A 72,089-nucleotide genomic window follows, 5' to 3' on the forward strand; every position below is an offset into this window, starting at 1 on the left:
GCGACCGATGATTTTAGGTTTGAACCTAAATGAACGATCAGCTAATGACACAATCATCGGCTGATCGTTCTCTCTATTCCACTGAGCGATACTCGGCCGATTCGGCCAATTATTACTCCGTGGAATAGGCCCCTGACTGACTAGGAAGGAGCATATAGCTGATACATTGTATACAGTATATATATATGAGGCTGTGCTCCTATATTCATAGAGTCTTACTGATTATGTGGATTCTAAAGAGTTGTCCCCATTGACTGTCTGGGCTTTGCCATGTGATCAGCATGTGACAGTCTTGTGGGGTGTCCCCGGTATAGGGGTTAGTACCGTTAGTAGTCGTCTATAGTTGGCTTGCCATCTGCTATATAACACAATATAGAAATGGAGGCTTAAAGTGACACTGTCCCCCCCCTTTTTCCATTCTGACTTCTCTACACAGGTTTAAAGAGAACATTTTGCCGTTTTATACCTTATTTTATATCATACATCAGTAAAAAGTGATCTTTTATCATCTGTGGATTGTGCTACCTAGGCGGGGCTTCACGAGCGAAGCCCTACTTAGCCCCACCCACATAATCACCATAGGCCCACACACTGTGATATCTTTGCTGCAGAGGCCCCTCCCCCTTGGTATGGGCCGACCTAGAGGGTGTGGGGCCTAGACCTTCAGGCTGGCCTATTCCAATGGCCATCAAGGGTGCGGGGCCTATGCGACGATGACAGTGCGGGGGCGGGGCCTACGGTGGTGATGTGGGTGGGGCTAAGTGGCGCTTTGGCCGTGAAGCCCCACCCAGGTAGCACAATCCGCAGATGATAAAAGATCACTTTTACTGAAACAAGCACCATGATGTATGATATAAAATAAGGTTTAAAACTGCTAAATGTACCCTTTACACCTGTGTAGAGAAGTCTTAATGCAAAAAGGGGGGGACAGTGTCACTTTAATGTAAAGAAGACAGAGTATATAGTATAATTCCAGTCACCCATCTACTGTACAGACTTGGGACATCCACAAATATTAAGAAGGAACGGAGAACATCCATGGACGGCTTCTGGTGTAGACTACGGGGCCTCATACATGCATCATATGGCAGCACATGGAGCACCTACACAGGGATGATCCTGGCTCATGGCACAGAACGCAGGCAAGTCGTAGCACCCCATCAGTCCATCATCAAGTATTTTCTCATTTCTCTGCTGATCCCTATGAATCATCAGTGAGACCCGGATTGAATCTGTATATCTTTATTGACACATGTTACAAGCAAAGAATAACCACACCACCTGACTACAGGAACAGACTACACATAGGGCTTGTAGTCTGTTACTATGGAGATGCAAAGGTCCCCAGAAGAGCTGTAAGTACAATACAATAGAAGATTTTGATTTAAGACTATACGCAATGTTACTTATCTCATATTAGATGCATTGGCGCCTTTTGAATCCACAGGCTAACTTAGAGCACACACCAGATACAGGGCCGCTTCTGCCATGAGGCGGAATGAGTATTCCGCCTCAGGCAGCAGATTCTGTGTCCTGCAGGGGGCGTCAAGATCTTCACCGCTGTCAGCTGCGGTCACCAGGAAGCAGGAGTGTTGCCCTGGTAAGTTCTGGCGCGACGGTGCGGTGCGGGGAAGGGGGGGTGCCTGGGGGCGGCGGCAGCCCAGGTTTGCCTCAGGCGGCAGAAATCAATCAATTTGAAATCAGAAATCAATTTGGAATAAATCAAAGTCACTCTGAATTTTGCCGCAAGAGTACATTCAAAAACAAGGACCATGTTACAAACGAGAACCCCTGCTCCCATACGCTCAGGAGCCCAGAGGTCAGCCGCAATGCTGTCAGTACATACACTGCCCCGGCACAGCAGACAAACGGGGAGATTTATCAAACTGGTGAAACTGGCTCAGTTGCCCCTAGCAACCAATCAGGTTCCACTTTTAATTCCTCACAGGTTTCTTGGAAAATGAAAGGTGGAATCTGATTGGTTGCTAGGGGCAACTGGGCCAGTTTCACTTTACACCAGTTTGATAAATCTCCCCCATAGTGTACAGACAAATCTGAACCATACAACGTTCGTGAGACCGGCTCTTTGTTTAGATTTAAGAAGTGGATGAGACGACAACCTGATGTCTATGTGGGCAGCAGGAGGATAAGCAACCTATCCCACCCTGGTAACACTCACATACATGCGGCCAATGTGTTACGCAGATTTATGTGACGTGTACGGCCAGCTTTACACGGTTGTCTTTGTTAGACATTCTTAGAAACCTTCATTAGGTATCAGTAACGCCCTGGTGTTCACCAAAACTGAACCTGATGCCACCCCACTAGTGGTAGAAGATGGTCATTCGGTACCATGACACTCTTTTCCATAAAACATAGTAAACCCATGGATTCACAAGGGGAAATATTGCTATAAAATCATTAAGAAGCAGAAGAATACAGAAAAAAACAGAAGAGTCTTCTACGTGGTTGTGGAGAACGTCCAGCAGATCAGACGACTTCCTCTTGATCTTCCTCAGTGGGAACTTGTCCATTGATGCTCCCATTTGTAGGCGGTCTATCCAATAAAGGCATGGCACTGGGGTTGGATCTGGCGTCGGTTTCGGAGGTCCTGTTGGTGTCAGGTTCGGAGGTCCTGTTGGTTGCCACCTTACTGCCAAAGTAACAAGAAATATTTATGAGGTTTAATGGCTCCCAGTTACACAGCGGCCCCAGCCAGTCTCTTCCTGACCACCATGTATCCTGTGATATATTCCCATATTCATTCCCCCGATTCCTCCCCCCAGCGAGGCTCCTCCATCTCCCTCACACATATGTACATCCTCATAGGAGCCAGATTTATTAACTATTAATGAAATGTGATGGAAATAACCAAACCCCCATGAAAGACACTGAACCTCCATGCAGGTGCGGCCTCTGGATTGGGATTCAATGCCATGGGGCTGGCTCTTTATGGCAATGAAATGTCCAATAATGGGACCAAAGACCTTATTACTCCAAACGATTATCGTTCCGGCCAATAATCATTTGGTGCAATAACCTCTGTTAAAATACCACAATCACTCGACATGGTGGTCTTTCAAAGGCCAATCATGACAAAATTGCTCTGCTGTGTTTTGCATTAGGAGTGGAGCTGACTTCAATTGGCAACCTGGACGATCTAAGAATCGGCAACCCCTCCCGCTAATGATGGGGAAGTGAGTGCTGACCTGACAGGTTGGCTCTCGCTTCCCCCTTAGCATCGTGCCGTGTAATACAGCGTTGCATGTGCTTTGCTTTGTCTTGTGTAAGTGTATACTGTGTGCATGCACCAGTGCCATGTATGACCCCCTCCTACCACTAGCACTAGTGACATAGAGCCCCTGTAAATGGTGACCCCTATGGCCGAACCATCATTATTATTCGAAGTTTGATGTAGAAGAAAGGGAAGAATGGACAGTTTTGGGTTAGCAGGTCAGAAGTAAGGTGTTATGTATATGGTCGGCAGACGTGTGGTTAGTTATGGTAATCAGGTGTGGGATAAAGCTGAGCTGTGATTGGTTAATACACGATGATGATTACCTCTTACATCCTGGGCAGAGACAGTACAGTAATAGTGCAACAAGACCAAGAACAATGGCTGCAGGAATTCCTATTGCAATCCACACAGTATAGGGGTCGTCCTGCGCCCGTGGGGGAGGGCTGTTAGGGGGTTCAGTCATCACGGATGTTGAGCTGTTAGAGAGTTTGGGGTATTCAGCTATTTTTGCCATCACTTCTCCCTCACTCAGCCGTCCTGGAAAATAAAATTGGTGGTAAGTCGTGTGATAAGAGAAACATAGAAGCGTGGCCACATATTACAGCAACGTTACAGGACACCCAAGAAGCCCCGACCCCACCAGCCCCATCACCAGAGGTCAGGTCACTGCTTCCTGCAAGGTCACTCCACCCTGCTGCCGAAATACTCTGTGCTGCTTGGACCACTCACTTTGCACTGTGTAAAAGGTCAGCCTGCAACCATTCACATGTGCAGCACACTCCTCTTCTGGAATACTCCGTAATGTTGAGGGGACGTACCCCAGGGCCGCTTTAACCATAGGGCCAATGGTGCACATGCAGGGGGCTATCTACTACGGAGGGGGGGGGCTATATACCACTGGAGGAGGGGAGCACAGGGGGGCTATATACCACTTGGGTGGAGCACAAGGGGGCTATATACCACTGGGGTGGAGCACAGGGGGGCTATATACCACTTGGGTGGAGCACAGGGGGGCTATATACCACTGGGGGGAGGAGGGGAGCACAGGGGGGGCTATATATCACTGGGGGGGAGCACAGGGTGGCTATATACCACTGTGGGGAGCACAGGGGGCTATATACTACTGGGGTGGAGCACTGGGGGCTAAATACTACAGAGGGAGAGCACACAGGGAGACTAGATACTTCTGGGGGGAAGTGCATAGGGGGCTATATACTACGGGGGGGAAGCACAGGGGGAGCTATATACTACTGAGGGCAGCACACAAGGGGTATATACTACTGAGGGCAGCATACAAGGGGTATATACCACTGAGGGCAGCACACAGGGGTCTATACTACATTGGGGCTGCACAGAGTGTCCTATATTATATAGGGACCTTACTACTATACTGGGGCACAGGGCATATCTAATTATTAAGGGACACATTAAAACTATAGGGGCACAGAAGGGTGTAACTACTATATAGGGGCACAGAAGGGTGTAACTACTATATAGGGGCATAGAAGGGTGTAACTACTATATAGGGGCACAGAAGGGTGTAACTACTATATAGGGGCATAGAAGGGTGTAACTTCTATATAGGGGCACAGAAGGGTGTAACTACTATATAGGGGCACAGAAGGGTGTAACTACTATATAGGGGCACAGAAGAATGTAACTACTATATAGGGGTACAGAGGGAGGTAACTACTATATAGGGGCACAGAAGGGTGTAACTACTATATAGGGGTACAGAGGGGTGTAACTACTATATATTGGTACAGAGGGGTGTAACTTCTATATAGGGGTACAGAGGGAGGCAATCATTGGTGATATCTTTCAGTTCTGTTCAGTGCAGTTTTCATGTAATATGTAATCACTGTATGGTGGAAATAGTGTTATACCTTATGTATAATACAGTGTGGGGGCACATTCAGGGCATTATACTGTGTGTGGAGCACCGATTCTGATAACGTGCGGAGGGGGGTGGGTGCTGAAAGGGAAAAGGGGGGGCCCACTCTTGAGGTTTGTGCACCGGGCCCGCCAATGTATTAAAACGGCCCTGCCGTACCTCTCTATATAACATCCCACATGACTAGCCTACTTCTCTCCTGATATACTCTGTGCTGCTGGAATCATGTCGCACTCCCTTAGTAAAGTTGGCCTTACATATCACATAGCTGTCAGCTTAGGGGAGAGTCAGGAGACCCCCATAAACATTAGATGATTTCTCTATGTATATGTCCAGCTTTCCTCTCAGTCTGTGACCACCCACGAGATAAGAACAATATGTTCCTTAAAAACTCTGTGCTGCTTGTGTTATACACGTTCCGCTGTATAACTTTTAGTTTTTGAACTCCAACAAGATGGGAATACTGACATACTCTGTGCTGCTGACGACCCAGATATTTCTACTAAATAACTTCTAGTCAGTGATCGCCCACTGGATCAGCTCACTCTACACCTGACATACTCTGTGCTGCTGACAACCCAGATATTTCTACTATGTACCTCTCAGTCTGTGATGGCCCATTTGTCACTTCTTTTAGTCACATGCTGTAATACTCTGTGCTGCTTCCATACATGACATAGAAAGTTTTGGCAGATTTTAGCCATTCACACTGGTCTGACTCTTCTTACCTCCATAGATTCCTTGCACATTTTCTCCGTTTAAACCATTCCCATACTCCATGTTGATGCCCTGTGTGCTGTTCACCTCAATCATCATCACTATATCTGTGTCATTTTCTGCAATCAACCAAGACTGTGAGTCTGAGCAGTTGTGGTAGGATGGGACCTTCTTTAGGTTGACTGTGCAGACCGGACCTGATCGGAGATTGTCCATATTCTTGAAGACCAGACATTGGTTCATGAGGGATTTGTTTTTCAAAGAGAACTTGAACTGAAACCATTGTGACGAGACGGGGGAAGCTGTGGACAAACATGGACGGACAGGAAATGAGTTTGCTACATTGTATCCATATAAGTAATGTGTAACAGCTGGGAGCAGAGATGACACGGTGCTGAAAAGCAACCGAAACAGTTGTGTTATGCCATGTGCAAACCTCCCATAATGTCACTTTTATATATATAACATCTACCAGGAGAGGCCTCCATTTTGACTACTTTGGTCCCCTCATTTCTGTGCATTGCTCCATTGTAAAATGGAGTATTGCGGCTCTGACCCTCAAGACTGCCCCACCATAAATCTCCATTATCCACTTGTCTACCAGGTCATGTCACTTCCAGGCAACATGCAATAAAATCTAAGAAACTATGGACAGGACACCTGTAAAACCTAATGTTTCCCCCCTTCTGACTAATGATCACTCCTCATTTCTATGTGTTCCCTTAAAAATATTGGATTATTAACATTGTATTCATGTTTGCACTTACCTTGTGCCTCATTTACCAGAACCATCATGCCTATAGCAAAGCATAAGACTTTCCATAAGCCTGCTCCCCCATTGTATGGTCTTGAGGTTCCTCCTCTATGATTTTTCACATTGTGTTCTGATTCAGAAACCTTAGTAGCACCATTGTCTGATCTATGCCCTCCTAGTGTAAGATTCTTCTCTTCACAGCTGACTATAGCACTGTCTTCTGATCTCATGATTAAGGCGCTACGGTCTTCTGGTCTTGTGACTTCTGTAACATTGCTGTCATGTAGAAGACTTGTGGAGGAATTGTCATTAGGACTAGCGCCATTAAGAACTTTTTCATTTCTTTCTCCGGTATGAGTTTTTCTGTATGGAACTTTTTCTGTATGGAATGAACAGTTGTTGTCTTCTCCATAGTCTGTGGAAATTTTGATCTCAGAGTCTTTGGCATTATTTTTGTCCATGTTGGCTCCATCTTGCAGCTTGCAGTGCGTAGTGGTGGTATAAGCATCTACACTGGTACCACCATCATTTTTTAAGTCTGAGGCATCCCGACCAGTCTTACTAGCTCGGGAAAAGCTATTGTTAACCTCATGATGGGCAACAGTTTCATCACTGGGTCTGTAGCCAACATCTCCATTGTGTCCTGATACAAAGACCCCAGTAGTACTGATGTTTGAGCTCTTCTCTTTTAGTGTAAGGTTGGACTTCAACATCATGGTGGTATGGCCTTTTGGCCTTGTGACTTCTGTAACATCACCGTCTTGTAGAAGACCTGCAGAGGAATTGTCGATAGGACTAGTGCTATTAAATACATCGCCTTTTCCTTCTCCAACATTAGTTTCTAGGATGTTTGGTCCATGGCATGAATAGTCATTGTTGTCTCCTCCATGGAAAGTTTTGATCTTTGAGTCTCTGGCATTATTTTTGTCCATGTTGGCTCTATCTTGCATCTTGCAGCGGGTAACATTGGGTTTATAGCCCACATTACAATCGTGTCCTGATTCAGAGACCTGAGTAGTACTGCTGTTTACGCTTTGCTCTTCCAGTGTAGGGTTGTTCTCTCCAGAGTTGGCTGTAACACTGTCTCCTGAACTCAAGATTATAGTGGTATGGTCACCTGGCCTTGTGACTTCTGTAACATTGCCGTCTTGTAGAAGACCTCTGGAGGCATTATAATTATGGCTAGTCCAGTCAAAGGCTTTGCTTTTTCCTCCTTTGATATCAGCTTTGTTAATGTTTGGTACATGGCATGAATTGTCATTGTTGTCTCCTCCATGGGCTGTGGAAATTTTGATCTTTCTTTCTTCTGTGTTATTTTTGTCCATGTTGGCTCCACCTTGCAGCTTGCAGCATGTAGTGGTAGTACAAGCATCTATACTGGTACCACCATCCATCCTGGAATCGGAGACATCCCCATCAGTCTGACTAGCTGGAGAAAAGCTGTTGCTAACCTCATGATGGGCAAGTAATTCATTACTGGGTTTGCAGTCACCATCGTGTCCTGATGCAGAGACCTTGGTGGCATTGTTATTTGATCTATGCTTTTCGGGTGCAAAATTCTCCTTAAAAACGTTGGTAGTACTGTCGTCTAATGATGAGGCTGTGGGAACATAATTCTCAAGTGCACAAGGCATGGTGGAGTGGTAATTCTTTCTTGTGATCTCTTGTGATCTGTCTTCTTTAAGATCAGTGGGCGCATTGTCCTTGGTACTAAACCCGTCTGAGATCTTCCTTTTTTCTTCATATTCTTCAGAGCCATTCCTATTGTAACTAATCCACGAGATGTCATGATGTTCAGTAGCGTGGTTGTCATCTAGTATGTCTAGGTATGTCTTCTTTATAGCATTATTTTCCCACTTGCAGCTCTCGAAAGATGTTAAATTCTTATCCCAGTAGATTTCAGTCCTTGGGTTAGGTTCCTGTCCTTGGGTCCTTAAGATTGGTGTCTCTTGAGTGCTTACAGGTGTTTCCGCAAAGTACCTAACGGCAGCAAGGAGAGAAGAAAATAAAAAAAAATAATTAAAGAACAAACAAGTTTATCCCCTCACTGTGTTAGTGGTATCTAAGATCTGGCAGCTTGGAACAGCCACAAGAGTAGGACCCACAGGAGATATCCGAATAGGAAAACCAACCTTAGCGACTCAGGATCCATATACATAACATATAAATGGAAACGGCAAAGTACATTTATGTGCTTCTGGGTCCTCAATTGGGTTTAGACTGAAATCCACTTTAGCAAATGATATGATCAAGTTGAGAAGAAACATAAACTGGCGAAGTGGGGAGATACTTATTGGAAAGAGCAAGAGCCAAATAGAAACTATTATTCTATACCAATATGCCCATAGATATCAGTTACTATTTCAAAGACACCATAGCCTAGAACATCGATATACCATTCTGTCTCTGGATCGTACCATTAGGTTGCCCAGTGCTACTTATATCCGAGTACTAAACATGTTTAACCATGCTGGGCAGCAAAATAGTTCTCTCCTTCTATAAGAAGGAGACGGTTAGTAATACAATCCTCCAGGTCTCCACCCGTCATCTAAGTAAGGGTAAGTATCCACAGGTGTATACCCAACATTATTAGTGAATATGTGAATGTCATCGCATTGACCAGACATATTCATGAACTCCATATGGGAGACGTCCAATTAAACAGAGCGATTACCTGCTCAATCGGGCCGATTCAGGCAGATATTGCCCTGTGTAATAAAGACAACGATCAGCCAAGGAGACGATCGTGAGATGATCATGGTCTTTCAGCACGTTATAAAATCATTGGTCACCGACCCTGCAAAGCTCAGGGTAATAGGCGGCAGATGTAAGTATGTAGAAAATAATAAACACTATACTTACCTCTCCACTCTCCCTAGTGTCCTCCTGCCTGTTCACCGCAGCCGCCGCTGGAACGTATGAAGCCATCTAAGCATTGTCAGGCCGCTTAGCCAATCACTGGCTGTGGAACTGTCCCATCTTAGCCAGTGATTGGCTGAGAGGCGTGTCACTTCAGACAGGAGCAGGGAAAAGTCAAGAGGACACTGGGGAGCATGGAGAGGTAATGTATAACTTTATTATTTTCTATATCCAGAAAAGTATATCGCTTTGTGTAATAGGAGGTGCGCGGTTGGTGGCTGATAAAAGCGTTTTGAAAATAATAAACATATATACTTACCTCTCCATGCTCCCCGATGTCCTTCTTCCTGTTCCCTGCTCACCACAGCCGCGCCTGAAGCATACGTGTCTGAAGTGACAGGCTGCTTAGCCAATCCGCTGTCCTCTCTCGGCCAGTGATTGGCTGAGCGGCTTGTCACTGATGAGACAGGTCTAGAAGCTTCAACAGCAGCTGCAGTGAGTGGAGGAAAGCTAATAGAACACTGGGGAGTGCGGAGAGGTAAGTATAAAAGTTTATTAATTACTATTAAGAGCAAGAGTGGCACGGACATCGATAACCCTTGCAGCACAATAGTCGAGCCGCGTAATAGGCACGGTAAGCGAGCACCGATTTAACAGATTGGCCACGCTTATCTGGCCATCTAATACAGCCCTTGCTAAATGATTGTTGAGCCGTGTGATAGGATCAGTAAACGAGTGCCGGTCTAGCAGATTGGAGCTCATTTACATTATTGATCAGCCTGTCTAATAGGACCCCTAGTTTCGGATATGACATTTTTGTATAGAACCATAGAAGGTCTGTATCTGTACCTTCTCCTATGTATATTGTTCTGTACACTTCATTTATATAGCTGACATCTGCGTACAGTACGTGTCATTGTGCTCTGAAGGGGGAAACCCTGAAACGCGTAGGCCTATATATATCTCCCAGCCTCTAGCCTTTATAATATGTTAAATAAAGCTGTTTGTATCCGGATTGTGCAGCGCTGGATGGAGGTTTCTCTGTTAGGAAATTAAATTCATTAGAAAATATAAAAGGCATGAAACCATAGAAAGTGAACATGGAACAGGAAACACCTGTGAGTGAATGACTTCTGGTGGTTAGATATGACTAAGAGACCAAAGCGCACAAATCACAACTGATCACTATCACTGGCTCCTGTACACGGGCCGATTATTGGGACCATGACCGTCCCCAGGAATACTCATCACTGATTACTGGCTCCTGTACATGGGGCGATTATTAGGCCCAAGGCCGTCCCCAGGTACACTCACCACTGATCACTGACTCCTGTACACGGGCCGATTATTGGGACCATGACCGTCCCCAGGAATACTCATCACTGATTACTGGCTCCTGTACATGGGGCGATTATTGGGACCATGGCCGTCCCCAGGAATACTAATCACTAATCACTGGCTCCTGTACACAGGGCGATTATTGGGCCCATGGCCGTCCCCAGGAATACTAATCACTAATCACTGGCTCCTGTACACAGGCCGATTATCAGGCCCATGGCCGTTCCCAGGTATACTCATCACTAATCACCGGCTTCTGTACACAAAGCGATTATTGGGCCCATGGCCATCCCCAGGTACACTCATCACTGATCACTGACTCCTGGACACATGCCGATTATTGGGCCCATGGCCGTCCCCAGGAATACTCATCACTGATCACTGGCTCCTGTACATGGGGCGATTATGGGGCCCATGGCTGTCCCCAGGAATACTCATCACTGATCACTGGCTCCTGTACATGGGCCGATTATGGGGCCCATGGCCGTCCCCAGGAATACTCATCACTGATCACTGGCCCCTGTACATGGGGCGATTATTGGGCCCATGGCTGTCCCCAGGAATAATCATCACTGATCACCAGCTCCTGTACACAGGGCGATTATTGGGCCCATGGCCGTCCCCAGGAATACTCATCACTGATCACTGGCTCCTGTACACAGGGCGATTATCAGGCCCATGGCCGTCCCCAGGTACACTGATCACTGATCACTGACTCCTGGACACAGGGCGATTATTGGGCCCAAGGCCGTCCCCAGGTACACTCATCACTGATCACCGGCTCCTGTACACAGGGCGATTATTAGGCCCATGGTCGTCCCCAGGAATACTCATCACTGATCACCTGCTCCTGTACACAGGGCGATTATTAGGCCCATGGTCGTCCCCAGGAATACTCATCACTGATCACTGGCCCCTGTACATGGGGCGATTATTGGGCCCATGGCTGTCCCCAGGAATAATCATCACTGATCACTGGCCCCTGTACACAGGGCGATTATTGGGCCCATGGCCGTCCCCAGGAATACTTATCACTGATCACTGTCTCCTGTACACCGGGCGATTATCAGGCCCATGGCCGTCCCCAGGTACACTCACCACTGATCACTGACTCCTGTACACAGGGCGATTATCAGGCCCATGGCCGTCCCCAGGTACACTGATCACTGACTCCTGGACACAGGGCGATTATTGGGCCCATGGTCGTCCCCAGAAATACTCATCACTGATCACTGGCTCCTGTACATGGGGCGATTATTGGGCCCAGGGCCGTCCCCAGGAATACTCATCACTGATCACTGTAAAGGGGCTTTATGTTTAGACCAACTATTAGTCTTGTCAAGAATTTGTCTCTATTTTTGGCACATAATAGACCTATCCCTACACCTGTTTTTGTTTGCAATAATAACAATGTACAATAGTAACTGCCCCATTGTAAGAATAGTTCACTTTCCACAATCAGGTAAAGAGAGCCATGACTTACCCAGAATCCATCTCACTGCTTGTCTCCTGTCTCGAGGTGTCCTGTACCGGAGTATCCCACTGCCCAGCCATCCTGTAACACCTGGAGAGAAGACAGAATATTTCTTGAGCTTCTAGAACATTCCTGTATAGGCATCTTATACATCGGGTGTAGCTTATCTATTATAATTGTAAGCTCCAGTATTCTGGGTGGACTTGTTCTTGTAATTTCCTTATTTTTTTATTGTTAGTGCATTATCATGTGGGCAACCATCTGGCTGGAGCTGTTTTAACTGATGACATGCTTTACAGCAATGAATATCTCCAGACCCTATTTATTGTATGGGAACACTAGTAAGCATCCTCTGTGGGAAGGTCTCTGCCCCTATTGTCTTCTCTATCTACTGATGTCACCTTTCTGTAACGCTGTACAGATCACTTTTTGGCAGCCTCCTCCTTATCATCACAGACACAACAGGAAGTCTCAGCTTAGTTTTAGGCCTAGTGACCAGACTGAAAACTGCAAGAATACAGGATTATTTTATAACATAGACAGTAAAATGGAAAAAAAATTGCAACAAAAATGCTTATAAAAATATGTTTAACATTAAAACTCCTTTCTTTTGCAGATATTAATGACACGGATAATAACCGGGTAATTTCGCACAGCTGTAACAATTAGTTGTACCTCCTCTTAATGACTATATATAAACGTATAGCACCTGTCACACCCAGAGGTGAGGTTCAGCTGTCAGATTATATAGAGGACTTTCACTACCCAACATAAACAAACAGTGACTTCCTAAAGGATCAGTAATAGTGATATCCTATGCACAGTAATAGTAATATCTAGAGATGAGGGAATACGATTCAATCGAGATGGTATTCGATGGAATATTGCGGTATTCAAAAGATTCAAATTCAATCGAGTAGTGTGACGAATACGCAGGAATTTGAAAGTCCTCCCATCGCAGTTGGCGCTTTTTTTAATCCAATCACCATGCAGGGAGGCCGTGAGGGACCCTGGGAGTACGCACGCAGCGCGAAAACGGCGTCTACCCTCATTGGGTGGCTGAACCACATGACCTCGAATCTTAAACCTCTCGACCGCAGATGAGCTTTCAACCTAGCCAGGGAGAGATCTTGCAGCAGGGAGAGATAGGTTTTAGTAGCGTTTTGGTTAGGCAGGATTACTACAGAACCCAAAAGTCCTTTTCAGGGCGAAGATCCAGCGAAAAAGTCATCTCTGCATCCAAAGCTTCTCAGTGCTAAGAAATAGATGATAACAACAGCAGCAGCATCAGCAGGTGTATTCATTCCAGTACCCTGTGTGTACAAGTGACTTATAGTGTCCCTGGTTTAGCCCACTAAGGGCACGTTATATATACTGTTCCAGTAACGTTCGTACAGCATGACGCGTGATACGCGCGAATAACATGACGCTCTGCGGATGCACATTGGAATCATGTATGTAACGCTGCGCAAGAAATAGGAAGGAAATGTGTGAACATTGCCATAAATGTTCGTAAAGTGTTCGCAAATATTTTTCCTTCACAACTGCGGAGAGTGGCATTATACTGCGATTTTGGGGTGTTGGGTGCACCCAGGCATGCTCCCCCTAATGTCCCAGTGTCATTCCGGAGGTGTTGGCATTATTTAGGGAGGGTTCATGGGGGACTTGGTGACCTCCAAGTGGTCGAATTTGGATTTCCAAGTGCCGCAATTTTTTTCCCCATAGACTATAATGGGATCGAATATTCGTTAGTGCTGATTGTTGTCTCTATTCCACGGAGCAATATTCGGCCGAATCGGGGCGATTATCCCTCCGTGGAATAAAGACAATGATCAGCCGATCGTTGTCATCGGCTGATCGTTGATATAGGTTAGGACCTACAGTATATTTGTCGGGCGCCTAGCGATATACATTACCTATGCAGGGTGCAGGGCTCCTCTTCTCCTGCTTCTCCCCTGGTCCCGTGCGTTCCAGCGTCAGGGCGGCCTGTCTCAGCTGACAGGCTGCTCGGCCAATCACTGGCCACGGCGGTCCCGGCCAGTGATTGGCTGAGCGGTTGTCAGCCGAGACAGGCCGCCCTGATGCTGGAGGAGCACGCGGGACCCGGGAGAAGAGGAGCCCTGCACCCTGCATAGGTAATGTACTGTATACTAGTTAAACTAGGGCTGCAAGGACATCGGTAACAATGTCCCTGCAGCCCTTGTTTAACGATAATCGGGCCGTGGAATAGGCCCAGTAAACGAGCGCCGATCTAGCAGATGGGCGCTCATTTATCGCAGGGCTGTGGAGTCGGAGTCAGAGCTAGTTTTGGCTGGAGTCTAAGTCGGAGCTAGTTTTGGCTGGAGTCGGAATCGGAAAAAAATGTACCGACTCAGACTCCAGCTTTAAATATTTTATGAGCAACATTCTGATATTTGATAGGTTATTTTTCACAGAACCACGTATTAAAAATTAACTTTTATTAAATATATTTTAAAATAGAGGGAAAAAGAACAAAAATCCAATACTGCTAAAAGGCACATCTAGATAAATGTAACCTCATAGGTATCTACCTGCCACAAACGTAGGTCTCAGATACTACAAATCTTTATATATTGTCTTTGTCTCGACGCGTTTCACCCAGTGTTACAAACTGGGATCCTCAGGAGACTTATCAGACCAATATGGTGTCTAAATGATAGTTATCACGGTGAGGTAAAAACATGGGGTCAGAGTAATGATTATGCATCGGATACAGAATATGGGTAACACTCTTGATTATGACCTCCGATAAAGCACTTGGAGCATCACCAAAACAAAAAGTGCGAAATATTTCTATATACCGTTCTATCCCCTCTGATTATCACAATATTTTCCAACAGGGCTAACAATCATTGGTCAAGTTGTCATATTATAACAGATTATAACATATTATAACAGCATTAGCCGCAAAAACCTGAGGACAATCCCCCACAGTCAACACAATGATTGTGACTCGTGAGACAAAACATCAGAGGAGAAAAAAAATAAATCATAGCCCCATTTGGGACAACTCACGACCCCCACGTGTGTGTGCCAGCAAAGATGGTTCTGGTGTTCTTTTTCCCTCTATTTTAAAATATATTTAATAAAAGTTAATTTTTAATACGTGGTTCTGTGAAAAATATTCTATATGTGCACGTAGTTGACAAGTAATATACACACAATTATAGAGTGGTGTATCTGTGACAACATTCTAATAGGTCCCTAGCTCTATTAGATAAGGGTGGTCGGGGAAAAGTTGCCGGTCACTATTTGGCAATTTGTTTCTGAGCTGGAACAGTCCATTGTGTGGGGGGAGATCTGTGCTGGGCTCTTCCTGGATGCTGGATGATTGTATATGAGCAGCAGTGTAATATGGAGATATCCTGTATAATATAGAGGAGGAGGAGACATAAGTAGTGTAGCTGTAACCTTTGTCCTCAGTGTGGTATTTTCTCTCTGGGAGAAGGTTGTGTGTTTTTCTTCAGTGTTCTATGGCTGCAGGTGTGTGTGTGTGTGTGTGTGTGTGTGGTATGGCTGCAGCAGGATGTGTGTATGAGTGTGTGTGTGTGTGTGTGTGTGCTATGGCTGCAGCAGGCTGTGTGTGCTATGGCTGCAGCAGGCTGTGTGTGTGTGTGTGCGTGCACTATGACTGCAGCAGGCTGTGTGTATAAGTGTATGTGTGTGTGTGCTATGGCTGCAGCAGGCTGTGTGTGTGCTGTGTGTATTGCTTGCCCTCACAGTGACCCCTCTATATCACTATGTGTAACCCCTCTATATCACTATGTGTGACCCCTCTCTATATCACTATGTGTGACCCCCTCTATATCACTATGGCTGACCTCTATATTACAGGTATCTGGCATTGTTAGCAGTGTATCTGTGTGTATGGTAAATATTTAGTTAGAAACATAGAAGATTGTCATCAGGAAAAGACCACCTGCCCCATCTAGTCTAGTTGTGAGTTGTTCAGGACATGGAGGCTGGAGACTGGCTGCATCCACTGCACACACAGGAGAAGCTGTTTTATATCTTTCCTTATTCCCTCAGAAGTCGCCCCAGGATCATGTAGGACATTAGGGAGAAGCTGCTGAGCCAGTGTGATAGATAACTCCCCTGGTATATGACCGGCCATTTATGAAGGAGCAGGAGTCGGAGTCGGTCCTGATAAAATTCAGGAGTCAGAGTCGGAGCTGCGGCTTACCGACTCCACAGCCCTGGTTTATCGGGCCCCATCGGCCCGTGGAATAGGACCCTAAGACTCCTTGATTGAGTGAGATTTGACTTGAAGGCACATCTCAGATCTCAGACATGCTCAGATGCTTCTGCCCCTTCTTTCTTCTAAGATAAAATATAAAAGTTATACAGGATTCGGTCCCTAAATATGAGGATGATAAGGACTATAAAGATTTACAGATATCTATAAAGAACAAGATGGACACTCTGGATATGATACTACAAAGATGAGATATACTGGACGATCAAAGAAAAGAGGTCTATACCTGGCATAAGTCCATGTTCAGACACACTGAAAAATCACCAAAATCCAGTCTAACTACAAAAAAGAAGAAGAAGAAACAGAAACATAAAAGTCGCAAGGTCGGTTTTTCAGACACCAATGACACTTCTGACAGCGCCATTATAGATGCTTCCAACAATGATCACGGCCTCAAGCATGGAGACAACGGGATCCAGCACCCAAGCTGCCAAACAGAGGGGCCGTCCATCAGTGTAACAATGGGATAGATGATTGATCTAATCCTATTAAATATACTAAATTGTGCATGCATACAGGATCTACAGGTTACTAAATTTATGTGCTTCAGAGATTGTATCTTTCCCTGTTTCAGACAGTGGGTGAACTTTCTTTAAAACCACTAATTCCTGTTTCCTGAGGGCCTGAGGCCATGGATAGGTTCCAGGAATTGGTGGAAAAGAAACATGATGAGTCAGCAATAACCAAACATACAACAGGGAATCTATGGAGAGAAGGAAAGTTATAGACCAGATTCAGATAAAGGGGGGATGGGGGTTCTGCTGAATGCTGGTCTATATGTGAAGATGAATAGGGACTCGTTGGATGAGGAGACCAGCTATAGGAAATTATCCTGTAATCCTACCAAAATTTGCCAAAAAGGATTAGAGAAAGTATAGAAAGCCTAGGTAGAGGAGTGACCAATCAAAAAACCTATGACTATTTGTGGGTGTCGGAGCCTGTGACCCCAGTCTTTCATTCTTTGCCCAAAGTATCCAAGGGGTCCCCCCCCCTGGCCTATTGTAGCGGGGATTGGGTCCTTGGGTGAAACTCTGGGGGAATGGGTGACCATTGTTTACAGTCACTTACACACATCACTCCCACATTTATACGTGACTCAAAATGCCTACTAGACATTCTTGGACATATGCCAGGAGACGGCAACTATTGCATTGCTACCTGCGACGTTTTAGCAATGTTCTCATCAATCCACATTGAATTGGGCTGACGGGCTTTGAGAGTTTTTTTTGCAAAACTATAGTACGTATAATCTTAAAGAGTCACTGTCATATTTTATTTATTTTTTTGCAGAAATCAATAGTCCAGGCGATTTTAAGAAACTTTGTAATTGGGTTTATTAGCCAAATATGCCATTATCTGCATGTAAAAAGACTTTTCCCAGGTCCCCCCCCCTCCTTCCTCTTTTTCATCCACTCTGAAAAATCTGAAAATTGTGACTTGTTGCAGGAGACGTCCCCTGTCTGCTCTATGGAGAGGGGAGGGGGGAGGAGGAAGGAGGGAGTTAGCCGGCAGCAGAAAGCAGATAACAGAGGATTACAGGCACGGAGCTGGGTGACAGCTGTAATCAGAGCTCAGACAGGTCAGTGGTGACTGTTACAGGAGATAACAGGTGATTTGTAGATTAACTCTTTGTTGTCCTGTTTTGGTCTTTTCTTTAGCTCTCTCCATAGGAGAACAATGAAGACAGGGGGGAGAGCTTCAAACTGCTTTTTCATGATAAAAATGCATTTTTCGGATAATAAACCCAATTACAAAGTTTCTTAAAATCGCCTGGACTATTGATTTCTGCAAAAAAATTTTCACGACAGTGACACTTTAATTTACAAGACTTTCTGGGATTGGCCACAGACAATCTCCTGAGGAACAGTTTTTTCATGTTTGATGGTAATTTTCATTTGCAGACACAAGGAGCTGCAATGGGGGCTAAACTTGCCCCGTCTTTAGCAAATATCTATATGCCTGTATGGGAATTCCAACATATTTTTTCTTCCCACAACCCATTCCTTCAGAAGATAGGCAGGTACGTTGATGATCTTCTGATCATTTGGAAGGGCTCAGAACCCAGGTTCTTGGACTTCATGCAGTATGGGAACTATAACGATATGAATCTTAAATTAACCTCCATGTTTGGGGGAAAAGTACACCATTTCTGGACGTCAACATCCATATTGGAAAGGTTAAATCTGTAATCCATCCATATAGGAAGGATAACTGGCAATTTGGTGTTAATGGTCACATTGTGCCCATCCAGTGTACAAACATTCCATATGGGGAATGGAGCCGTCTGCATCACAATTGTTCAGATGATGCGGTTTTTGCTGCACAGTCAGAAGAATTGGGGGAACGCTTGATGTATAGAGAATATATTTATATCATGTACGTGAACTGGCCTGTGCCCTCGACAGAAAAGATCTTATTGACAACTCTCTGTCTAGGAGTAGAAAACGCAAACAGGGCGAAATTTTAACCCCCACCTTTGTCAAAGTAGGGGCCCAACTTTAGGATCCAAACATTCACCCAGTCTTTATGTGACAATGATAATGGCAGTGCATGGTCGCATTACAAGGGCTGCCACAAGTGCGACCACAGTCGATGCACCACATGTAAACATCTTACAACAGGTACCATCTACTGTAACAGGTAAGAGCTATGAAGTCACCAATTATATAAAGTGTAATAGTATATGAGGTGTATGTTACAATATGTGGGCTGCACGTCTCGAGCATTAAAAGAACACGTTAGGAGACCCATCTCAGGTGTACAGACTGGGGCGGGGGATGTGTCTTTGTTAACCCAATATTCCATACTGCACACGCAGGGTTAACAGAATCTCTGGAGGTAACTGGCATAGAGAGAATTACGCAATCTGTCTGGGGAGGCGACTATAGACACAAGCTCCTGAAGAGGAAGTCTTGTTAGACGTTTGCCCTAACATATTGACTCATATAACACGCTATGCTGGTTCTAGTTGTGTAAAGTAAGAATGGTATCAGAATTGCATTAGGAACATTCAGTCTCTAGAACGTTATCCACATGCATGTATAATGTCTGATTTGACCTCCACATGTGTAAGATGTGTCAGGATTTGCTCTCTCAATTAAGAGATTTGCATTGGAACCTTGGACTGGAGCTGGGCAGCCATCTTTCCTACATGGCAGGATTGCAGCCCCCCCATAAAGAACATTGCTGCCCGTCTGCAGATCACCTGGTCAAACCAGAGGCTATTGGGACAATACTTTGTGGATAGATGAAAGCTTTATATAAAAATACATCATATGGATGGGATAAAAATTATATCATCTGTGACACATGGTGGTGGTGGTATAATAGCAGTATGATGGCGGTATAATAGCAGTATAATGGTGGTATAATGGTTTGGGCTTGTTCTGAAACTATAGCAACCAGGTTACCTGGACAGTGCACGACCGCTGGACGTTCAAATCCTTAGGCATCAGTAGAATCACTGGAGAGGTCCGCACGTGCGTATAATATTCTTTCATTGCAGCATGTTAAACTCCATACAAAAGTCCAAAATAGGAAACGATCAACAGGGCACACAATCCGACGCGTTTCTGACCGGCTGGCTCCTATTCATAGATACAGTGTGACTGGTCGGCTCCTGGTATAAGTGGGGGATGACATCCGATAACCCTCGTGCATAAAGATGCCGAGAAACAAAAAAGCATAGACACAAAAACTCAGCTAAAACATACTTATAATGAAGTGATGGATCCAGTCTATGATTTATTCCAGATGGAAAAGATGCGGCCAACATCACGATCCAGAAACCGTCACGATTCGGGAGTTTCTGCCTTCTAACTCCTCCACCATCCGGACATAGCAAGACAATGCCGGTGATTATACGGAACAGATCCAGCATGGTTCTATGTTTGCTCTGCCACCTCCGTGCCAAGACGGCCGTCATTATTGATAAAACAATGAACAATGAATGTCTGTGAGCCGAGTGCCCAGAGAACGTGGATCATGTAGCAAGACGATAACCCTAAGCGCATATCGAGGCTAAAGAATAACGATTTGGAATGGGCCATCCATTACTCTAATAGAAATGTTGTGCAAGGATCTGAAGTGAGCGGCTTGTGAGAGGGAAGCGCCAACATAGCAGAGCTGAAGTCGTTCTCTGTGGAGGAATGGGTTAAAATTCCTCCAAGCCGAGGCCATGCAGGACTGATCCGGGAATGTTTACATGTTTTTTTAGGACTTTTTGAGTTCAACGTCTCCTCCAATTTGTGCAAAAATCTAGAACATTCAGAAACGTTCTGCGATCGCCGCATATACTTCATGCTATAGATCACTGCTTCTATTATATACTCATTGCTGTACCTGTCGCTTGGAAAAACCTGATCCGTCTGGGTCAGACTGAGTGTTTAAACCCGTAACGATTGTGAGAACAAGCTCCTAATGTAAGTCTATGGAGCCCAACTCTTTCACTGACACAAAGCGAGGAGCTGCAGGCCGTTCCTCTCCTGGCTCGTTCTCCTGATCTTTACGGGTGTGAACACTCAGACAAGGACCGATTAACTTGTCTCTATGATCTGTCAAAAGTTTTTCCATCGACAGGTACACTTTAAGAAAAGGAATAAAGTTGTGCTCTTCTCCCATACCCATTGTCTGTTACTACAGCCGCACAGATGGGTGTGAGCTATAGGTGACACTCGCACAGCGTTCAGTACAGGAGCCGCACAGGGTTCACTCTCCATTAGTTCCTTGGGATTGTTCACAGGAAGAGCAGATGGGTTTTTTTTTCGCGCTGAGCAGCAAAGTCAGCTCTGCTACATACGTAGCTGGTAAGAGAACTGACATGGAGCTGAGATGCAACAATGTATCCGTAACATTACATCAGACATAAAATACACAGACAGTATCCATCTAGGAGACTAATAATATAAAGAACAGTCACCTGTCTGAGCTCCGTCCTCGTCCTCACTCTGTCGCAGGTGATGTGGGGGAGCGGCTGGGGCCGAAGGTGCAGCACCCTGCGCGAGCGGAAACAAGACACACAGGGAGTGCTCAGGGTGGCGTGACAGCAATCATCAGAGGAAGGAAACACCTTGTTACATTACCGGGAGGATCTATGAGCAGAGGCCACTCCGAGGGAGGACGGCGACTGTGCTGAGACAGCACTAGAAGTTTATACCCCCCTCTTGTTTGATTTAGCCCTTATGTGTGATGTTGGGGGGTACGAAGGCAATTAGTATGGGTGCCCAGGGACTGTAGATGGTCCTCTTTTTGGGCATACTGGTAGTGGGCAGAGTGCTGCACAGGGTGGTTGTGTCCATCTCCCCCTCTTGCATGTTCAGCAGATGGTTGTGCCCGACTGCCCCTTTTGTGATACCATGTGATTTGGGTAGGCAATAAAATGATAGTATTGAGGATATTCTACCCATCAGCAGCTTACCTTCTTCAGGCCCTATTCCACGATCACGGCCGATATTCGTCCCGTGGAACAGAAGGCAACGATCAGCCGACAAACATGTTGAAAGACAAACGACTCATACAGCAACGATATCCTGCCATAGCCTTGTGGAATAGGAGGCTGCAGACTGCTGCTGTATGCTATGGGCTGCCCGGACGATCTAGCGATCACCTGGGCGGCCCCCCCCCACAGCTCCCCGCAGCCCCCCCCCAGCACTCATTTGCTCCTCTCAGTTGGCCCATGGAATAGGGGCTTAAGGGTCCTATTCCATGGGCCGAGCAACAATGTAAACAAGCGCCAATCTGCTAGATGATCGTTAAGCAAGGGCTGCAGGGACATTGTTACCGATGTCCTTGCAGCCTTGCAGCATACATTACCTAGCACCGTCTTCCTCCCTGGGTCCTGCGGCACAGCATCAGCTTCGGTGCGGCCTGACCGAGCTATCAGACAGCTCAGCCAATCACTGCCCGCGGCGGTCCCGGCCAGTGATTGGCTGAGCGGTCTGGTAGCCCAGTCAGGCCGCTCCGGAGTTGATCTTGCGCGCAGGACTGGGGGAGAAAGACGGAGCGCAGGAGAAGCCCTGCTAGGTAATGTATGCTGCTTGGATCGTCGGTCACCGCCACGCACCGCTATTCCACACAGCGATGCGCGGGTGGCGAACGCCGATTTTAGGTTTGAACCTAAATTAACGATCAGCCGATGACACGATCACCGGCTGATCGTTCTCTCTATTCCACTGAGCGATAATCGGCCGGATCAGCCGATTATAGCTCCCGTGGAATAGGCCCCTAACTCTTGGTGCCCCAGTGGTAAGCTGTCCCTCCCTCCCTTTCTTCTTTCTCAGCGATGGAGCTATTTTATACAGAAGTTGTACTTTTTTGTGTGTAATTGCTCCTAATGGTTTTCTAATATTTGTTTCTTTAAGTCACGGCTGGCGGTTCTGGTGTTAAACTTGAGAGAAAAGTGAGAGCATGGAGGGTGGAGGTGCCTGCTGGGAGTCCGGCGGCTGGCACACTGCGTCCGAGACTGGCTCTGTTGTCTCCACGTTGGAGAAAGTTTTAAGTGCCTCAAACAATAAACGCTGCGGCCGACCACTGTCCAGCAAATAGTTATTGTTGCCGTGTCTTTCTTTAAAGTGACTCTGTACCCACAATCTGACACCCCCCAAAACTGCTTGTACCATCAGATAGCTGCTTTTAATCCAAGATCTGTCCTGGGGTCCGTTCGGCAGGTGATGCAGTTATTGTCCTAAAAAAAAACTTTTAGGGTACAAATACACTTGCCATATCCGTAGCGAGTTTCTCGCTGCGTATTCACAGCAAGACTGCTGCAAGTTTGTCCGCAGCCCGCCCCGTTAACCCCCCCCCAGCCGCCAGAGACTATACGTCACCTGATCCCCGCTCCGGCTTCCTCCGCTGACCTCTGGCACGTCCCACTCGGCCAATCAGTGCGCTGCCCCTCCACAGCGCACTGATTGGCTGAGCGGGTCGTGAAGACGTTGGGAGCCTCAAAGCAAGCCAGAGGAAGCCGGAGCCGGGATCAGGTGACGTACAGTCTCCAGCAGCTATCTGAAGGTACAAGTGGTTTGGGGGGGACAGATTGTGGGTACAGAGTCACTTTAAGTAAGTGTAAATACAGCAGTACACTGCAATGGTTTTAGTTGTTTACCTGACAGTTTACAGTTTACTGTCTTTCCTCTTCTCACCAGACACTTATTTTTTTTAATCTTAAAGGAGAACTCCAGAGAAAATAATGATTTTCAAGCAGGGGATATAATAAACAACCACTGCTTACCGCCCCCTGTTACTATCTCACCGCTCCAGGCAGGGGCGTAACTAGAAATGGCTGGGCCCCATAGCAAACTTTTGATTGGGCCCCCCCCCCCCCCGACTGACCACTAAACGGTTAAGTGAAGTCATAACTACATAACTGCTAGCTCTGGTCAGGAGTTCTTGCAGTTAAAGGGACATTTGCAAAACCCAGGAGACCAGCAGGGCCACCCGGTGCTGCAAATGATGACGGCTCAGGGGGTCCAGTGTATTGCAGGAGCAGGCCATGGGGCCCCCTGATGCGGCGGGCCCCATAGCAGCCGCTATGGCTGCTATAGTGGTAGTTACGCCCCTGGATCCAGGATCTCCTGCTCCAGTGATGTCACACCATTTATTATTTATATGATTTTTATTATTATTTTTATTTTGGTGACTCCCATACCTCGCTCCCCGCTCCTCTAACTCCTCAGAATATTTTAGCTGACACCTTAGTTTTTATTTCTAAAACACATGACCATGAGCCCAGCATATATGACGCCACTGTTGGATGTAGTGTCCGGATCGCCCCTCACAATACAGTATAGCTAGGCTATGTTCACACTATGTATATTTCAGTCAGTATTGTGGTCCTCATATATCAACCAAAACCAGGAGTGGAATAAAAACACAGAAAGGATCTGTTCACACAATGTTGAAATTGAGTGGATGGCCGCCATATAATGGCAAATATTTGCTGTTATTTTAAAACAACGGCTGTTATATTGAAATAATGGCCGTTATTTACCGTTATATGGCGGCCATCCACTCAATTTCATCATTGTGTGAACAGATCCTTTCTGTGTTTTTAATCCACTCCTGGTTTTGGTTGCAATACTGACTGAATTATACTGACTGAAATATACATATACTGACTGAAATATACGTAGTGTGAACACAGCCGGATCCAACAATGTATACAGCATCCGGGCCGCGACTTCTATCTGCCCTGGGGAGGATGGATGGGTAATTAAAGGGGTACTCCGGCGAAAATCTTTTTCTTTCAAATCAACTGGTTTCATAAAGTTATATAGATTTGTAATTTATTTCTATTTAAAAATCTCCAGTTTTCCAGTACTTATCAGCTGCTGTATGTCCTGCAGGAAGTGGTGTACTCTTTCCAGTCTGACACAGTGCTCTCTGCTGCCACCTCTGTCCATGTCAGGAACTGTCCAGAGCAGCAGCAAATCCCCATAGAAAACCTCTCCTGCTGGGCAGTTCCTGGCATGGACAGAGGTGGCAGCAGAGAGCACTGTGTCAGACTGAAAAGAATACACCACTTCCTGTAGGACATACAGCAGCTGATAAGTACTGGGAGACTGGAGATTTTTAAATAGAAGTAATTTACAAATCTATATAATTTTGGCTGGATAACCCTTTTAAATGCTTGTTCTGGATGTCCCCACATCTGGTCCCTATATCCATAACCCAGCCAACCTTTCACATATCGGTAAATCTCAATTTCTTTAAGACAAGAGACACATCCATTAGCTGGGAATTTTACTGGTGTTCTGTTATATTATACCTGGTGTTGCTGTATGATTATTATGTTTCACCTCCAGGTGTATATTGTAAGTACAGTGAGTGTGACAGGATCTGCAGTAGATACAATTTGTATCCAGCTTTGATCTGATCTCCCTCTCTCCACCCGCTACAATGGATTCGTATTACCTCTCGTGAATAGAATTAAGTGTGAAGCAATGAGAACCTGCAGAGGCCTGAGCACAGCATATAGGGAACAGGGCTAGGTCACTATTCACTTTGTAATTCTTAGGGGCACTATTATTGTGGTGTCCCACTGTGGGTGTTGCTATTCTTTACACCCTTGTACTTGTCAGTGATCTTACTATAGCTGTTGTATTACTAAAGATGACCAATAGATGTCGCTAGAGTGTGTAACTAAGGTCTAGAAACGGCACGGCTGAAGTATACTAAAGGGTTATTGTTTGTGTATGTACCAGATTCTGTTGTCCAGTAGGATTTCTCCTTTCTTCTGTCCTATTCTCTCTTTTCTATCCTGTTTCTCTATTGCACTCTTTTAACCCAACCACAGCGCGCTTCACACATACGCTGGACAGGAAGGGGAGGAGCCTCCAAGTCAGTGTTGGTTCTTAGTCAGGGCCCCGCATGGGTAGGACGCAGAACAGTCAGCTCTCACAACCCTCTTTCTTGAAGCACCAAACACGCTGTATGATGCGCTGCTAAGCCCTTCAGGAGAGGACTAGCCTACAGATCACCTCAACCCACGCCAAGGACTAGGGGTTACAGCAGTTCAGGAAAGTCTCAGTGGAAAAGCCAAAGAGCTAGGAACTGATCCGGGTGGAGCAAAGTTACTAAAAAAGGTTGATGAAGCGCAGCACGGGTGTACTTAGGAACTCTAACCATTCCACTCTTCCCAGGTAACAGGGCCTGGAACCTGTGTCACCCATCAGTACGGTTCAGCCAAAGCTAGTGGGCATAAGGTAGTGTGAAGACTATAGGAAAAGTCAAAACATAGGCACAGGTTGTTTCTTCTTCTTCTTCTACAAGTATTCTTCTAAGCACTCCACGGCTCTTCTAAGCACCTCACGGCACCCTCCTCTCTACTACGCTACCTCAGCACAACCTTATCAACTCTCCTACTTAGCTCTTATTCCACAGATCTGGTGGTTCTATGTACGTGTATTTATTAGAACTGTATCACGTGTACCTGAAGATTCGTTGTATTACCTGCTGCACATGAACAAGTAGTAAACCAAGTCAACGTTATGACCTGAGTCTGTGATTACTCGCTACCACCTGCACAGCACCTATACCACAACCTTGGGACATTTCCCCTATCTGTGGGTGCTACAACATCATCCGGGGGCTCCCCACATTATTATCTGGGGGCATCACTATTACTATATGGGGGCACTACTAGTCTTTAAGCAGCACTATTATTGCATAGGGTGGGTACTATTCCAGTGTGTGGCACAACGATGGTCACTACTACTATGTGGGGGCAACAAGACGCACTGTTATTGTGCAGGGCACCACAAGGGTACTATCACTGTGTGTGGTCCAGGAAGGGGGGCATTATTACTTTGTGTGGCACAGAATGGGTTGTATCACTCTGTGGGATCTGTTTGCCGCCATTATTTCTGGGGGCACTGTGTGGCACTCTTCTCGCACCACTAGGGCACTGTTAAAGGGGCTGCAGAATAGGGGAATAGGAAGTTTGTGTGGCGGTGCGGAATAGGTGGGAAAGCAAAGAGCCAAAAATATCTGAGCAGTAAGCTCTTCATCATGGTGGTGAAAGAGTACGAAAAGATATATTATATAATGTCATATAATCAGGTAAGGCACCACCTGTGGTCACTGGATGTAACTGCACCGTATTCACAGCATGATAATACACTGCAGAGCACTGGTATAGAGCTGGGATGTCATCACTGTATGGTATGGGCATTATTGGTATTTATGATAGTCATGATGTGGCGGTATAATAGGTACCTGGTATAGGGTGATGTACTATCATATATACATTAGTGTTCTTTACAGGACACAGTCAGGGCTGATGTGTATATATATAGATACAGGCTGTGTGCCTCATAGTACTGATATATAATATAATATCCAGGGACGGTGCACACAGCATTGTGCTTAATACCTGGAAAACAATGCAGTCAGACCGGATAGTATAAGGAACCATACGCTAATAAACGGATGCATTTTGATTCATTTTTTTAATAATGGAAGTCTATGGAGAAACAGATTCACACAAATGCATCTGTTTTTTTCATCTGTGTTTTGCATAAAACGGATTGCAAAAATTCAGTGTGAACCCAGCCTAAGTATGGTAAATAATGGTGGAGAAGAAGAACATAGAGACCAAGAAGCCCCCTAAGAGCAAAGTACTGGAGAAGTTATTAGGGTTATAAAGATATTCTAAGAGGACATGGCAAACCACAAACCTGTCAGGAGAAGAAGGCGCCCACCAAACCTAAAGTGTGCAAGGACGTCCTCACCCAGAGGATCACCAACAATAACACTGACGGATCAAGATATAGGCCATGTTCACATAGCGTAAGACACCGACCATTCCGCGACCCGGCCGAGTCATGGAACAGCCCGTGTCAGTGAAGACCGGCCGGACAAATTGAGACAAATTGCTGGCGCATCCTCGTTATTCAATGAATCATCCTCACTATTCGATGAATAGCGGCCGCATGAAACTGACATGTCTGTTTTTTGCGGAGCCACTAGCGATCTCGGCCGGAGCGTATACCCTTTGTATACGATCCGACCGGGATTCCCTCTAACTGCACTGCACATAGGTTGTGTATTAATCATGGCCGTTGCTGCACATTGACACCAATGGCCGTGATTAATACAGAACTTACGTTGTGTGAACATAGTCATACACTGTGTGGGATTCGGCTCATAGAGATTAGGCTGTGAGTAGGTGTTCGAAGGTTTGAAGACCTCTATGTGATGTGCCTGCACGATTATGGTAGAGCGGTAGTGCATCCATTTTCCTGTGGATCCAGAGACCCACCATGGAGATGGAAGGATCTGTCCATAGCCGTACATAGAGAGAGACCTTATGGAAGAGCAGAAAGTCAAAGGTCATTGCGTCAGACCTTAGTCCAATGGAGAATCTGTGGATGACCTGAGGCCGTCTGGACACCAACACAACCATCTACGCTGAAGGAGGTGAAGCAGTCAGACATCCCACAAGAGCCTGCAGCAAAACTGCAGCAAAACGTCCTTTACAATGTACTGACCCTCAGAGGGTTAACACTTATACATATTAAGGTTCTCCATTGTTTTGTGTGACATTAGGAAATTCTGCATCATGTAGCATTCTGGAGACCCCTCCATCTGGTCCCTATACCCATAACCCTGCTCACCTCTCACATATTGGTTAATCCCAATACTCCATTTCTATAGGACTAAAGACTCTTATTAACATCTATGTCCCAGTTACTCTCTCCAGAACCATCTATCCCGACCTCACTGCATCTTTCCTTATTCCACATTAGCGATGGGACACACACATCCCCAGTCCCCTGGTGTTTGGGTTATGTTATATCTCATGTTGCCGTACGGTTATTATGTTTCACCTCCAGGTGTATATAGTAATTACAGTGAGTGTGACAGGCGTGTGCAGGCGATAAAATCTTTGGTTTCGATTAATGTTAAATGAGCGGAGATGTTTCATCAAGTCTTCTCCACCTTAACTTACCATACACACCTATGTGCCTCCACGCAGGCAGCCGAAGACAGCTGCCTTATGTACAGACAAGCTTCATCCTCACCTTCTGTACAGAAACTGCCTGAAGGCGCCTATGTCTGTATAAGTACGGTAAGTAATAGTGGAGAAGAAGAACATAGAGGCCAAGAAGCCTCCAAACAGCACAAAGTACTGGAGAAGTTATTAGGGTTATAAAAATATCCTAAACTTTTCCAGTGAGTCCATTATAACCAAACAGGACATGGCAAAACCACAAACCCGTCAGGAGAAGGTGGCCAACAAACCTAAAGTGGGCAAAGAGGTCCTTACCTTGAGGTTCACGGACAATAACACTGATGGATCCAGAGATCCAACATGGAGATGGAAGAGTAGCAAGTCAAAGGCCACCGTGTCAGACCTCAAGCCCGTAGAGCTAATGCCCCATACATCATAAGAGGCTGCCTGCCTGGAGGTCCTCACCTAGAGGTTCACCAACAATAACATTGACAGATTCAGAGATCCACCATGGAGATGGAAGAGTAGCAAGTCAAAGACCTCAAGCCAGTGGAGCTAATGCCTCATACATCATGGGAGGCTGGCTGCCTGGAAGGCCTGTAAAATGGAACCAGTCCTGTAAGCCAGTGGACTGGTGGAAGATGCTGGGGCAAAACAAAAGATCCCTGTTAGTGGACACAGGTAAGAGAAGAAAACCCCTCCTGGAAGCCCCTTCTTATTGCAACATGTGATGGGACAGTCACATAGATTTTCTGTCCCATAACTCACACTACAGAGTCTCTGTGTATTCCCATGAGATGCAGCTTCAGCCTGTCCCCTTGGGAGGAGTTTCTCCCTGACAGCTCTTACAAGCAGCAGAGGGGTGAATGGCAGCGTGCAACTTTTTCTGACACGACCCTATGATATGGCCAGTGTTTTCTTTTTTCTTGTGATAAGCAGTGGCGTAGAAATAGGGGTTGCAGCTGCCCATAAATCTTGAAAACCCCTTTCATCTCTTTAAGGTTGTCAGCTTAAAGGGGTACTCCAGGAAAATTAACTTTTCCCCTATCCAGAGGGGAATTCTGTATTATGAATAGAGCCATAGGTACAGCAGGTGACGTGGGGCTCTATTCATTCCTATGGAGTGATGGAAAGTGCCAAGTACCCAGGAAAAGTGCTATACGTGTCTCTTTCCGTCTGCTCTATAGGAGTGAATAGAGACACATGTCACATGCTGTACCCGCGGCTCTATTCATTACACAGAAGCCAGAGCCCAATACGGAGATTGACAGGGGGTACAGAGGTCGGACCCCCTGGAATCTCCTCTCCTGTGGATAGGGGAAAATTTGCTCTTTCCTGGAATACCACTTTAAGTCTGATCTCTTAAAATTCAGCTTTAATGCTCAGCAGTATACAGAGGTCTGTGCAGCAGCACTGACAGGGGCAGAGGTGACACACAGGCTCGAGGTCAGAGAACTAAAGCCATCAAACAAGAGGCTTTACTGACATAAGAACATGACAGGCCTGAGCCTCACCTCTGGTGACAGCTTATCTCACCATGGACAAGTACTAAGTACGGTATATTATATTTCCCTGTTGCCTGGCCACCAAGTTTGTTTTTTTCCCTTCACAACAAAATTGTAATAGTTTTCTGTGTACCTGGGAAAAAAAAGGCATGTGTAAAACCAGGGACGTAGCTAGGATTCATGGGGCCCCATAGCAAAAAACTGTAAAGGGCCCCCCCTTCCCTACACACTATAATATATATGTATATATATATATATATATATATATATATATATATATATATATATATACTCAGTGATGTGGCCAAAAAAAATTTCTCTTGTGGCCAAAGGTAGAATCCTTGCTTAACCCCTGATGTACTGCAGTGTGTAAGTGACCCAGTGTTCTCTTACATGCTGCAACACCAAAAAGGTTTAATACAGAAGACAATTAGCTCTCTTCTTCACTACTCCTGCACTGATAACCCCTGACCTCTGCAGGAGCTCAGAGAACAGAGGTCAGAAGTTAACAGAGCAGTGAAGCAGAGAGCTTATTAACCCTTTTTTGTGTTGCAGCATGTAAGAGAACACTGGGTCCAGGTCCAGGTAATATATGGCTCCTGATCAGTAAGCTGCCCTGGATCAGATGGAATAAGAGTCTTCTCCGTGTGGTTCAATGGAAATGTGGATGGCAGAGGATTCTTCTGTCAGATGGCAGGAGAAGAGGTAAAGACTGTTCTGCTCCAAGGCCTCTAACTTCAAGTGACCCCCTATACATAGTCCAGATATATCTACTGTATCTCTACAAATACATCATCATCATCATCATCATCCTGCTCCTGTGTCAGGGCCCGTGTAGCTCAGCCTAAACCCTGCACTGCATTTATAATACGGGGGTCTTATGTGGCAGAAGGCCTTCCGCCCCCCCCCTCAGGTATCGGGGATGTGATGCAGCCGCTCTCTGCACTCTCCATAATTATACACTGATCTCCGCTCTCTCGTAAACATGCAGAGGAAGCAATTTCAGAGATTCAGAGAATGTAAGAATGTGAACCCGGGAGAATACATACAACACTGTAAGCACCCAGCAAATACTACTAAGAATAGATATAAATATATATATCGCTGACCTGTGCGCACAGTACTTCACTGACGGCCTTTGTTTCCGCTTACTCTGGACCTTTATATGTTCTGGATCCGGGTTATCATGTCCCCCGACCCCACCCCACCCCCATCCGGTGAGATCTCTATGCGACATTATTCAAGTAAACATCCAAAGGGCAGGAAACGGGTTTTCCTTTCACAATCCCATGATGTTACAATACATATTCAAATATATAGATTTTTTTCCTTTTTCAGCTTCTTTCAAAGAGCCCAAAAACAATCACTAATCTGAAAAACAATCTAAAATACTAACTTTTTTTTTTACCATTGATTTTTGTTGAAAAAATGTTACAGAAAGGTTATTGGCCCATAAAACATTTAGAAGAAACCTAGTAGTAAGGTGGATAAAAGACACATGTCCGTCAAATTCAACCACAGGATTTGGTAAAGCATGTAACATCCGTGTCAGACATAGCGCACATACCGTGTACACAATCGCTGGCTCATATAACACTCACCGCCGCCAGAGCTATGCGGTTAGGTTTCACCACTTCACTTAAAGTGATTATCTCGTAAATCCTTTTAACACCGTCCTTAACTGAGTTAATAGACTATTTAAAGACGTTAGTATTACAATAAGCGGCGTGTCATGATCGGGTGTCGCTCGTGTCTCCTCGGCTGCTGATCTGTGATGCCGGCGGCCGCAGCTTTCAACACGATCAGTCGTCTTTCCCTTTCTCAGCTGACAATCATTCCTTTTTACTTTTCAACTCAACTCTCAAAAGCCTGAAGGGCCTTTTACATGGGCTGATTATCGGGCAAAAAATCGTTAAATAGTTTGAACTTAAACGATAATTTTCTGATGTAAATGCAGCAATGATCAAACTACAAACAAAAACGCTCTCGTATGTTGTTGATCGCATTTTCCGACCTATAGGCTGGTTTCCCTCCTAGCTCTTACCCCTCCCTCTCCATTTAATCCCGAGCTTCCTCTCTCTGCCCTTAGGGCCCTATTCCACCGGACGATTATCGTTCAGATTATCGTTAAAATCTAAACAATAATCGTTCGGTTGAAATGCAGTTAACGATTAACGACCAAACGAGAAATCGTTGATCGCCTTATAAGACCTGGACCTATTTTTATTGTTGCTCGTTCGCAAAACGTTCACGTTGAATAAGATGTCGTTCGGTCGTTCGAAATAGATACGAACGCAATAGCGAAGAAATAGCGAAGAAAAACGATTGCATATACGATCATAAGTAACGACTATCGTTCCATGGAAATGAGTGAACGTTTTTAGGTCGTTCGCAATAGCGGTCATTTGAGATTATGCGAACGATAATTGTCCGGTGGAATAGGGCCCTTAGTCTCCACTGGACTGACCTGCAGCCGGTTTGCCCACCTATCCTATCCTTTAGTCTTGTTTTTTTGTGGTGTTTTGTTCCTTTATTTGCTTTCTTGTTTGTTATTACACTAATTAAGTCACAGCTGGTGTAAATGACCTGGTAAGCAGGAGTGTGGGGATAGTATGGTGGACTTGTACGGTAGGAGTCTGTTGTCCGGCATATCGCTTATACCCCTAGGAGTTCAGCACTATGTACCTGGTTGTTTGTATGGTTAAAGAAATGGTTTTTATTATTATCATCTTCACCAAGTGAGCCGACTACAGTCCGGTAGCTGCACAGCAGAGGTTACGTCCATGGCTGAACCCGCCGCTCACTGAGGGGTATGGAGCCATCCTGAACAACCACCTACAGATGGTGTTGGTGGTGACAGGCAGTAGCGGATTACAATAGGTCCTTTTTGGGCGGTAGCCTGGGGCCCTGAGCTCCTGGGGGGCCCATGGCGACCCATACTTTCAGTCAGGTATTGTTTCCTGGCTACAGTTCTGCCATGATTTGCAAAAAATCGCTGCTGCTTTTTTTTCTTTTTTTTTTTTTTACCACAAATCAAGACATCATGACATTATCTGTCCTGTACTCTGAACACCAGGCTAGTGCCACCATAGTTACAGTGGGGTGGGGGGGCCCAGGCTTGGTGAACAGCCCCGGGCCTATGGTAAAGTTAATCTGCCCCTGGTGATAGGGGTTAAAATACTGCAGGATACCCCAGGATACCCCAGGATTCCCGCCCCATAGAGAATACTGGGACACTTGGCCTTGCTAAGTGTTCCAGTGTATGGGGAGGACGGGCTGCTAGCGGGAGATATTACTGGTGGTGGGGGGAACATAAAGATATATTTACCTGACCTGGTGCCTGCACAGCACCACGTCCCGATTCTGGACTGATAGTCTTCCTAGCTCCTCTGCAGCTACGTTACGACCTGGCTGATGGATGCCCCACAGTGACTGGGTCGGGACACCGCTGCAGTCACTGAATGGCTGAGCGAGCTAAATCCCACCCGTTTGTGATGTGCCAGCCAAGTCGTGACATACCCTGAAGCCAGGAGAAGATGACATCTGGTGGGGTACAGGAGCCCGGTGATGTGGCACAGCATGGGCATGGGGGGCGGTAAGCATACTGTCTTTACTGTCTCTACTTCCACCCCCTGTGGATAATGATTCCCCCCGGCCAGACTTCTCCTTTAAATCTCTATAGACATGACGTTCATACTTGAGGTTTTGGTTTGACAAGATTTCAAGCCTGCGTGGCCAGCGGGGGAAGGAGATGTTACTGCGGGACGCCATAGTATGTTCAGGGGAAAAGAGGCCAAAACCGCACAGTAATAACTCCGACACCACATGTTACATTCTCCAGTAAATCTTACAGTCACAGGAAATATATAGGCTTTCTCCAGTACAGTCACAGGATATAGGCTTTGGTTTTTTTGACAAGGCCGCATCCTACACTCGAACAAGACCCTCCCTATACAGAAGCCACAGCTTTATATAAATAACAGTCTATATAAGATATAAAATAGGAAAAGTACTAAACACACCAAAATTATTTATTATATGAATCAAGTTTTTATGTTTTTTAAGATTTTTTTTAATATTTACTAAGAATAGATTATTTTTTTTTACTATTTTAGGACATAACTCTTGAATCTTACTGTTTTAATTCGAAAACTAAGCCAAGACTTCCCATTGTGTCTGTGATGATAAGGAGGAGGCTGCTGTAAAGTGATCTGTACAGCATTACAGCAAAAGATAACACCAGTAGATAGAGGAGACAATTGGGGCTCAGCTTCTCCCTCAGATTTTCCTTCAGGTTATTAGGAGACATTTTTGTGCTTTGGGTGTGGATAAGAGAAGAATTTCAGGATTTTGTTCCTCCAGCAAGGTCGTTTTTGAAACTTTTAAGTTTTTAGATAATTCTCAAGCTTTTTCTTTGATGGGAATTGTAGTTTTGGCTGGAGGGCCGTTCCCCATCCCTGCTCTGTACGGACAGGTCACATGTTAGAGACCCCCGGACCACTATCAGAAAATGGCCTGAACATACGGGGAGATTAATGGCGCTCTCTTACAGTAGTTTGGTTGTTTGTTGCCCATAGCAACCAATCACATTTTACCAGGGCTCCTGAATAGTTAAAAGCTGAGCTGTGATTGGTTGCTATGGGCAACAAAGGACATTCCTCCTATAAATCTCCCCCGTAGTCACTGTCTGACCATTGAAATGAATGAGGCCGATCTGAGCAGGCATGTGTCCGAGTGTTATTCGGCCAGTTTCCTCATTTTGTGGTGTGAACGAGTCCTTATCTCTTGTATCGCTCTGTTAGTTACATCACATTAGGAGGGTATTTTGCGAGTGGTGTGACAGGCCGTAGAAGCGTGACGGCACAGAATCGGCTGTCGCCCATTTTGCTTCTGCCAGCGTCCACACCTGTTTCGGTGTTTGTGATGTGCCGGCACCATGGATGAATGATGATGTGCTTACTACTATAGCGATTTTTAATGATTAACGACTAACGATAAATGATCACAAACGACATTGTTTATCGTTAACCTGAAATCGTTCACCATATTTCCTCCTTCTGATCCCAGCAAAACAACGAACAATGTGCAACTACACTGAACGATTATGCTGCGTTTACACTGAGCGATAATTCGCCCAATCAATCGTTTAACGATTTTGAAGCAACGATTTGGTTATTATAACGATCAGCGTTTAGATGAATAAATCGTTATTGCCATCGTTTTTAAGATTGCTTAAGCCCATCTCACACATAGGGTGATTCTTTAAAAGTCTGTTTACACAAAGCGATCTGCGTATTTTTAACGAACGACGATTTGAGAACATGTTGAAAGATCAAAATGAACGATTTCTCGCTCGTCGCTTGATCGTTTGCTGTGTTTACACGGAACGATTATCGCTAAAATGCGATCGATATTGCGAAAATTCAAACGATAATCGTTCCGTGTAAACGCAGCATTAGTAAAAAAATGCGGAACTTGAGCAAACAAACGGGGAATTACAGCAAACAATTAATGATAATTTTAGGTTCAGATCTAAATCAATGACATACGAACAATTTTTCGATCGTTGCCTGCAATTACACAGAATGATTATCGTTTAAATTCGAACGATTTAACGATTTTATCGCACGATAATCGTCCCGTGTAATAGGGCCCTTAGGGTCCTATTACACTAAGCGTTTTTTAACGACTAACGATAAAAGATCGCAAACGAGATTGTTTATCGTTAACCTGAAATTGTTCACCATATTACACAGGACAATAATCGTTATTGCAATCGTTTCTATAATCGTTTAATACTTCTGATGCCGGCAAAGTAATGGACAATGTGCAATTACACTGAACAATTAGCGAACGATTAACGATAATTTTAGGTTCAGATCTAAATCAACGACATACGAACGATTTTTCGATCGCTGCCAGCAATTACACAGAATGATTATCGTTTAAATCCAAATGATTTAACGATTTTTTGCATGATAATCGTCCTGTGTATAGGGCCCTTAGAGCGCCCCCCGGTGGTAGAAGTATTGTGCTAATATCCAGCTTCTAGCATCGATGTGGCCGCCAAATAGTAGTGCCAACCACTGTCTGTTTAAATAGACTGTGTATTTAATGTATTTGTTACAAAGTCATGCTGGAACTTATAGTACATCAGTGTTCCAGGGTATAGACAGGGACTTGTAGTACCTCAGTATTCCAGGATATAGTTATATATATACTTCTCTAAGTCCTTGTACAAGTGTATACAGCCTATTCATTGGAGGCCAAACATGCCGCAAAGAACGACACGCGTCAGATAATCCTCATTCTACTCATAACACTAATTCTTGTGTAACCATGTGTGACCTCACTATGAGTGAGTGTGTAAATCTGGCTTTCACTACTGTAAACACATCCGTCTGCCGCCGCCCTCCAGGAAGTATTTACTTTCATGGCCCACAGCCACTTTTCTAAAGATAGCTCCTTTCTAGTAAAAGTGTTTACTAGAGATTATTGCACGCAAGATTGGGAATTTCATAGAGCAAAGTAGTCCAATTGTTGTCCAGTCCACTTTGTCAAATTGTACCACTCTAAATAACCCCAATGGGTATTCCTATAGTCTATGGCATATGGACAGCCTATGGGATTAATGGATGTGAATGTGGATGTCGTCCTGATGAGAATATCGATTTGAAGAAAGCAAAGAAACCGATGCACATTGTTATATAATATATTTAACAGAATAAGCCATAAAAAAAGAGAAAAAACACCCGTACAGCTCAGCTTATAAAATGGCTTTCGTCTAGAATAAATTAACCAAATATACAATAGAAATAGGAAGCAAGATGGTATATATATAGACCATCTGTCCAGAAACAAAACACCTTATAAAAGAAAAAACGAAATCTTTGCTACTGAAATGCCTAGAAAAAACAATGTGGAATGAGATTTCATAAAAAAATTGGCACAAAATTTGTACACAACTTAAACTAGACAGCGAAAACTAAGACTAGACAGTCTAAAACTGCCTCAAATTTATCACAGTGGCTTAGGCTCTTTGATAAATTTGTCTAGTCTATATATATATATATATATATATATATATATATATATATATATGTATATATCCCCTATTACATGGCTTAATATGCAGCAGGATCTTGTGGCAGAATTCTGTTGCAGCTTTGGCACACTGGTTAACATTTTACACAGTGCTGCCTCCTGAATGTAACCATTTAATGAAATCATTATCAGTAATTCACTGCTCGCACCAGGGCTGCTTTTGTGATGTAACTCTTAACTTTCTAATGTTTTCTTTTCTGCTCATACAGCACCTTGTAAATTCAGCACGTTTATAACCCCCTTCCCCTCCGACATACCACCTGTAGCGCTGTACTGTAAATAATTTCCCCGGACAGTACCAGCCTGTTCATTGTACGGAGAGAAGTGCACTTCTTCCAGCACTATCAGGGCATGGCAGGGAGGAGGAGGCGGGCTTGTGAGGAGGTGCTGTCCTGTGATTGGTTAGAGAAGTATGGTGTGTACTACTGGCAGTCAACCTTACTCTGGTCCTACCTTCTGAAATGTAGAGAATGAGAAATAGCTGTCCACCATGGAGGTGGATCTCTGGGGCTCAATAACAGCAGGGAGAGCTTGAAATAGCAATGAATATTCTAAATATTTTTACGCTGGTTGGCAGCAATACAGCTTCTCTGCTGCCATCAATGGCCATATTGGGGAACTGCAAGGTTGCACAAGCCCTGGTCCAGACACAGTTAAATATCACTAACGCAACTGTATGCATAAACCAAGCCTCCTCTGATGTTAGCATTAGCATATACATTACACTGGGGGCTTATTACTAGTGATATGTAGGTGTGCTGGGACCAAGGCTTTTGTAGCCCTGCAGTTCTAAAAACAGCCAGTGGTGGCAGCAGAGGGTCTGTGTCATTCCTTACAGCTGCTATCCAATGCAAAAATTTAAAAAATTATAAATATTTACATTTTATTTAATAACTTTAACAAAGAAATGTAAAAAAAAAAAATATATTATTTGCCAGGGAAAACCCCTTTAAGTCCTATTAAAAGTGCCTGAATGTAACTGAGGTAAGAGCCACTAACTCTAGCCTTCCTTCCTTCTGCTTGGATAGATGGATAAATTATAAATAACCTGCCCGCTTTTTACTGGGTCAGATACATTCCTATGCTGTCTGTTTGCTGGTTCCCTGATTTCTACCTAATAATAGTGGAGGTAGTCAGGTATGTTTTGCTGGTTGAATGAGCTGTAGCTAATAGTCGTGCTGCTCAGATGATCTTGCTTGGCCAAGAACGTGCTCATGGACAACCTCCAGAATGTCCTTCATGCACGCCATCTTCTTCTCCAGAGAGAGCTTCTTCATTTTGGCCCGAATACACATGCAGAAGTAGTGGTCCTCTTCATCCATCTGCTGTTCCTGACCTTCGTTTACAGTATTGGCGACACCATGCCGCGGAGTGATGGAGGAAGAGATCGTTTCATTCGGGAGATGGTGAAGAGCACTACAAACAGACGATACAATCAGTAAACGGAGCACCAACCGTCCTTGTGGAACACGTGTCCAATGACCCTTATACTATCTTCACTAGTGTACACAATGGGGTATACAGGGCCATTCAGCCCATACCTATTCTTCCAGTCTCCGCCATTTGCATTTACGTCGGTCTCCTACAAGGGGAAATATCTGGTCATGCTGTAATCCAGTATGCCCAATCCTTCTATCCCAAGACTTCTGGGAGTCTCCAAACACCAGAGATAACCAGGGCCGTCTTACCCATTGGGCATGGTAGGCGGCTGCCCGGGGGCCCTTGCGTCCTAGGGGGCCCCTGCCCGCTGTGACAGCGGGCAGGGGCTGTGACAGCCATCTATACAAGGGGGGGATACAGGGGGGAGCCATCTATAAGGGGGGAATATGGGGGAGCCATCTATACGGGGGGGATACAGGGGGGAGCCATCTATACTTGGGGGGATACAGGGGGGAGCCATCTATAAGGGGGTAATACAGGGGGAGCTATCTATAAGGGAGTAATACAGGGGGGAGCCATCTATAAGGGGGTAATACAGGGGGGAGCCATCTATAAGGGGGTAATACAGGGGGAGCCATCTATACGGGGGGGGATACAGGGGGAGCCATCTATAAGGGGGGGGGATACAGGGGGGAGCCATCTATAAGGGGGGGATACAGGGGGGAGCCATCTATAAGGGGGTAATACAGGGGGAGCTATCTATAAGGGGCCAATACAGATGTGCAGTGTGTAGAGAGATGAGGATGGTGACAGAGTGTGGAGCCTAATATGTCTGTCTGGCAGATTCTGTGGATTCGTGGCTCGGAGAAGTTCTCATAACGGCACAGGGCAAATGGAAAACAAGATGAAAAGGGAAGAGCTCCGATCAGAGAAGACGTCTCATGTGAGTAACTTGATGTATCTGCACTGTAATGTATATGGTGTACAGAACCTGTGTAGAGCTGGGTACCTCTATATGACTGGATGAGGTGATAGTGATCTGTGTACAGTGGATTAGTCAGTAGCAGCGGTGGTGTTAGTCAGTATGCGGTGGTAATATTTGTTGCTTGTTATCTGGCATATATATAGAGAAGGGCAAAACAACATGTCTCATATAGACAGAGGAGCAACAACATGACTATTATATTATATATGAACCATGTTGTTTCCCTGTATTCTGTATACAGGGAAACAACATGGTTCTCATATATAATATATATAATATAATAGTCATGTTGTTGCCCCTGTATATTGTATTATTATAATATAATAGCCATGTTGTTTCCCTGTATATTGTATTATACAATATACATACAGGGAGACAACATGGTTCTCATATATAATAGTCATGTTGTTGCCCCTCTGTATATATGAGACATGTTGCCCTGCAGATTGCTGTTGGAAGTGCTGTCTCCATTGCGTTTTTTGGATACTTTGAAGCCAACCTGCTCTGGTTTGGTGCGGCACGCACAGTTATTTTTTGTTTTTGCGCCGCTGAAAGACTGTGTTGTGAATTAAAGTTTATGTTAACAATAATTTGTATTTTTTAATGTACGTAATTGTACTGGCTAGGGGCGGGGTTGCAAAGATGGGGGGGTTTTGATGGCGGCGGCCGCCGGGGGGCCCAATTCGCACCTCTGCCCAGGGGCCCATAATGCTGTTAAGACAGCCCTGTAGATAACTGACTAATCCTACAGAACCTGGCACGTTCAGCTGACATTTATCTAACGCCTACGGCCTGTGTAACCTTATCAGAGATCCTGATGGAGCCGTCATATCCTGGTCTACTCTCCAAAGGCTCCATGTAGTCTTCTATGATATGTAACTTCTATAAATTAAGAAATAATTGACTTACTTCATATCAAGAGATGTAAACTCATGACTGTGGTTTAGTCCCAGTGAAGGGGAAGCTGCCGTCTTGGGTCTGGTGGAGTAGTCTGCTGATGAAAAGACAAAAACCATCACCATCTCTGCCACCCCACATGTAACAACACTACTGGAGAAGAGGATGTGGTTATTGGACGTTAAAGGAGAAAGGAAGGAGATTTTTTTTCAAGAGTGCCGGAAAGGAGAAGGATGAAAAAAATAACATGTACATGGAACAATTCATTACGATGTTCTAGGGCTAAGACATCCATTAGTAGTTGGGTACTTGCCTTCTAGTAGCGTATTGGCTGAATACAGCAGAGTCTCTTGATCGTCTCTTGAAGAAACTATTCTTTTTTGGAACACCACATTTTCCGATCGGCGCCCATCACTATAGTCATCACCGGTCTGCCTGTCTCTCTCAAACACCTGATACTCCGCTCTGGAATAAGGAACCACAGAAGAGAATGATATGAATGGAATGGTTTATTGGATACCAGCCCGATTCTTGCATCCGCTCTACGTCTCCCACCCCATGACCACACTCCATGCGTCTGCACTTCTTGACGTAACGTAGATTTTATGCTCAGATAATTCTTAGATTTTATTTTTCTTATAACATGGTTCAGAACTCCAGTTTCATAAGCAGCACAGCAGCCCCACACCATTATGGATCCTCCACCATGTGTTACTGTAGGTGCTGGGCTCTTAGGCTAATAAATATTTCCTCTCTAGTTTGGTATCATCTGTCCATAGACCATTGTCCTAGAAGGATGAATTTGTCTATGTATAGGCTCTATGCTGTGGGACAGCGGCGCAGAGCAGATGGGCCAGGAACTGGCAGCGGTGGGAGAGCGGGACAGGTAAGTATACATAACAGATATGTTCCCGGTAGCATGGTTTAGTATGAATTTCCCCCGGATAGCCACTTTATTGCCGCCTTTTAAAACCTGGTGACAGTCATGTGATCACAGACAAGATGGAGACAGCAGCGGTCCTTTTCTAATTCATTAGAGGATAGTCTGATTTTGTCCTTTGTTCACGCTGAACATTAAACTCAGTCATTTTTATTAGGTTATTTTTATGCCTTGTACGAACATAGGAGTCCATATATATTCACTACACATTTCCCATTAGGAGATATTTACATGGTGTACCAAACCTTCAGGTTCCAGTAATGTTGGCCACAACTGGAAAGTCATGGAGAGAGGGAACATGTTTTTTAACGGTACACTAAGGAGAAGATTTTTATCTGCCATGCAGACAAAGGACCAGTCATGTTACAATCCATTGTTGCAGATCCTTCTTTACCCTAACATGCATTAATGGGGTTGAACCGGGACCCTCTATACACAGAATAATTGGCCAAACCTGCTGAACTTGACAGTTGACCTTTACCTATCTTGTATGGTGTCTGGGAATACAGCCACCCTAATGGAGCTGACACCAGCTGGACATCTCCCCCCAGAGGCCTCGATGATACGAGAGCTCCTATACATTAGGATAGAACCGACTTACTTCATATCAATGGATGTCGGCTCACGATGGTGATTCATTCCCACTGGTGAAGAAGCTGCGGTGTTGGGGCCGGTGGTGTCTTCTGCTGATTAAAAGACAAAAACATCATCAGTACCGCCACTCTATACAAGAAGATCTTCCTCTATGACACCTGGAGGAGAGGATGTGGTTATTGTGGTATCCCATGCCTGGTATGAGAAGATCCGACAGACCTGATTTTTTAGGGTCAAGGTCTCAATGATCTTTGAGTAGTGATAAAAACTAATCTGAATTGAACATGAAGGACCTCTATATGAAGGGATTGGGGAGATTGTTCCAATGATCTTGGTGTGAGACATCCACCAGTTGTTGGCCCCCTACCCCATTGCAGTGAGTTGGCTGGATACATTGGGGTCTCCCGAGAACCGATTGTGTTGTGCCCCACAGCATCTCCCGATATATGAACATTCTCCTCCTGGGTGTTGTAGTCGTCATCTGTCTGCGTCGCTTTGTCAAACACCCGAGGTTCAGCTCTGGAATAAGGAACCATAGAAGAGAATTACATAAAGAAGGTTGTGTATTATATGTTATTACCTCTGGGTGGTATCGGCCCAATGTCTGCACCCACTCTACTTCTACACCCTCGTGACAACCCTTCTTGTGCCCTCACCTTGTGCCTCTGTCGTATCATACAATGTTCCACAGAATCAATGTCCACATATAGAAGAAATGTAATAAAGAATCCCGGCACTCACCAAGTAGTAGAACTGCTATTTATTCACTGGTGTATTATCACTAACAGCAAACAAAGACATGTGTCAGCCAAGTGGCCTTCATCAGCTTAACTCACTTGGCCGGGACGTGTTCTTGTTTGCTGTTGATGACAATGGTGACTAAATAAATAGCAATTTTCCTACTGGTGAGTGCCGGGATTCTTTACTTCATTTCTCGGGATCTTCTGTTCATGATCACCACTAACAGCTGACATCCTTCTTTCTACTATACCATAAAACGTCCCTATGACCAAGCTTAATAACGTCCGAGAGGGACGTATGGTCATGAGAACCATTGAGCAGACCATTGTAGGGTACAATAGAAGAATAGATATATTATTGAATTCCAATATGAAGAAATATAAAAACCTCACTTACTTATTGTTTTATGGGTGTTTTTATAGTGCCAAGATTAACAGTGTCATACAGTGCCATGGTTGTGGTTTATACAGTGCCGGATAATATAGTGCCACACAGTGCCAAAATAAATAGTATCATACAGTGCCATGGTTGTGGTTTATACAGTGCCGGATAATATAGTGTCATTCAGTGCCAAAACAAATGATGGCATGCAGTGAGCAGGTAGGTAGTGCCTCTTTGTGCTCCAGTGATACCAGTTTTACTTACCTGTCTTTATCCCTCTCACTGGCTTGAAGGTGCAGGTCACAGGCCTTGTCACTAGCATGTTCTATATACAAACACAGGAAAGCCCAATGACATCATGCAATGACATCACTGCGCTGACCTTCATCAGGAAAGGTCGGATCGGTAAATCTGAATATTATAACGGATCCTAAGTCCCCACAACAGTTCAGCATCTGGGGCTTTCATAGGAATGAAAAGGAATCTGTCATCTCTAGATGATGGTCAGAGCTTAAGTGTCAGGGAGGCGTGGCCAGGCCGCAGCGTGCATGTTTTAATCCAACAAGTGCATTTTCTCCTGGTTCTGTTCCATGTGACAGATGTAAGTCTATGGGACTATCTAGGGTCGCATGCACAGATTGTGGGGGGAAGCAGCACTCCTCTCGCTAGTCCGAGCCATTGGTTGGAGTCTGAACACTTAGGCCCCCGACTTATCAAAACTTTTGACATGTTCTCATAGATGTGAACAATGCCTTAAAGGGGTTATCCAGCATTTAATTTTTTTATATATTGCTGCACTGTTAGTAACATAAAAAACATGTTATACTTACCTTTCCGCGCTCCCCCAGTGTCCCAATGCTGCCTCTACAGTCAGGGAAGTAGCATGGCTGCAGTCAGTGGGGGAAATCAGCAACACCGCGGGGAGTAAGGAGAGGTAAGTATAACATATTTATTATGTTTACCAACAAGGCAGCAATATATAATGCTGGAAAACCCCTTTAACTGAGGAGGCAGGAGCACAACTACTCAAAGGACCCGCGCTCACTGGATGGAAGGAGATCATCTCCCAGGGCCAGCAGAGACACTAGGATACGTCCTTCTCCTTCCATCTGAATGTCACGAACGCGGCTCCTCTGAAGACACAGCATTGTTGCAATTAAGTTCTCTGTAATTGTTATACTGTCCGCTTCTATCACTTTAGAGCAGCTTTCCCTTTACACCTGGAAGCTGCGCCAGTATCATCTCCGACATGTTTCCTTGTATCATCATCATGGGTGTGATACACATAGAAAATAGAGGTAGATGCTGACAAAATCATAGGGGGACATGTATTAAAAGGCGAAAATGCCTTTTTTCGGCGCAGATGGGCGGAAAAATATTCGCAAAAGGCCAGTGGGGCGGAGAGGGGGCGTAACCGGGGGTGCGGCATCGCACAGAGGGGGCACGGCCTCTGAGTGCGCCGCATTTATCATTTTTTTGGGGGAGAAATGATACTGAAATCTACCCCAGCTCTGAGCCCGTCCATGCGATCGGGATTTATGTAGAGGCAATGCGCCTCTACATAAACCCTCTGCGCTCCGGAGCTGCCGGGACATTTGTAAACCCGGTGTAAAAAACGCCAGACTTCATAAATGTCTCCCATAGTGTCTGTACAGCGCGTTTCCCAAGAATTACATTCTCCGCACACCTGGGGATTCCCTGGTGGAACTCCTCACCTACTTATTCAAAACCTTCTTGCATTCTTACTGCATTCCATTGTCATGATACACTGCCGGCTGTAACACTGCTGTAGTCTGCCTAGTATATAGATATTGCTATATATTCCATTAGAGGGTGCTCCTCGGTACACTGCCGGCTGTAACACTGCTGTAGTCTTCCTAGTATATAGATATTGCTATATATTCCATCAGAGCGCACCCCTCTGTACACTGCCGGCTGTAACACTGCTGTAGTCTGCCTAGTATATAGATATTGCTATATATTCCATCAGAGCGCGCTCCTCTGTACACTGCCGGCTGTAACACTGCTGTAGTCTGCCTAGTATATAGATATTGCTATATATTTCATTAGAGGGCACCCACGCTCACCCCTCGGTACACTGCCGAATGTAACACTGCTGTAGTCTTCCTAGTATATAGATATTGCTATATATTCCATTAGAGGGCACCCCTTGGTACACTGCTGGCTGTAACACTGCTGTAGTCTTCCTAGTATATAGATATTGCTATATATTCCATTAGAGCGCACTCCTCGGTACACTGCCGGCTGTAACACTGCTGTATTCTTCCTAGTATATAGATATTGCTATATATTACATTAGATTGCGCTCCTTGGTACACTGCCGGCTGTAACACTGCTGTAGTCTTCCTAGTATATAGATATTGCTATATATTCCATTAGAGCGCACCCCTCCGTACACTGCCGGCTGTAACACTGCTGTAGTCTTCCTAGTATATAGATATTGCTATATATTCCATTAGAGTGCGCTCCTCGGTACACTGCCGGCTGTAACACTGCTGTAGTCTTCCTAGTATATAGATATTGCTATATATTCCATTAGAGCGCACCCCTCGGTACACTGCCGGCTGTAACACTGCTGTATTCTTCCTAGTATATAGATATTGCTATATATTCCATTAGAGCGCACCCCTCGGTACACTGCCGGCTGTAACACTGCTGTAGTCTTCCTAGTATATAGATATTGCTATATATTCCATTAGAGCGCACCCCTCCGTACATTGCCGGCTGTAACACTGCTGTAGTCTTCCTAGTATATAGATATTGCTATATATTCCATTAGAGTGCGCTCCTCGGTACATTGCCGGCTGTAACACTGCTGTAGTCTTCCTAGTATATAGATATTGCTATATATTCCATTAGAGTGCGCTCCTCGGTACACTGCCGGCTGTAACGCTGCTGTATTCCTTCTAGTATATAGATATTGCTATATATTCCATTAGAGTGCGCTCCTCGGTACACTGCCGAATGTAACACTGCTGTAGTCTGCCTAGTATATAGATATTGCTATATATTCCATTAGAGTGCACCCACGCTCACCCCTTGGTACACTGCCGAATGTAACACTGCTGTAGTCTTCCTAGTATATAGATATTGCTATATATTCCATTAGAGCGCACCCCTCGGTACACTGCCGGCTGTAACACTGCTATAGATATTGCTATATATTCCATTAGAGTGCGCTCCTTGGTACACTGCCGGCTGTAACACTGCTGTATTCCTTCTAGTATATAGATATTGCTATATATTCCATTAGAGTGCGCTCCTCGGTACACTGCCGGCTTGTAACACTGCTGTAGTCTGCCTAGTATATAGATATTGCTATATATTCCATTAGAGTGCGCTTCTTGGTACACTGCCGGCTGTAACACTGCTGTAGTCTTCCTAGTATATAGATATTGCTATATATTCCATTAGAGGGAACATCTTGGTACACTGCCGGCTGTAACACTGCTGTAGTCTTCCTAGTATATAGATATTGCTATATATTCCATTAGAGTGCGCTCCTTGGTACACTGCCGGCTGTAACACTGCTGTATTCCTTCTAGTATATAGATATTGCTATATATTCCATTAGAGTGCGCTCCTCGGTACACTGCCGGCTTGTAACACTGCTGTAGTCTTCCTAGTATATAGATATTGCTATATATTCCATTAGAGTGCGCTCCTTGGTACACTGCCGGCTGTAACGTTCCTAGTATAGTGACAGATACTGCAATATATCTCCATTACATATTCCGCTCAGTAATTGGACTAATAATGAAAAGATGAAGTGACCTTAGAGCGTCATGAGAGCCGCTGCCGGATCAGCTGTGACCTCCATGCTGCCAGTTGAGGTTCGGGTCTCCATGGCAACAAACACGCATGAGACTGTAATGCATGTGACCCCCATTAGATCAGAACGGGGGTCGTGTGCATTATAGTTTCATGCGACTATGACATAAATGTAATGATGTAATGGGGGGGGATCAGTTGATCACATCTGCAGCCCATCTTGGTTATGTTGTTAGGAGGTGTGGCTTACTGGAAAGTGGGTGTGGCATAATTCCCAAGGCACTGTCTAGATAACCCATCTGATTTTCCCCCTTTAACCCTGTCCTAGGTCTGATGTCCTATGAGGATCGGGTGTCCTATGAGGATCGGGTGTCCTATAAGGGTCTGATGTCCTATAAGGGTCTGATGTCCTATGAGGATCGGGTGTCCTATAAGGGTCTGATGTCCTATAAGGGTCTGATGTCCTATGAGGATCGGGTGTCCTATAAGGGTCTGATGTCCTATAAGGGTCTGATGTCCTATGAGGATCGGGTGTCCTATAAGGGTCTGATGTCCTATAAGGGTCTGATGTCCTATGAGGATCGGGTGTCCTATGAGGATCGGGTGTCCTATAAGAGTCTGATGTCCTATAAGGGTCTGATGTCCTATGAGGATCGGGTGTCCTATAAGGGTCTGATGTCCTATAAGGGTCTGATGTCCTATGAGGATCGGGTGTCCTATAAGGGTCTGATGTCCTATAAGGGTCTGATGTCCTATAAGGGTCTGATGTCCTATGAGGATCGGGTGTCCTATAAGGGTCTGATGTCCTATAAGGGTCTGATGTCCTATGAGGATCGGGTGTCCTATGAGGATCGGGTGTCCTATAAGAGTCTGATGTCCTATAAGGGTCTGATGTCCTATGAGGATCGGGTGTCCTATAAGGGTCTGATGTCCTATAAGGGTCTGATGTCCTGTGAGGATCTGGTGTCCTATGAGGATCTGGTGTCCTATGAGGATCTGGTGTCCTATAGGAATCTGGTGTCCTATAAGGGTCTGATGTCCTGTGAGGATCTGGTGTCCTATGAGGATCTGGTGTCCTGTGAGGATCTGGTGTCCTATGAAGATCTGGTGTCCTATGAGGATCTGGTTTCCAATAGGGATCTGGTGTGCTATGGAGATCTGGTGTCCTGTGAGGATCGGGAGTCCTATAGAGATCAGGTGTGCTATGGAGATTGGGTGTCCTATGAGGATCGGGTGTCCTATAGGGATCTGGTTTCCTATAGGGATCTGGAGGCGACGTTGGTCCCGGTATAGGTGACAGCTGGAGCAGGAGACACCGCTATATGGCAAACATGGACAAAGGACCAGTTGCATTCCATGACATTGTAACGTCCCTTACCCGGTCTCTTGCACTGGGTGGCTGAGCTTTTCGTCATCCATGTTTCCTCAGGACTGAAAAAAAACAAAACAGAAAATCTTTTTTTAACCTTTTCCTACAATAAATACATTTCATCAATTTTTAAAAAAAATTCTATTATTTAAATTAAAATGTCGCACATGATAAATCAGCCTAAAAAGCCGCTAATCTGAAACCACGCCCCAAAAACGGAGAAATGGGGAGGGTGACGTAATCCAGAGAAATGGAGCGGATTTACCTTGATAAATGCTGCGCAAAATACACCATGTGCAAAAACTCAGTATTATCCTAAAAAAAGAGCGCAGACACTTTATACAGTACGTGTGTTAGCAGTTAGCAGCAGTATACACATCTGAGGGATGTCACAGGCAATGAGGTCATCCTGTAGTTCATAGGAAGCCATCTGACCCAGGACACACCCCTTAACCCTGACACATTAAACACTGGGATTTTCTGTGGGTCAGGCTGGTGATCACATGACCCATGGATGCAGCTGTGCTGGGGTGAAACAGATGACACCGTGATGGTAATTGTGCTGCACAATATGGGTAAAAATACAGAATACAGGCTGCAAAAAACAGCACCTATATACTACTCACGACATCTACAGGTCAGCAGCACCTCCAGGCATACATGAAGCAACAATAAGGCCCCCTTCACACGTCCGGAAAAACCATCCGGATTTCCTATCAGGAAATCCGGACGGATTTCCGGACCCATAAACTTTAATTAGTCACGGACACCCTTCCGGATTTCCGGATAAGTGAGAGCCCGCCGGCCCCGGCAACCACTGGCACAACTGTCTCCCCCCCCTCCCCCCCTGCACGGACATCAGCACAGGCCGGCATGCCTCTCTCCCGGCAACCCCAACCCCCCCTGCCCCCGGACTGGACCGGCCCCCGCCCGATCAGCAACGCCACCCCCCCCCCCCGGACCTGACAGCTGGAACACGGCATCCCCCCGGACCGCAAAGCAGCCGGACAATCAGCAACCCCCCCGCCCCCCCCCCCAACCCCAGACCGCAAATCAGCCGGCCGACGACCAAGCCCCCCCCCCCCCCCCGGAACGGACAGCAGCCACCCGATCACCTGCACGCCTCCCCCCCCCCCCCCCCGGGAACTCACCACTCTTCTCTGCACCCCGAGCTACCGCTGACGTCCGACAGGTGAGATAACACATCCCGCACCCCCTCCAGAACTAAAACTACCATCACGCATGCATACCTCCCAACCGTCCCGGATTCCGCGGGACAGTCCCGTTTTTGGGGTGCTGTCCCGCGGTCCCGGAACGGCCCCCCGTGTCCCGCATTAAATGTGTCCCCATCGAAAAAAACAATAAACCAGTAACTCACCTGTCCGCCGGCCCCAGCAGCTCCTCTCCCGGCAGAGCGCACACTCCCGTCATCCTCCGGGGCGGGCAGCGCGGTATACAGAGTCACTGACTGTACCGGAAGTGATTCATGATGGAGGCTGCAGGTCACTTCCGGCACAGTCAGTGTCTGTATACCCCGCTGCCCGCCCCGGAGGATGACGGGAGTGTGCGCTCTGCCGGGAGAGGAGCTGCTGGGACCGGAGGACAGGTGAGTTACTGGTTTATTCTTTTTTCGCTGGGACCACACTAATGGGGGGGGATTGGCTACTCTGTGGGGCGCTATATGGGGATTGGCTACTATGTGGGGCACTATATGGGGGGATTGGCTACTATGTGGGGCGCTATATGGGGGATTGGCTACTATGTGGGGCACTATATGGGGGCATTGGCTACTATGTGGGGCACTATATGGGGGCATTGGATACTATGTGGGGCACTATATGGGGGGATTGGCTACTATGTGGGGCGCTATATGGGGCATTGGCTACTATGTGGGGCACTATATGGGGCATTGGCTACTATGTGGGGCACTATATGGGGCATTGGCTACTATGTGGGGCACTATATGGGGGGATTGGCTACTATGTGGGGCGCTATATGGGGGGATTGGCTACTATGTGGGGCACTATATGGGGGGATTGGTTACTATGTGGGGGCGCTATATGGGGGGATTGGCTACTATGTGGGGCATATATGGGGGCATTGGCTACTATGTGGGGCATATATGGGGGCATTGGCTACTATGTGGGGCACTATATGGGGGGATTGGTTACTATGTGGGGGCGCTATATGGGGGGATTGGCTACTATGTGGGGCATATATGGGGGCATTGGCTACTATGTGGGGCATATATGGGGGCATTGGCTACTATGTGGGGCACTATATGGGGCATTGGCTACTATGTGGGGCACTATATGGGGCATTGGCTACTATGTGGGGAATTTATGGGGGCATTGGCTACTATGTGGGGCACTATAATGAGGGATTGGCTACAATGGGGGGCACTATATGGATATGGGGGCATAGGCTACTATGTGGGGCACTATATGGATATGGGGGCATAGGCTACTATGTGGGGCACTATATGGGGGCATTGGCTACTATGGGGGCATTGGCTACTATGTGGGGCATATTTGGGGGCATTGGCTACTATGTTGGGCACTATATGGGGATTGGCTACTATGTGGGCACTATATGGGGGCATTGGCTACTATGTGGGGCACTATATGGGGGCATTGGCTACTATGAGGGGCATATTTGGGGGCATTGGCTAATATGTGGGCACTCTATGGGGGATTGGCTACTATGTGGGGCACTATATGGGGATTGGCTACTATGTGGTGCTCTATATGGGGGCATTGGCTACTATGTGGGGCACCATATGGGGCATTGGCTACTATGTGGGGCACTATATGGGGGCATTGGATACTATGTGGGGGATTGGATACTATGTGGGGCACTATGTGGGGGATTGGCTACTATGTGGGGCACTATATGGGGGCATAGGCTACTATGTGGGGCACTATATGGGGGCATTAGATACTATGTGGGGCACTATATGGGGGCATTGGATACTATGTGGGGCACTATATGGGGCATTGGATACTATGTGGGGCACTATGTGGGGGATTGGATACTATGCGGGGCACTATGTGGGGGATTGGATACTATGTGGAGCACTACGTGGGGGATTGGATACTATGTGGGGCACTATGTGGGGGATTGGATACTATGTAGGGCACTATAATGGGGGACTGGCTACTATGTGGGGCACTATATGGGGGCATTAGATACTATGTGGGGCACTATATGGGGGCATTGGATACTATGTGGGGCACTATATGGGGCATTGGATACTATGTGGGGGATTGGATACTATGTGGGGCACTATGTGGGGGATTGGATACTATGTGGAGCACTACGTGGGGGATTGGATACTATGTGGGGCACTATGTGGGGGATTGGATACTATGTGGGGCACTATATGGGGGACTGGCTACTATGTGGGGCACTATAATGGGGGATTGGATACTATATAGGGCATTTTGGGGGGATTGGATACTGTATAGGGCACTATTCAGTCAGCAGCATGTGGTGACTGTAGGAGAGTGGCTATGGAGGGTTGCTATGGGGGCGTGGCTATGGAGGGCCGCTATGGGGGCGTGGCTATGGGGACCGCGGCGCACATGTCCCTCTTTGCTCTTTGCAAAAGTTGGGAGGTATGCGCATGCCATGATGGGAGTTGTAGTTCTGCAGCCTGTGGCCATCCAGGTTGCAGAAGTACAACTCCCATCATGCCCTACTGACAGGGCATGATGGGAGTTGTAGTTCTGCAGCCTGTGGCCATTTAGGTACACTAGGGGCTGTGTGGGTACCTGTGATGTATGTTGGCATACTTCACCATATTAAGAACTATTTTTTTTTTCTGAAGGTTTCCTGATGGTAAAAAACGGATTACTGTCAGGAAATCCTGATACTTTCCTGATGACATTTGAGGTCTCCTGATCAGGATTTCCTGACAGTAAAAACTGACACGGAGGTGTGAATGGGGCCTAACAATAGTCTAGGCAGGGAATGGCTGCCTGTGCAATCTGCTAATGTTATCCTCATACATCACAGGAATTCCCAGCATGTGCATGACTCATACAGTACACACATGACACTACGACACTAGAGGTCGCCAGTGAGCAGGCTCTGAGCTGGGATACAGCTACAGTACTTTGCACTAACTTTCTCCCAGCCATACATACATACATACATACATCCATACAAACAACTCTGAGGTTAACCCTTTCCCTGCGTAAATCCCTTTCACAATCACCTGTAGGATAAGACTCCGGGGATGTTAAAGGGGAACAATGCAGAAACTTCTGCTGTCACTATATAACTTAAAGGGGGTTTCCATTACATAAAAATAACACTTTCTATGAATGTAAATAGAATGTAAAGACACTTACTGTTAAACTTCAGTGTGCAGAATTGCCCGACTGCAGCGCCTGGCCTGTGTTCCTGAAAAGCTGCAGATACTGGTCTAGGCTGGATATTCTGCATAGGAGTCTGATGAGAGTCTCCGCCCCTCTAAGGGACTGACTGCTGCAGCACATACCTACACATGAATAGAGCGCCCTGGGAAATGTAGTTTCCTTCCTAGAAGAGCGTCCCAACCTGCAGCTGTTGCAAAACTACAACTCCCAGCATTCCCCTGACCCCCGCCTCAACAACACACAGGAACACAGGCGGCTGCTGCAGGGACGGGCGCACTTCTCGCACTTCTCACACAAGTGGCTTGTTCATGATCCTCACTGTCAGACTTTATGCATTTAATAGCAGTTTTACAGTCTTTAGCAACATCTGAAGCATACTCTGAACTTCTTTAGAAGCTCCTTACCTTCTTGGAGTGGTTTCCTTCTGAAGCCGATACACTTCTTGAGAGGATTTGGCTTCTTATGAATAGGACATAGACAATTAGGATTTTCAACCTTCTCACCTTGGTTGTTCTTACCGCTGGATTCTCCAGAAGCTGATGAGGGTGGAGGAAGAACATCACGTCTTCTTTCCCGACACGGGACCTCTGGGTTTTCTGTACTCTTAGGTTGTGTCTTGGATTCTGCGATGTTCCTGATAAACTCACAGAAGTAGGAAAATGGAGGAAAGGAGATTTGTTTTCTCTTTTTATATCTTGACCCAACTGTAGTCCATTTTGCTGTAATACTGTATGGCAGCTTGGAAACTATTGGATTTACATGATGAGCGGTGTCCAGGTTGGTAAGCATCTGTCTTCTCCTCAGGACTGCCATAGGTTCGCTCTATGCTCCATGCTCACATTGTATTTGCAGAGTCTCCATTTCTGCCTTCTTTTGCACAAAATAGGCCAGAATCCTAGTAGCTTCCACTTCTGCATGGAATATTTTGAAGATCATAACCCAGACGTGCATTCTGAACGTCTTGTGGACACAGAAATATGAGATGTCTTGGAGTTGTGCAATTCTCGCCTCTGTTTTAGACTTCATTTCATATAGTAAGCCTTATTGTTCAGAAGAAACCAAAAAAGAGTCAGGGCGTTTTCTGGTGCAGTATTGTAGTACAGCGCTGGTACAGGTGAGGTATGTGGACGTCACCACTCACCTGGTGGAGTTGTGCAACAGTATAGGCACAACTCTATGTAGCGCATGCATTACCAAGAGCCACTGCAGCTCGTCCGGGGCACCACTCCAGGGATGTGGTGTGTAGTACAATGTGAATAGGGCCAAGAATTCAGCCAAGAATTTCCCCTCTATATGGAACAGCGCAGGTTGGCTGATGTATTCTTGGCTTTTCATTTTATAATGTTCCAGCATTGTCATCTGCTGCTCTAGTGCTCCCTCTAGTGGTAACACATCATATTAAGACAAACAAGTGCTGGAGATAGGAAATTGTAATTTTTGCCACAGATTCAGGATCTGAGGAAAATTAATGGTTAAAACTTTTAAGATTCTCTCTGACCTTCCAAGTAGGTTTAACAGAGCGTTTATCCTTATCGCTGGAGGTCAGACTGGCATCCATGTATTGCTGCATGTCAGAGTATCCCTCATCCATGAGACAGAACGCATAGGATGAGCCTGGATTCCACTGAGGAGATATAGCTGGCTGCTGGCAGGTTCTATGGTGTGGGAATATGAACTGTAGCTCCCAATTCACACACACACTGGGGATCCCTTGAGACACTGCAGGCAGCTTCCTATGATTGACTGTATCTCTGGAGTATTGTGACTCAATGGCATGGCTGTAAGTGTGGGGTGTATGAGATCTCTCTGTATCTGCAGGTCACACACACAGTGACTTCATCAGGGATGGAGATTAGTGTGTAATCATGTCTATTTTATAGGAAAATGTTTATCACAATTTACACTGTAAAGTTTATACATATAACAATATAATTACCTGTGAGAGCCAAATGGGAAGCGTGCACCGAATCGCGGCGGACAAAATGGCGCAGTCGGCGTGTATGTCTCGTAGCGCGCATGAGCAAAGGAGACGTATAACATGATTGGGAACACATGCGTTCCACATTTTACACCAAACCAGGTAAGTACATAGCCAGGGCTGATCTTGCTGGAACAGTGTCTAAGCTGTACAGTATGAGTATTGTAATTTTACACAAACGCTGTAGCACAAAATACATCACAAAATCAATATGTCCCATAACGCACATGAGCAGACAAGGAGTATCATATGCCTAAGAGACACTTGCGTTCCATAACCGGCGCAGGCATGATGAGAACACACAGGTAGCGACACATTATTTCATGAAAGCCAAGCAATGGTGTTATCAGAACCATACCTAAATCTTATCGGTTCAACAATGAACGTATGAACCCATAAGATTTATTATGGTTCGGATCATTGCGCTTGTGCTACATTGTAACAGGTGTGTTCCCGATCATGTGATACCGGTACGTCTCCTTTGCTCATGTGTGCTATGAGACATACATGCTGACTGCGCCATTATTCTGTGCACAGGTAATTATATTGTTATATGTATAAACTTTACAGTGTAAATTGTGATAATAATTTTCCTATGAAAGTGACATCACACTAATCTCCAGCCCTGAAGAAGTCACTGTGTGTGACAACACGCGTCGGGCCCGGACCAGGGCATCAGCTCCCATGATCCTAGGGTGATGAGTTACTTCTTCTGTTCCATATGCTTTGGCTTTTCTTTTGTGTCTTATCACTTGATGCGTGCAGGGACATCACCCACACTCCTGCTTGCACAATAGCACTGTCTTTTTGGATTTAACTTAACTGAATGACTATTACAAAACTAAGTGCAATCTCAGATCTGAAGGATCTCGTGACCCCCCGTGGGAATGAAGGAACTTGTGGCAGTCGGCACTTCTGGTAAAACAAAAATTCTGTTTATTGATAATCTTGATAAAGAGTCATCACAAAAGTCCATAAAAATGCATACAGGACACACAGTCTGACGCGTTTCTGGCCTTACCGGCCCTTAATCATAGATAGTGTGTATGAGGCCAAGCAGGGAATTTATGTGAGAACCTCCCCTCCCACTCCCACCTGCTGGCTAATTTATGCTTCACATAGAGAAACACTGATACAAAACTAGTATAAAACACACAGAAATACACAAAAAGTATCTAATAGTTTAGTAAAAGATCCATTCTATGATTTCAGCCATTTGGAAAAGATGTAGCTAGCATAGGTATCCAATCCCCCTCCGGATTGAGTAATTTTTGTCTTCTATCTCCTCCACGGTCGGGGCAGGACACCCTTTCTATGCCAGTGATACTTAGTGCAGACACATCACCTGCGGGAATGGAAGAAAAATGTTTTGAAACATTAGAAGCATTTCTGACCTTATTGTGGGTGGCTCCATAAATGTCTTCTCATTTTTCGTTTGGTACAGCCCACATACCCAATGTTACATATCTGGCATTTAATAAAGTATACAATCCAGGTGGTGTTACAGGTAATAAAGCTACGGACTTGGTGTTCTTGATGGTCTATGTTGCTGTGCACATGCTGCGTTTGTTCTTTATGCTTGCAGCAAGTACATTTTCTGCCGCCACGGGACATGCAGGAGTAAGTCAGCCCCGCGGGTATTAAGGTGCAATAGGACAGTTTTAGTGTGTGCAACTAAGTATAAAGTGGCCTTTCTCAAGCTTACAATACTGCCATACATCGTGACCTATAAGGTAACAACAGAATTACTTCCGGGTTCATATCCCCGGTGACCGATACAGCGTTCATGTAAACAATAAACATTTCCAAACATTTCAAAATGTGGGTAAAAATGCTAATAAACATAATACAACATATGTTAAAGTAGCCAGGGAGACATCAAACCAATCTTCACAATCCAATACCATTCATAAGAATAGATGGAGATACCCATCAATGCATTTCTATCAATACGAGTTCTGGCTGGGTTCACACGCTGTAACTGTGCGGCTGTATTTTTTATGCGGCTGTAAATGTGCGGGTGAAACTACGGCCGTGGGAAAAAATAGACATGCGGCTGAAAACATACGGTCATTTACTTGGAAATCTGGTTCAACTAAAAATAACAAATAAAATGTTAAGAAAGTGATGCAAACACCTCTGGATGCATCTGGGAAAGCAGGGAAACAGTTTACATGAATCGCTATTACCGGGGTTTGCGATCCTCTGCACTATAGCCGATGTCTCTCATGGTTAATATATTGAATTAATAAAACACATTTTCGTTGTAATAAAGTCCCTTTCATTGTTCAATAATTAAATTTAAACGATTCCATCATTTTGCAATTAAATATACTGTTAAAATAAATATATATATAAATAAATGTATAGTTATATATACATTTATTTTTTGACAGTATATTTTATTGCACAATGATGGATTCGTTAGAATTAAATTATTGAACAAAGAAACTGAATTTATTTCAACGAAAATGTGTTTTATTAATTAAATATTAATTAGTACAGGAAGCTCCATAAGCCGTTAATTCATATGCCGGCAATAGAGCTTTCTGTACTAATCATCACTTTACTTTAATTAAAACATCAAATGTTTCTTCTAATTATGTTATCACAATAGCATTATTAGAAGAAACATTTAGAATTATATGTGCGCTCAGCTGATTGGCTGTTCGGCTGAGCGCACATATAATTAGCGGGTCCGCAGCACAGTGACTTCATTGTGCTGCGGACCAGCGAAGAGGACACATCGGGGTGAGTATAGAGCTCTCCCCACCCCCTCCCCTGCACTGCACCCCTCCCAGCAAGGAAGGGGGGGTCACTTAACCCCTTCCTTGCTGGGATGGGGGCAGTCTGACATCAGTCTGGCCCCCAGGGAGTTAAGGGGGATGCAATACATTATCCCTTAACCCCTTGGGGGTCAGACTGTAAGCAGCGATCTGTAAAGATGCTGCATACTGTAAGGAGCACAACACCGCTCACAATGATGGGTGTTGTGCTCCTGTTTGTGTGTTTTTTGTGTGTTTCTCCCTTTTTGTTTTTCAGATATCGGTATCCTGGGGATTACGTCGGATTCCGTGGACTACGTCGATGACCAGCGGTTTTTTTTTGTTTTTTTTTTATAAAATGGTCAATGAGGGGTGTGGGGGTGTTTTTATTTGAATAAAAAAATTTTTTCACTTCTGTCTTGTCTTTATTTCTTTACTTTATAGACTTAGTAGTGGAAGCCATCTAATAGACGGAATCCATTACTAATTCAGGGCCTAGTGTTAGCCGGTATAAAATGGCTAACACTAACCCCCCATTATTACCCCAGTACCCAATGCCACCAGGGGTACTGGGAAGAGCCGGGTGCCAGTGGTCCCGGAGCGTCAAAATTGGCGCTCCTGGACCGGGCAGCAGCAGGCTGGTAAGATTTAGGCTGGGGAGGGCCTAAACCAATGGCTCTTCCCACCCTGGTGTAACCAGGCTGCTGTCGTTTGGTTTTTAACCCGGCTGGTTATAAAAATAGGGGGGACCCTATGCGTTTTTTTTTTTACATAAATAAATAATTTAAAAAAAACGCATAGGGTCCCCCCTATTTTTATAACCAGCCGGGTTAAAAACCAAACGACAGCAGCCTGGTAACACCAGGGTGGGAAGAGCCATTGGTTTAGGCCCTCCCCAGCCTAAATCTTACCAGCCTGCTGCTGCCCGGTCCAGGAGCGCCAATTTTGACGCTCCGGGACCACTGGCACCCGGCTCTTCCCAGTACCCCTGGTGGCATTGGGTACTGGGGTAATAATGGGGGGTTAGTGTTAGCCATTTTATACCGGCTAACACTAGGCCCTGAATTAGTAATGGATTCCGTCTATTAGACGGCTTCCACTACTAAGTCTATAAAGTAAAGAAATAAAGAAAAGGCACAAGTTAAAAATTTTTTTTATTCAAATAAAAACACCCCCATACCCCTCATTGACCATTTTATTAAAAAAAACAACAAACAACCGCTGGTCATCGACGTAGTCCACGGAATCCGACGTAATCCCCAGGATACCGATATCTGAAAAACAAAAAGGGAGAAACACACAAAAAACACACAAACAAGAGCACAACACCCATCATTGTGAGCGGTGTTGTGCTCCTTACAGTATGCAGCATCTTTACAGATCGCTGCTTACAGTCTGGCCCCCAAGGGGTTAAGGGAGGATGTATTGCATCCCCCTTAACCCCTTGGGGGCCAGACTGATGTCAGACTGCACCCATCCCAGCAAGGAAGGGGTTAAGTGACCCCCCTTCCTTGCTGGGAGGGGTGCAGTGCTGGGGAGGGGGTGGGGAGAGCTCTATACTCACCCCGATGTGTCCTCTACGCTGGTCCGCAGCACAATGAAGTCACTGTGCTGCGGACCGGCTCATTATATGTGCGCTCAGCCGATCAGCCAATCAGCTGAGCGCACATATAATTCTAAATGTTTCTTCTAATAATGCTGTTGTGATAACATAATTAGAAGAAACATTTGATGTTTTAATTAAAGTAAAGTGATGATTAGTACAGAAAGCTCTATTGCCGGCATATGAATTAACGGCTTATGGAGCTTCCTGTACTAATTAATATTTAATGAATAAAACACATTTTCGTTGAAATAAAATCAGTTTAGTTTTTTAATAATTTAATTCTAACGAATCCATCATTGTGCAATTAAATATACTGTCAAAAAATAATTATATATATAAATATACATTTATTTATATATATATATATTTATTTTAACAGTATATTTAATTGCACAATGATGGATTAGTTTAAATTTAATTATTGAACAACGAAAGGGACTTTATTACAACGAAAATGTGTTTTATTATTTTAATATATTAACCATGAGAGGCATCGGCATTAGTGCAGAGGATCGCAAACCCCGGTAATAGCGATTCATGTAAACTGTTTCCCTGCTTTCCCAGATGCATCCAGAGGTGTTTGCATCACTTTCTTAAGATTTTATTTGTTATTTTTAGTTGAACCAGATTTCCAAGTAAATGACCGTATGTTTTGAGCCGCATGTCTATTTTTTCCCACGGCCGTAGTTTCATCCGCACATTTACAGCCGCATAAAAAATACAGCCGCACAGTTACATAGTGTGAACCTAGCCTTAAACTGTATACATTACCTATCCAGGCTACAGGGCTTCTCTTCCTCTGTGCTTCTCACCGGGTCCCGCGCACTCCAGCTTCAGAGCGGCCTGTCTCAGCTGACAGGCCGCTCAGCCAATCACTGGCCACTACGGTCCCGGCCTGTGATTGGCTGAGCGGCCTGTCAGCTGACACAGGCCGTCCTGATGCGCGGGACCCAGGGAGAAGCACAGAGGAAGATTAGACCTGCAGCCTGCATTGGTATGTATTCCTCTTTGGAAATACCGGTGTCTTAAAACCCCTCAGGGGGTTAAAAGGGTACTTCGGCCATTGGCTTTTTTCAGAATGCCCTGGGGGATGAGGCGGTGAACAGAATAACACCCACTTACCTTACTGGCTGCTCTCCCTCCCCATTCAGTTCTATCCGCAATTGCTGATACAACTGAATATACTGCTGGCAGGAGCTCCCTCTTCTGCCTCTGGGACTTCTGCCAGACCTGACAAGAGGAGACCAGAGCCCAAGAAGAAGAGCAGGAACCTGGACAGGTGAGCTTATCCCAAGAAATACAACCCCCATCATGCCCTGCTTAACAGTTCATGGTTTGAGTTGTAGTTTTGCAGCCTGTAGCTCTCCCGGTTGCAGAACTACAACACCCATCATGTCCTGCTGGCAGTTCATGAGAGGAGTTGTCGTTTTTCAGCTGGAGAGTCAAAGATTGGGAAAAATTGATTAGAGAGTCAGTCCGTTAATAATAGGGGACAATGGCACAGTACATGAGGGGGACACAGTGACACAATGCAAGAGGGGGAGGTCGTAGCACATTACATGAGGACAGTGACCGTTCATTGGAACACGGTGACACATTAGAGGGTGTCACTTTAGGATGCATTCACACTATGGGATAACCCGCTCTGGATTCTGTTGCTCGCCCCCACTTGCGCGCATCTCCATTCTATGGTGAGGCAGATAACGCCATCCACCCAAAGAATTGACATGTCAATTCTTTGGATGGACGGGTGACTGCATCTTATTTTTCTGTCTCACTCTGTACTGAACCCCCCTGCAGCTACAACAGATTGTGCAGGACCTTCCTGCATCTTAATCACATTGCGCAGGACCCTCCTGCAGCTTCATCACATTGATTTCCAACTTCCAGCAGCTCTTTCTTATATGGATTTGCTTTATCTGTGTTACTTATCTGCTAATTCTTCTTAAAGGCCCTATTCCACGGAACGATTATCGTCTGTATTCGGCTGATATCGGCCGCTACGAACGATAATCGTCCCGTGGAATTGAGTGCAACGATCAGCCAACATCGTTCATGTCGGCTGATCGTTGCAGTCGCTTGTTTTTCAACATGTTGAAAAACAAGCGACTGATATAGCAACGATCTGCTGCCGTCGCTCCGTTGAATAGGAGCGTCGGCAGCAGATGCTGCTATATCCTATGGGCTGCCCGGACGATCTAGCCATCCCCCGGGCAGCCCCCGCGCAGCTCCCCGGCGCCCCTCCCGCACTCACCCACTCGCTGCAGCCGCGTTGAATAGCGGCGGGAACGAGGAGCAAACGAGCGCTGAAAGCGCTCGTTTGCTCCTCTGACGACCCCTGGAATAGGGCTTTTAGGATCCATTGTTTTCTCTTTTGGTGGCTTCAGAGACAATTACCAGTGATCAATAGAGCTAAGGGTCCATTACACAGGGCGACTATGAGCGGTTTGTTAAGCAAAACACTGATAATCGGCCCCTGTAATATCATCGTTTGGTTGCTTGGTTTTCACCAAGCATAAAATCCTCGCCCATCGCTCATACATGTATTGTGTAATAGGGGAGCAATGAGTGATGAAAGTGAAGGGACGCACAAATAATCCAAATGATTGTTCGGGCAGCCACTTCCTCTGCCATCCGCACAATGTCTTAGCATCTAATAGCTTAGACAAACATTTGGCAGCATTTGGTGTTGTAATACCATGACATACAATCATCTTCCCAGAACTATTTAATATTGTAACTTGAAGAACCACTGTTTAATAGTCTGATGACAATATCTGAAAGTGCGGCTGATATAACTCTACAACAGAGACCATTCCTGGGTGAGGAGGCTAAATCCCATCACTGAAAAGGACCTTTCCTACATGTTACCTTCACTGTATAGGATAGGTAAAAAAGGTGTTTCTGCAGTATGGGAAATAGCCATTACTATGTGAGGGGGCTTAACCTCATCACTCACAAGGACCTTTCCTACATGTCACCTTCACGGTATAGGATAGGTAAAAAAAGGTGTTTCTGCAGTATGGGAAATAGCCATTACTATGTGAGTGGGCTAAACCTCATCACTCACAAGGACCTTTCCTACATGTCACCTTCATGGTATAAAATAGATGGCAAAGGTCCTTCTGCAGTATGGGAAATAGCCATTACTCTTCCCCTTTACAGCCGCTCCGGGCCCCTCCCCCTCTTCTGTCCCGGCATCATAGAGAGCAGGAAGCTACCATAGAAAGTAGTGAGTGTGTGGGGGAGGGGCCCGGGGGAGTGGGGAGGGGGCCCTGCTTGTGTCTACACCTCCCTGTCACCCTTCTTTCCTGTCTCTTTATAATACGATTACTGTATAGAGACAGTGAGCAGGCTGACAGGGAGCTGCAGTGTGCGGTACAGCTGGCAGGAGTCTCTATGCAGGGAGGCTGGATGGCCGGGCCCCCCTGATTCCAGTTTTGCCTCGGGCCCCTGACAGCTGTACCGCCAATACTGCCCTGATGGCGGCCCTGTCTGTATCTCAAAAGTCACTCGTCATCCTATTATCCTGTATTACCAGAGACCTGTCAGTAAAGATCACATTATTTATTCTACTGGGACTCATTGATCATTGCACCAGCACCTTCACACAGGCTACACCATCCTTGGGTCATTTCCCCTTTCTGTGGGTGGTGGTACGGACAGTCCAGGTGGGTCATCTCTCCACTCCGGACCACCGTGATAAGAGCCCAAGGGACCCATCGCAGCCCGGCAGGTCACCGACCATTGGGGAGCAATATAGCCAGCCACACACTAAAAGCAGGTGTGCCATCACACCTGTGTGCTGAGTTAGCACTGGCGTTACGACTACAGCCTTACCAGCTAGGCTATACCACACAACCAAACACCAGAGAAGTGGCATCACCAGGAACAACTTAACAGGCGACTGGTCGACGTACCACACTATGACCACCTCTACTCTACTCTACTTCAAGTACCTCCTCAGCATAAACGAGTTGAAGCACTATAGTCCGTGTGAAGATTTATCTATTTGCTACCAAAGTGTATTGTACAATTCAGAGACTGTACAGTAAAGCTGTTATATTTTTACATCACTGGGACTCAGTCATCCTTTCCTCCGCACCAGCAACTATACACACTAGCCGCACACCTTGGGTGAGGGTGGCGGTACCGATAGTCCGGGTGGGTCATTTGCCACTCAGGACTGCCGTGACAAGAGCCCAAGAGACCCATCACAACCTGGCAGGTCACCGACCATTGTGGGGAACACAGCCAGCCACAATACAAAGCAGGTACCAACATCACACCTGTGTACTAGACTAGCTCTGGCATCACGACATTACCATCACTGGCTGAGCTGTGTAACAACACCGACCAATCACCATAGAAGTGGCGTCACCAGCAACACCTTAACACGTCACCGGTCGAGCAGAGCTACCTCACTCTCTGCTGCCACCTCTGTCCATGTCAGGAACTGTCCAGAGCAGCAGCAAATCCCCATAGAAAACCTCTCCTGCTCTGGACAGTTCCTGACATGGACAGAGGTGGCAGAAGAGAGCACTGTGTCAGACTGGAAAGATTACACCACTTCCTGCAGGACATACAGCAGCTGATATGTACTGGAAGATTGGATATTTTTAACAGAAGTAAATTACAATAATTTTTTTTGTGAACTACCCCTTTAGGCTATGTTCACACTACGTATAAGTACGGCCATTGTTGCCATCGGCAACAACGCCCGTACTTTGTGCGGAGTGCAACATACCCTATTCAGCTATGGGACCCCGGCCGGAGCGTATACACATCGTATGCACTCCAACCGAGATCCCGCACGGGGCCGCAAATAACTGACATGTCAGTTTTCTGCGGCCGCAATTCAATGAATTGCTGCCGTAGGAAACCCTGTCAGTTCACACAGTGAAGCGAGCAGCTCCGGCACTGTGCGCTATGGGAGGTTCTGATTGCGGGCGCGTGCTGATGCGTACACATCAGAACCCTTCGGCCGGAAAGATCATCGGAACGGCCGGTCTCTTCTGGCGTGTGAACATAGCCTTAAAGTGGAAATGGGGGGGGGGGGGTGGTATTTGTATAGTTATATGAGATGGACCCCATAGTTGTATTGTGGGGGCATCTAACCCGCTAGGAGATGAGCGGTAATTCTGATAGCGGTCACTGACTGACTGTTAGCCTTACACATCCAGCAGGGCCTGTTAGCAGCCATGTAATAGAGCTGGATGGTGCGGTCAGGAACGGGCACTAATGGATACAGACAGATCCTATTGACTTTCCACCTCACATTCTGCAAAGGAAATGAATTTTGTGACAGATCATCACACACAGATCACCGACACAAGTGTGAGCCTGCAGATAGCAGCCGCGTATGGAGGAGGCTCAGCTCCATATATCACATCACATACATACACACATGCATATACACACACTCACATACATATACACACATGCATATACACACACTCACATACATATACACACATGCATATACACACACTCACATACATACATACATACATATACACACACTCACATACATACATACATACATACATACACACACACATACATATACACACATGCATATACACACACTCACATACATACATACATACATACATATACACACACTCACATACATACATACATACATACATATACACACACTCACATACATACATACATAGTTACATAGTTAATACGGTTGAAAAAAGACACATGTCCATCAAGTTCAACCAAGGAGGGGATGGATACAGGGAAGGGGGAGGGGCGATAGGTTCTATACATATGCATTTATATTATTTTGCTCTAAGAACTTGTCTAGCCCTGTTTTGAAGCCCTCTACTGTTTTTGCTGTGACCAGATCCTGTGGTAGACTGTTCCACAGATTCACAGTTCTCATGGTAAAGAAGGCTTGTCCCCTCCGGAGATTGAACCTTTTTTTCTCCGGGCGGAGGCAGCGCCCCCTTGTCTCTCCGGGCGGAGGCAGTGCCCCCTTGTCTCTCCAGGCGGAGGCAGCGCCCCCTTGTCTCTCCAGGTGGAGGCCGTGCCCCCTTGTCTCTCCAGGCGGAGGCAGCGCCCCCTTGTCTCTCCAGGTGGAGGCAGAGCCCCCTTGTCTCTCCAGGCGGAGGCAGTGCCCCCTTGTCCTTTGAGGGGGTTTAACCTGGAACATCTTTTCCCCATATCTCTTGTAGGGGCCATTTATATATTTAAATAAGTTAATCATATCTCCCCTTATACGTCTCTTCTCCAGACTAAACAAATGTAATTCTTTTAATCTCTCCTCATAACTAAGATGCTCCATTCCCCTTATTAGTTTAGTTGTCCGTCTTTGTACCCTCTCCAGCTCTAGAACATCCTTTTTATGAATCGGGTTCCAAAACTGGACGGCATACTCCAGATGAGGCCGCACCAAAGCTTTATAAAGCGGTAATATTATATCCCTGTCCCGAGAGTCCAGGCCTGTTTTAATGCATGACAATATCCTGCTGGCCTTAGAAGCAGCTGACTGACATTGTGTGCTGTTCTGTAGTCTATTATCTACAAGTACACCCAGATCCTTCTCCATCAGCGACTCTCCCAGTGTAACTCCCCCCAGGACATATGATGCATGTGGGTTATTAGTACCCAGGTGCATAACTTTACATTTATCCACATTGAACCTCATTTGCCAAGTGGACGCCCAAACACTCAGTGTGTCTAAGTCATCCTGTAACATCTGCACATCCTCCATAGACTGTACTGTACTACAAAGCCTGTAACATCTCCACATCCTCCATAGACTGTACTGTACTACAAAGCCTGTAACATCTGCACATCCTATATAGACTGTACTGTACTACAAAGCCTGTAACATCTGCACATCCTCCATAGACTGTACTGTACTACATAGCCTGTAACATCTGCACATCCTCCATAGACTGTACTGTACTACAAAGCTTGGTGTCATCTGCAAAGATAGAAACATTGCTGTTAATTCCATTCTCAATATCATTAATAAACAAGTTAAACAGAAGAGGGCCCAGTACTGACCCTTGGGGTACACCACTTATTACCGGGGACCATTCGGAGTAGGAATCATTGACCACCACTCTCTGGGTACGATTATTAAGCCAGTTTTCAATCCAGTTACACATTAAATTTTCCAAACGGATAGACTTTAACTTACCCATCAGACGTCCATGAGGAACTGTGTCAAACGCTTTTGCAAAATCCAGATACACGATATCCACAGCCGCGCCGCCATCCAGGCTTCTACTTACCTCTTCATAGAAACATATTAGGTTGGTTTGACAGCTTCTGTCCTTAGTAAAACCATGCTGGTTATCACTTATAATACTATTAGCCACCACATATTCCTGGATGTAGTCCCTTATAAGCCCCTCAAATAGTTTCCCCACAATGGACGTTAAGCTTACGGGTCTATAGTTACCTGGGGAAGTTCGAGAGCCCTTTTTGAAGATCGGTATTACATTTGCCTTACGCCAGTCCCTCGGCACAATACCAGTAAGCAAAGAATCACGGAATATTTCATACAAGGGTAGTGAAATTACAGAACTGAGTTCCCTAAGAACTCTGGGGTGCAATCCATCAGGCCCTGGAGCTTTGGTTACATTGAGTTTGTTTAATTTATCTTGGACCATATCTATAGTAAACCAGTTCAGTACATTACATGTGTTAGCTGCACTGGCCCCACCCACCTCAGTACTGGCCCCACCCACCACAGCTCCATCCTCTTTTGTATATACAGAACTGAAGAACCCATTAAGTAACTCAGCTTTCTCCTGATCCCCAGTTATTAATTCCCCGTCACCATTATTTAGGGGTCCTACATGCTCTGACCTTGGTTTTTTTGCATTAATATATTACATACATACACACACACATACATATACACACATGCATATACACACACTCACATACATACATACATACATACATACATATACACACACTCACATACATACATACATACATACATACATACACACACATACATATACACACATGCATATACACACACTCACATACATACAATCATACATATACACACACTCACATACATACATACATACATACACACACACATACATATACACACATACATATACACACACACACTCACATACATACACACATACATATACACTCACATACATACACACATACATATACACACACTCACTTACATACACACATACATATACACACACTCACATACATACACACATGCATACATACATACATACATATAAACACACTCACTTACATACATACATACATACATACATACACACATACATATACACACACACACACACACACACTCACATACATACACACATGCATGCATACATACATACATACACACATACATATACACACACTCACATACATACATACATACATACATACAAACACACTCACATACACACATATGTGAGTATACTCATACATGCATACACATACTAACATACATACATATAGTCACATACATACATACATACATGCATACATATAAACACACTCACTTAAATACATACACACATACATATACACACACACACACACACACACACTCACATACATACACATACTCACATACATACATACATACATACATACATACATACCTACATATAAACACATTCACATACATAGATATAAACACACTCACATACACACATATGTGAGTATACTCATACATGCATACACATACTCACATACATACATATACTCACACATACATACATACATACTCACATACATACATATACTCACACATACATACATACATACATACATATACTCACATACATACATACATACATATACTCACATACATAGATACATACGCTCATACATACACATACACACATACATATACTTATACCTGCATACACACATGTAGGTATACTCATAGATACATACACATCCAGCCTGTCACAGAGAATTGCCCTAAGGCTGGGTTCACACTATGCTTTTGCAATCCGTGTTTGCAATCCGTTTTTTGCAAAAAAAAAAAAAAAAAAACAGATGAAAAACTGATGAAAAAAACCGGATGCAACTGTGTGTATCCGTTTTTCCATTGGCTTCCATTATTTTAAAAAAAAAAAAAAAACTGATCAAAACTGATCAGTGTTTTTTTTTTTTTTTTTGGACGGACACAAAAATGAGGTTGACCACGTTTTTGTGTCCGTAAAAAAAAAACAAAAACGGATCCATTTCTTTTTATAATGGAAGTCAATGGAAAAACAGATCAAAACAGATGCAAAAAAAAAAAAAAACGGATTGTAAAAACGTAATGTGAACCCAGCCTAACTAAACTATCTACCAGCTTGGTATCAGTCCCAGAGAGTTTGGCGTGCAGTTTACTGACCAGGTCTCCTTTAGATGGTTACTGAATAAGGGGGCCCCGCTTGTCACAGTTCTGTACCAAAGATGGCGGTCGCTCCTCTCCACAAGTGGATTGGACAGGGCTCCTTAGCTGACTCTGAGCCTCTTCTCTCTCAGTAATACCCAGTATCACAGGTAAGTGTGGCTGCTCTCTACAGTAGATGGGGGATCCTAGAAGAAAGAGGCTCCACATAGATAGTGTCATGTCTCTTAGTCTGCATCTACTACAGTCAGCTCTCTCATCAAAATGGCGGCTCCAGGCTTCCCTCATCTGCTCCTTCTTCTTCCCTCAGGTCACATGTTCCAACTGTCAGGTTCATCTCCCATGACAACAACACAGGCTTTGTACAGCGACATCTTGTGGCCAAATGCAGAATGTCAGTTTGAAACCATAAATCACACATATTCGTATACCCAGTTATATTTCCCTGGTTATAGACAATGCCGCTTCACCAACTCACATGGCACCCCACTAGAGGTTGTCGTCCTCGCCAACCCTTCCCATACAAACTCATCTTAAGCAAATCGTTGTGGGGGTATACCAGCATTGGGCCTGGTGGTCCTACAGTTACAGACTCAGGGGAATAAGGCACATTCACTGGGAGAGGAGCTGCTGGCTGCACAACTCCCTCTCTGGATGGAAATCTTGCCACAGCTGGAATCTCCATTGGGGCCGGGACAGGGGCAACCCACCATTCCTCATCTAAGAGGGGTTTCTCCATATGGGCAGGGGAAGGCACCTCCCCCACAGCCACAGGCTCTTCAAAATTACAACGTCTCTACATGTTACTGTGAGAGTCGCCTAGTCCCTATTGGCTCCACCTCGTAGATTGCGATGGCAGGGTCTACCCTCCTTTTCGACTTACATGAGGCCTCCTCCCACCGTCCATCCAATTTCACAGATAGTCTTTTGGCCCTGACCATCACTTGTCCACCCGCAGCATACCCATCCTTTTGCACAGGTCTTGAGTTGGGGTGCACCAATTGTCTCAGGTGTGCCCCCACATCCCCATGCATCCCTCTCAGCCACCAGTTGTGTTCTTGCACCCATGTGGTGGTACTTGTCGGTGATGGGTCCAGCGGATTGGGCGTGTAGGGGATCCTCGATCTCTTGGCCTGCTCTCCCAAACATGAGCATATGTGTGGAGTAACCCCGTGTACCCTGCTGTTATAGGCCCACATCACTTCAGGTAGGTACTCTGGCCATCAGGCCATTTGGCTGTCTTCCAAGGTTCTCAATATCTGAAGCAAGGGTGAACTGCTCACATGCCTCATTTCCCTGAGGGTGGTACGGAGTAGTGTGGGAATACTCGATCCCATACAGCTGGTACAGCTCTCTCATCAGAGCCCCCAGAAAGTATGCCCCCTGATCTGAATGAATCCTCTGCGGACCCCCAACCACTTGTATAAAGTGTTTGCAGACCCCCTCAGCTGCAGGCTCTAGGGCAGGGGTGGGGAACCTTTTTCCTGTCGGGGGCCATTTGGAATTTTGCAAAATAGTTCGAGGGCCGTACAAAATAACATTATAAAAAATGAAAATAAACTCCCTGTTAATGTGATGGCTGGAAATGCTTTTCCTCGGCAATGCGTTTTACGTGGGCTGGTACTGCATTTGGTAGCATTATATTCAAGGGCACGGCATGTGGCAGCACGATATACAGGGGGCACATGTGGCAGCATTATATACAAGGGGCACATGTGGCAGCATTATATACAGGGGGCACATGTGGCAGCATTATATACAGGGGGCACATGTGGCAGCATTATATACAGGGGGCACATGTGGCAGCATGATATACAGGGGGCACATGAGGCAGCACGATATACAGGGGGCACATGTGGCAGCATTATATACAGGGGGCACATGTGGCAGCATTATATACAGGGGGCACATGTGGCAGCATTATATACAGGGGGGCACATGTGGCAGCATGATATACAGGGGGCACAGCATGTGGCAGCATGATATACAGGGGGCACAGCATGTGGCAGCATGATATACAGGGGGCACAGCATGTGGCAGCATGATATACAGGGGGCACATGAGGCAGCACGATATACAGGGGGCACATGTGGCAGCATGATATACAGGGGGCACAGCATGTGGCAGCATGATATACAGGGGGCACATGTGGCAGCACGATATACAGGGGGCACATGTGGCAGCATGATATACAGGGGGCACATGTGGCAGCATGATATACAGGGGGCACATGTGGCAGCATGATATACAGGGGGCACATGTGGCAGCATGATATACAGGGGGCACAGCATGTGGCAGCATGATATACAGGGGGCACATGAGGCAGCATGATATACAGGGGGCACATGTGGCAGCACGATATACAGGGGGCACATGTGGCAGCATGATATACAGGGGGCACATGTGGCAGCATGATATACAGGGGGCACAGCATGTGGCAGCATGATATACAGGGGGCACATGAGGCAGCGTGATATACAGGGGGCACAGCATGTGGCAGCATGATATACAGGGGGCACATGAGGCAGCATTATATACAGGGGGCACATGAGGCAGCATTATATACAGGGGGCACATGAGGCAGCATTATATACAAGGGGCACATGTGGCAGCATTATATACAGAGGGCACATGAGGCAGCATTATATACAGGGGGCACATGAGACAGCATGATATACAGGGGGCACATGAGGCAGCATGATATACAGGGGGCACATGAGGCAGCATTATAGCCAGGGGCACAGAATAATGCTGCCACATGTGTCCCCTGTATATCATGCTGTCACAGCTGTGCCTCCCGTGAACCCCCCGCACTCCCGCTCCTCATTCCCCCGCACTTCCGCTCCTCATTCCCCTGCTGCTGAGTCCCCCGCACTCCCGCTCCTTATTCCCCCGCACTCCCGCTCCTCATTCCCCTGCACTCCCGCTCCTCATTCCCCTGCTGCTGAGTCCCCCGCACTCCCGCTCCTTATTCCCCCGCACTCCCGCTCCTCATTCCCCTGCACTCCCGCTCCTCATTCCCCTGCTGCTGAGTCCCCCGCACTCCCGCTCCTTATTCCCCCGCACTCCCGCTCCTCATTCCCCCGCACTTCCGCTCTTCATTCCCCTGCTGCTGAGTCCCCCGCACTCCCGCTCCTTATTCCCCCGCACTCCCGCTCCTCATTCCCCCGCACTTCCGCTCTTCATTCCCCTGCTGCTGAGTCCCCCGCACTCCCGCTCCTTATTCCCCCGCACTCCCGCTCCTCATTCCCCTGCTGCTGAGTCCCCCGCACTCCCGCTCCTTATTCCCCCGCACT

At 45.6% G+C, this 72,089-nt stretch overlaps 2 protein-coding genes across 2 annotated transcripts; both read right to left on the minus strand.

Moving 5' to 3' along the window:
• Positions 1–2,490: 2,490 nt before the first annotated feature.
• Positions 2,491–21,803, minus strand: LOC138768835 (uncharacterized). Its single transcript, XM_069946795.1, has 6 exons — positions 21,469–21,803; positions 12,284–12,364; positions 6,617–8,583; positions 5,861–6,151; positions 3,562–3,775; positions 2,491–2,653 (listed from the first exon to the last, which is right to left on the minus strand). The coding sequence occupies exons 2-6, from the start codon at positions 12,352–12,354 to the stop codon at positions 2,491–2,493; spliced, it is 2,706 nt and encodes a 901-aa protein (XP_069802896.1). The 5' UTR covers positions 12,355–12,364; positions 21,469–21,803.
• Positions 21,804–37,246: 15,443 nt separating this feature from the next.
• LOC138768836 (uncharacterized) lies at positions 37,247–53,131 on the minus strand. The gene is made up of 7 exons (XM_069946796.1): positions 53,045–53,131; positions 48,699–48,751; positions 42,774–42,925; positions 42,414–42,498; positions 41,143–41,337; positions 40,885–41,022; positions 37,247–39,026 (listed from the first exon to the last, which is right to left on the minus strand). The coding sequence occupies exons 2-7, from the start codon at positions 48,737–48,739 to the stop codon at positions 38,777–38,779; spliced, it is 861 nt and encodes a 286-aa protein (XP_069802897.1). The 5' UTR covers positions 48,740–48,751; positions 53,045–53,131; the 3' UTR covers positions 37,247–38,776.
• Positions 53,132–72,089: the final 18,958 nt, after the last annotated feature.

Source organism: Dendropsophus ebraccatus, chromosome 12, assembly GCF_027789765.1.
Source record: "Dendropsophus ebraccatus isolate aDenEbr1 chromosome 12, aDenEbr1.pat, whole genome shotgun sequence".
Taxonomy (NCBI): domain Eukaryota; kingdom Metazoa; phylum Chordata; class Amphibia; order Anura; family Hylidae; genus Dendropsophus; species Dendropsophus ebraccatus.

What these genes read in the sequence shown, in the direction of transcription:
- LOC138768836 (XM_069946796.1), bottom strand. Translation starts at nt 48,739, where the DNA reads ATGGATGACGAAAAGCTCAGCCACCCAGTGCAAGAGACCGG. An exon ending in CACCCAGTGCAAGAGACCGG is followed by an intron (nt 42,926 to 48,698) that starts GTAAGGGACGTT and finishes TCCTTATTCCAG; the next exon opens with AGCTGAACCTCGGGTGTTTG. An exon ending in TGTCTTAGCCCTAGAACATC is followed by an intron (nt 41,023 to 41,142) that starts GTAATGAATTGT and finishes CTTCTCCAGTAG; the next exon opens with TGTTGTTACATGTGGGGTGG.
- LOC138768835 (XM_069946795.1), bottom strand. Translation starts at nt 12,354, where the DNA reads ATGGCTGGGCAGTGGGATACTCCGGTACAGGACACCTCGAGACAGGAG. An exon ending in TGTGCAAGGAATCTATGGAG is followed by an intron (nt 3,776 to 5,860) that starts GTAAGAAGAGTC and finishes TTTATTTTCCAG; the next exon opens with GACGGCTGAGTGAGGGAGAA. An exon ending in CTCTGCCCAGGATGTAAGAG is followed by an intron (nt 2,654 to 3,561) that starts GTAATCATCATC and finishes TTACTTTGGCAG; the next exon opens with TAAGGTGGCAACCAACAGGA.